Here is a 72,089-nt window from a genome sequence, read left to right as displayed (position 1 = left end):
TGGGATTTAAGTTTTGATACAGGGGACAAACGCGACGTTCCTGTTTTGACTGGTTTACTAATAGGTATTGCTGATTTTGCTTTTGAAGGAGTTTGGAGTGTTGGAGCGGTTTTGCTCGGAGACGTTAAAGGTTCGCCTAATCGCTTCGGAGCGGTTCTCGCCTCTCCCTTCCCATGCCATGGAGTAGGTTGTCGTACAAGTGGTTTAGGCTTGAAACGTTTATTGGTGGACACTTTAGGTTTTGCAGTCGTCGATTTGGGTTTACCAATTGGACGTTGTGTCGTAGAACCGAAAGTGATCGTAACTTTATTTTTTGTTAAAGGTTTTAATTTTGGCAAGACGGGTTTTTTTAGATCTTGCAAGGTTTTGATTGGCTTCTTAGAGGTTAGTGTCAGAGTCGGGCGTTCGATACGGGTTGGGGAGGGCGAGGTCGCTGCCGAAGACATTCTAAAAGATTTCGAGGGGCTGCTTTCTCTGCCTTTTGAACCACGCATAGAATTTGGTTTTGCGATTTCTATCCTAGATCTAGGCTTTGTTGCGGTAGAAGCTATTTTAGGTTGTTTCTTTTGTGAAGCAAGTACCGGTTGCTTAGCTTGTAATATCGGTCTTGCTTGTAGTAAACTACTCCTAGAACTCATAGGTAACGGTATAGCAAATAATTCGAAATTCCTATTTACAGGAGGGGACAAAATTGATCGCAGTCTCGCAGGATCTGTGATCTCATTGTGAATTGATTCGAGCCGATCATTGAAATCCGTATGTAAAGCATATAACTTGTCGTTGATATCAGCGTGATGATCGGTTAAAGATTGAATTACGTCATTTGGGTGGGGAAGTGGTGGTAAGTCTTTAATGGGACTATTTTTAAGGGTCGCTTTTAATGTTTTCTGCAAATCTTTAGCAACCTGTTCTGCATGTGGTGTTAAGTTGATTGGGTTGCTGGCTTGTAATACTTGTTTGAAAGCGTCTCGCCCGGTAGAAGCTACTGGTGAATTTAACAAATTTTGTGCATGCTTCTGTACTGTTGCACTTATATCCGAGAAAGTTGGGGCGTTTAAAGAATTTTGAATAGTTCTCATAGTATTTTGAGTTTGAGATCGTATATTATCAACGACTGTATCTAATGAAGTACTTGGCTGTAAGGTACTTTTAAGGATTTGTGACCTGCTGTTTGTTATTGGAGAATCCAACACTTTCTGCGCACTTTTCTGAATAGATGTGCTAATATCAGATAGAGTCGGTGTATTCAAAGTTTGTTGAATGTTTCTCAATGTACTTTGAGTATGAGATCTGAGATTACCTGCTACTTCATCTATAGTAGGAACGGCTTGCATAGTATTCCCTAATAAATTTCCTGTGGGAGTTATAGCAGCAGAAGACTTTAGAATGTTTTGAGTACCTTTGTGGATTGAATCACTTAGGTCAGCCAGTCTAGAAGTGTCTAATGTTTGCTGGATGTTCTTAAAAGTATTAACAGATTGAGCTTTAAGATTATCGACTGCGGCATCCAAGGAACTCTTCGGTGATTTTAAAATACTATTTGTATTTTTTAGAACATCACTAGCTACTCTGGGAGAATTCAATGTGTTGTGTAAATGTTGGATCGTGTTTTGCGTTTGTGATCTAAGGTTGTCTACAGCAGAATCGATCTGTGAAGGAGCTTGTAGAGTGTTTTGCAAGTGGTTTCTGCCGGGAGCTAACAATTTGTTAGCATTCTTCAATACATTATTGTGTACTTCAGCTAAAGCAGAAGGGTTAAGTGTTTCATGAATACTTTTTACAGTGTCTTCCGCGTGAGATTTTATTCTCTCGGCTATGTTCCCTGCTATATTACTAGCTTGTAAAGTTGGACTTTTGGGAATATTCAATAAATTCAATGCATTATTTTGCATAGTTGAAGTTATGTCAGCTAAGGTCGGATTACTATTTAATGCACCCCGAGGCGAAGCAAATTGAGCGTTTTTGTTAGATTTCAATTTAGGTGTGCCCGTCTTTTGTTTTTTCTGTGGCCCTATAGTCAGTGTAGTACCAACAAGTCCACCATTATTGCCTAATGTTGAAGCCAAATTCAATGGTTTCAAATCTAACGACTTGGGAACTGCTAGTTTAGCTTTATATCTATTCAGATTCAGCCCTGGCAGGTCTGGTGTTTGTGGACTAGATCCTAGTAATGACGGAAGGGGTTTTAACTGGATGATATCTAAGTTGATGTCTTCCAAGGGCTTCAAAGGTGAGAAAATAGAAACAGGATCGGAAGAACTCGGACTGGCAGATTGTACAGGATTAACGTCTGAAGCAAAATCTTCTGAGTCTAATTCAGAAGAACCATCGTCGTCGTTCGCCGTTCTAGCCAAGCCATTTAGGATTTCGGAGACCCGTGTTCTAATGTCATCTAAAGTAGGAATATTAGTATTTAAACCAGACAAATTTGGAAGATTGAAGCTGGGAGTACTAAATATGTTGAAGTCATTTGCGTTTATCAAAGGCGCCGGTTGAACAATACTTTGACGCAATTTCGTGCCGAAATCGTTAAGATGTTCTACTAGGGATTTAGAATTTGGCCGAAGTATATTGATAATTGGTCCGCTTGTTACTGAAGTTGGTCGAAGTATATCCATTATTGGGTCACTTGCCAAAGTTTCTAAATCGTTTTCAGTATTCACTTTATTTATAGAATTAGTATCTTCAACTTTAGCTTGATTGGATGTTTTATGTAGGTCGCTTGGACATAATGTTTTGTCTGTTTTATTGCTGTCATCAATATTCTGATTAAGGTCATTCTCGGTTTCTTTCCCGTCCATACCAAGGATGTTATCAATGTCACTTTCACTCGCTTCTTCCGATGCAGTGTCACCTTCCTTCGATTCCAGGAATTCTTCGTTTTGCTCTTGTGCTCTTTGTTCGTGATTCTCACTGGCCATTAAAATAGAATTAGACATATTTTGAAGATCTTGAAAACTGACTGCTTCCGCTGATGCACTCATATCCTGTAATTCTCCTTCAAAAGGTTTACCAGACGTAGGAGACAAAGATGTTGATTCTACGTTAGAGATTTGGTCGATGGTTTCCTCAGAACCTATATCTTGGTTACGTGCTTCCTCAGAGTCTCCATGAGGAGATATCTCTTCAACATTGTGTTTTATGTTATCAAGTGCATTTATGTTACTTTTTTGCAGAGCTTCCAATTTGTCTACAACACTTCTCCTAATTTCCTCCAGTGTTTTAAGTGGATGAAGTGTTACTGGCTCAGAATTACTTCTATCTTCTGCTTCGTTTATTTCGCTCAAGTCAACGGAACCAGGAGGAATATCGCTAATATCTTCTTCAGAGATTATTTCTATATCACTCTCGTTTTCTGGCGTTTGTGCATCATCTATAATTTGAAAATCTTCCGAATCATCAACTTCTTCATCTTGAAAGATTTCACTGCTTTTTAATTGTACATCTTCAGCGCTATTACTAGGTAAAATATCTGTACTCTTAGCTATTAAGTCATCGGCCTGTTCATTGCCAGTTTCAGTTGTTTCAGTACTAGAATCTAGCAGCGAATCCTCCAGCTGCTGCATATTTACTTCTACTGACTTATCAGTTTCTGGTTTCAGTCTCACGCAGTTATCATCGGAAGGACTTGGAACAGCGTCTAAAATGTCCGTAGTTACCGGTTTTCTTTTTGGTATTATTTGTATATTGGCAGTCTTGGCTTTATTTAATTTGCTTAAGACAGTTGCGATTTTAGACGGTTTTGTTGGTAGTTTTACATGTTCTCTTGCTTCTGTGTTTTGCAATGGATGTAATTTTAAGCTAGGTATGTTAATTTTTGTTTTTGGTTTATTGTTCAGTACATCCAAAGGAACTAATTCCACGTCCCTTAGTTTAAGCAGATTTTTAAGTGGAAAAGATAACCCAGGTTTCTCATCATTATTTCGACCAAATAAAAGAGACTGTAGCGGACCTGTATTTTTTGCGCTCTTCTCAGCTATTGTTTCTTGCTTAATCGAAGGAGATGTGTTGCAATCTAAATCATTTTGACCATCCGACTGACGGTTGAAATCATTAACCGTGAGTATATCATTGTTCTCTCCAACAACTTCACTACTGATTTGGTCATTCGCCGAGTCTGTCCTGGCATCTGAATTATCCATCTCATTACGATTTAAACTAATACTTCCTGCCTTAATGCCTAAGTTTGCACCACTTAATATATTGTTAATATTCTCATTTATTGTTTTAGGATCTAAGCTGAGCAAATTAGGGTTTAACTTAAGCCCAGGCAACAGTGTATTTAGATTATCTTCTGGTGTGACTACACTTTCATGAACATTACTTGCAGCTAAACCACTGTCACGTTGTCGGTGAAGCATACCACTTGGCAAAGGTAGATTAAGTATGTCCTCCAAACCTTTACTTTGAGTCCTATGACTGAGAGAATTCCTAGGGTTACCTAAAAGTGAATGTATACACCTAGTTTCTTGTACGTGAGAAGCTTCGGGTATAACATCACTATCATCCATATGTCTGGGACTTACTATTACTGTGACAACGTTTCTGGCTTCCTCTGGTGCACCATCGATGAGGTCGGCTAGTGATGCCACGTCGACGGCTGCTCTGGCAGCATCTCTTTCGAGGGCGTCTCTGTACTCTTCGTCAGTGGCCTCGCGAAGAGTCTCCAGAACTGATGAGGCGAGACCGACTTCCGGATGCAGAAGCGGTTTTGATTCCTCTTTAGAGTCTGGCCTGGAAAAAAAGGATTGTTTAAGCTTTTCCCATGCCTTGATCATGACATGACTTGAAACTCACAATTATAAAGGCATGGCGAGATTTGCGAGCATATATTCTTAGCTACCAGATAGAAAATGCATTGAATAATCGTGATATTTGAAGTAAACACAAAGATAGCTGGTTATAGACTGATTTATTATTTTTAAAAATCTACCCACACCAATACATATTTGTGAATATACTACATCTCCCTCTTAATGAAATGAATTAAGCTAACTTACTATTAACATGTTTTAACAACTTAGAATACAGTAATTATGCTCAGCATTACACAGTATAATTATAGCTAGTACATTTCACGAAGAGACTTGATTTCATTTTATTATTATGTTATCAAGGTCCAATTTCACTAGCCACCTTACCTTCGTGAGATGCAGTATCTATAATCTTAATCTTATTTTGTGGCCGTACAGTTATGAATATCGCCCACAACTTACTTACTATTTATAAACTTATATATTTTTTTTTATGTGTATCTATCCTATCCTTATACATATTTTTTTTTTTTGAGTATTACTAACTTAAAGATAACACACTTGCGTTATAATTGAAACAGTTTTACAAACAAAACAAAGCTACAGAATAGTAATGTTACGTTGTTAAGTAAAACACTGGTTCTTAATGGATTTTAACTGTGGTTTTTGATACTTACATAAGGTCCAACATACCATAAAATTATTAGTTTAGGTACATACCTTAACTATCACATGCTATGCTTATATGAACGCTTTCTTTATCCTCATATACCCAAGGTTTATTTTAGAATAACCTATGCGTCTTATTCACAGATTTATTTTTGCTAACATGAGTAGGTACTGTAATAAATTACGATAAGTATACATGATTGCTACAGGTAAATATGTAATATACCTACCGGTATTTAACATTATAACATTGGTTATTATTGCTTTAACTTTTTCTTAGCCTCGATTGCAGCAGCCCGCGGTAAGCGCTGATTACTATTTTCATTAGGCCCTGAAAGAACAGGTTGACGAATAGGCTGACCGGTCTGAGAACGCGTGTCCTGCACCGCGGTGTCGGGGGCCGTATCGAGTGACTCACCTACATCGTCGTAAACACTGTCATCGCTAGAACACCCTGCACCATCACCGTCCAATATCTCGTGATGAGATGATGTGGGAGACGCATCTTCGGGTTGCAGCTTAATCAGATGTCGCCTATTTCTTCGGTAACGCTTGCCTGAGGCATCCGTTACGAAGTAGGATCGCGGCTGTGCTGCCCGGCCCGTGACTCGCGCCGCGCGCCTCCGACCACCGTGGCCGTCCAGTGCGATGACGTCATCACCTGGCTGCAGCTCCGGCAACGCTCGCGCGCACGCTCGTCGTGCCATTGTTTACTCCGCGCCTGATTACGCACTATATTATCATAATCAACCGTGTTGTCCCTATCCGGTACTAATTTATATTCGTGAACTGGTAATCGAGTATTTAATCTCCTACCCATTAGGAGTTGTGCCGGGCTTGCGATTCCATCCCGCGGCGTGGCTCTAAAATTCAATAAACTTAAATAGATGTCTGAACCCGAGTCCAATGAATTTTTTAAGATCATTTTAATCGTCCTTACCGCTCGTTCGCTGCGACCGTTTGACTGAGCGTAGTTAGGCGACGACGTGGAGTGCCTGAAGTCCCAGAGTTCTGCAAATTTCTTGAACTCCTTCGATGAATAGGCTGGGCCGTTATCTGAGATGAGCTCCACTGGAATTCCGTGTCGGGCAAACTGATCCTTTAGTGCTAGCACTACAGCGGTTGAATTTATGGATCTTAATGGACATACCTCGACAAAGTTTGAAAAGTAGTCGACTAAGAGTAAGTAGCTTTTACTCTTGTACTCAAAAATGTCCGAACCAACTTTGGCCCATGGTAAGCCCGGTATGAGGTGCGGCACCATCGGCTCCCGCTGCGGCGCGGGCGCGTGCTGCGCGCAGGTGCGGCAGCGGCGCACGGCGCGCTCGACGTCACGCGACATGCCCGGCCACCACATCACGTCCCTGGCGCGCCGCTTGCACCGGTCTATGCCGAGGTGGCCCTCGTGGACCCGGGATACCATCTCTGATCGGAGACCGGTCGGAATATACACCAGATTGTTTTTGAATAACACGCCGTCTGTGTATTCAAAACATTCCCTACCGTCCCATAATGCTCGCACAGATTCATCAGACTCGTGTTTTGAGTTTGGCCACCCGTTTTTGATGTAATTTATTAAAACTTGACATACCTTGTCATTGCGAGTGAATTGTCTTATTGTATCCATCTTATTATCACTTATAGGCACCGACCGTAACAGGAAACAGGTTTGATCGTCAACTTCCTGTGAGACCTTATCGCTCATTAGGTCTGGAAGGGCCGCACGGGACAAAGTATCCGCGATGAACATGTACTTTCCGGGTTTGTATACAACAGAGAAATCATACCTCTGAACACGCAGCATCATACGCTGCAGCCGAGCCGGTACAGCGTCCAGGGACTTCTTAAACAGCGCTTCCAAGGGTTTGTGGTCCGTTTCAACTACCACGTCTGATTTCCCGTACACATACTGATGAAACCTCTCGAGAGCAACAGTGGCGGATTTGCAGTCTTTGCCGCCCTAGGCCCCAGGCCTTGTAGCCGCCCCTTTCTCAGCATCAGCATCCATCATATTGGCTACATTTAGATCAGGCAACGAAAAGGTATAGAGGGAAATCCTTGGGACACATTTTTAACTTAGTAACTTTATTTGGACTCGGAGGTGAACATATCAAAAGTCCCCTTTAGCGGGGGTAGGGGGGTTTGGTTTAAAGGTCACATTTTTCGGCTTTTCGCTTATTATATCTCAGAAACTATACGTCCTTGTGACATGATCATAGGAACATAGGTTTTACGGAAAAAATAAGCAAATACTTATTCATTTTAAGTGATAGTTTTGCCAATAATATTGACTTTTTATGTACCTGCAAAAACATTCAAAAAATCTAATAAAGAAACAGAAAAACATCTTTTTTTGTCTATTTTCTTGAATAACTGCTAAACTATTTATCCTAAAATTATTAAAAAAATGGCCTCCATATTTAAAATTCATTTATTTACGTTACACGTCCATCTTTGGGTCACAAACTTACATAAAAATATGTGTGCCAAATTTCAACTTAATTGGTCCAGCAGTTTCGGAGAAAAAAGGCTGTGACAGACGGACAGCCAGACGCACGAGTCAGGGTATAAGGGTTTCGTTTTTTTTCTTTTGAGGTACGGAACCCTATAAATGGGGAACAAGGCACGAAGGCGTCAACAATCTGCGAAATCGACGCCACACTCGCGTTCGCGGCTTCGCGCCACGATTCGCGCACAAGTGTGGAGGGCCCTCAAGATATCGTAAAAATTGTAGCTTGTAGCAAATTTAACCAACTTTCATTTTGTATAATGATCATGTCGTTAGAACGCATAGTTTCCGAGATATAAGCGAAAAACTGAAAAATGTGACCTTCAAACCCCTCTCTTCCCCCGGCTCAAGGGCTACGGCCGGGGACTTTTGATTTGTTCACCTCCTAGATCCTAGATAGTCCAAATAAAGTTAGGTACGAAGTCAAAAATTGTGTTTCAAGCATTTCCCTCTATAGGTGCCTTTTTTTGAGAATTCGTTGCCTGGCCTAATTTTGAGTTATTTTTTGTTATCATCAGCGAATCTTTTGTCACAATTTGCCGCCCCTAATATCTCGCCGCCCTAGGCCCGGGCCTACTGTGCCTTATGGGAAATCCGCCACTGGAGAGCAAACACAATCGCCAGCATCTCTTTCTCGATCTGCGCGTAGCGTTGCTGCGTGTCGGTGAGCGTGGCGGAAGCAAACTCAACCGGACGCTCCTGCTGCAGGATAACAGCCCCCAGGGCCTGGCTACTCGCATCTACAGAAAGCACGCAGGGACGATCCGGCGCGAACAGCGCCAACACCGGCGCCTCACACAGCGCCTGCTTCAGCGCGCGCACCACGCGCTCCTCGCACTCGCCCCAGCACCACTCATTGTCTTTTTTAAGGAGGTTTCTAAGTGGAGCTACTTGTTCCGAGTAACATGGAATGAATTTGGCAACATAATTGATCATACCTAAAAACCTTTCCAGAGAGTGCCTGTCACTAGGGCTAGGCATTTCTTTTATAGCTTTTAATTTTTTGTCGTCAATTTTAACCCCTTCCGAATTAAAAGTATGACCCAAATATGTTACCTCACTCACACAAAATTCACATTTTTCTTTATTAAATTTTATACCTACTTGTCTCGCTCTTTCGAGCAAAATTCGTAACCGGCTGTCATGCTCTTCCTCCGTAGCTCCCCAGACGATGACGTCATCGACGAACGAATCGACACCTTCGAGGTCCTCCAGCAGCTGCCTTATTTTGCTGTGAAACACCTCAGAAGCCGAATTAATTCCATATGGTAAACGTAAAAATTGATACCTACCATATGGCGTACCAAATGTGCACAGATCAGCACTGTCATCGTCTAACTGGATCATCCAGAACCCGGACCTGGCGTCTAACTTACTGAAATAACGCGCCCCCTTTAACTTCGTCGCTATCTCTGTTACTGTGGGCAATGGATAGTGCTGACGACGTATAACGCGGTTCAAAGGTCGTGGATCGAGGCACACTCGAAAACTCCCGTCTTTTTTTGCAACCATAACTATAGCATTTACCCACGATGTAGGGTGCGTAACCTTACGTATGACACCTAAATTCTCCATACGAGTCAACTCGGTCAACAGCTGATCCCTGACACCTAACGGTATTTTGCGTACAGGGCAAATGCATGGACACGCGTCGCTTTCAATAGGTATCTTATATTGTCCCGGAAGTTTACCTAGGCCACTGAATAAATCAGCAAAGTCGTCGACGTTTAGCGAATAGACACGCTTTACTAGACCTAATTCTCTCAGAGCGTATTTTCCAAGAATACTTTGATTGTCATTATCTGCTATAACAAATTTCAACATAAATTCCTGCTGTTTGTATATGCATTTAATAATACACGAGCCTATAAATTGAATATAATGGAGAGAATACGATTGCGCTTTTACATTGTCGGCGCTTAAATCCGAAAGACAGAAGCCTAATTTCACAAAATTAGATTTAGATATGACGTTAAGATCTGCGCCAGTATCCAACTTAAATTTATGTCTTACTAATCTATCCGAACAAAGTAACGGTAATGATTCATACCACTCAGAGTCCTCGATGTGATCGACCTTATCGATAGTGTCCAAATAATACAGCTCGTCATTGTCCTCCTGTAGCTGATACACTTTGTTTGATTTACGCCCCGGACACACTTTTTTAAAATGACCTCTGTTTCCGCACAAAAAACACTTTACATTTTTAGCCGCGCAACGGGCCCCGCCGTCGCAATAACTTTCAGCACACGATGCACACAATCGCTCCCTAGCGCTCCCGGCCGCTCCCGCGCCGCCGGATGCCGCGCCGGCGCCGCCGCCGCCGCCAGGCGCGCGCGCGCCGCCTCCGCGGCCTCCGCGCCAGCCTCGACGCGCCGACCCGCGCCCATAGCCCGAGCGATTTCTTAACGCATCTACCGCCATGCTGTTCACCGACTCCTTCTTCACGCCTTCGATCTCCCGGTTCTCTTCACTCGTTATTTCACCCGACTGACATATTCGTATAGCTTTTTCTAATGTCAACCCTTCTGTGCGCAAGAGTCTATCCCGTACTACGCTATCCTTAATCCCGCACACGATGCGATCGCGTAGCAAGCCATCTTCGAGTTTATCAAACTCACACTGTTGACTAATGATCCGCAAAGCGGTTACATATTCATCGATACCTTCGCCCGGCTCTTGAGTACGTGTGAAAAACTTAAATCGCAGCATAATAACATTTGTCTTCGTGCCAAAATGTTGATCAAACTTTCCAATCAACTTGGTTATGTCGTCGCGATCCTCCTCCTTATCAAACTTGGACGTAGTGTACACATCGTATCCCTCGGACCCGATTAGATTTAATAATAAACTCGCTTGTACATCCGAAGTTTCTTTGTTTATACCAGATGCCTTTAAAAATACTTTAAACTGCTTTAACCATTTGCGCCATGAATCAGCACGATTCGCCGGGCCGCCTTCTAAAGTTAATTCCGCAGGAGGACGCGCGTGCTCCATTGTTGAAAACACGTATTTACTAACAGTGCACTTTTATTAAAGCTGAAAGTTCACCACACGACACTTAATACTGTAATTTATTCGATATTTCCGAGCACCGCTGTCACCATGAAGTAAACACAAAGATAGCTGGTTATAGACTGATTTATTATTTTTAAAAATCTACCCACACCAATACATATTTGTGAATATACTACAATATTAACCATGGGTCATACGATTAATGACAAAGGATGCATAAATAGATGTAAAATCAGATATTTTCGCAACTAAGCTGCAACCTGTATATGAAGTCGCCAATACTCTGAATGGATTAATTAACATAACATGGTTTACAGCATCAAGAGAAAGGACCGTGTGAGGCGCGAAACAAAACATTTTCGCAACTTAAGTAGTTGTGAAAATGTCTGCAACCAGTTGATGTCTGGCTAGCTTTACTTATAGAGTCCGTTCGGGCCTCATACATTCCACGACTCTTCTCTTTCCGCACAGACTCTAGTATCACGTGACTCACCTCAAGACATTCCCAAAAGGACGGACCGCGTGAGGAAAGAAGAGCGATGCGGCGCCCTCGGAGTCGGCGTCGCGAGCGCGGCACGGGCAGTCGCCCACGCCGTCCGCGCCGCGCGCCACGGCCATGGCGCCTGGAGCGAGAGACGCCGCGGCGTCCATAGGGACGCCAGTGACGCAGGGAGGACACCATACATTCCACGACTCTTCTCTTTCCGCACAGACTCTAGTATCACGTGACTCACCTCAAGACATTCCCAAAAGGACGGACCGCGTGAGGAAAGAAGAGCGATGCGGCGCCCTCGGAGTCGGCGTCGCGAGCGCGGCACGGACAGTTGACCACGCCGTCCGCGCCGCGCACCACGGCCACGGCGCCCGGAGCAAGAGACGCCGCGGCGTCCATAGGGACGCCAGTGACGTCGGGAGGACACCATACATTCCACGACTCTTCCCTTTCCGCACAGACTCTATCATGTGACTCACCTCATGACATTCCCAAAAGGACGGACCGCGTGAGGAAAGAAGAGCGATGCGGCGCCCTCGGAGTCGGCGTCGCGAGCGCGGCACGGACAGTCGTCCACGCCGTCCGCGCCGCGCGCCACGGCCACGGCGCCCGGAGCAAGAGCCGCGGCGTCCATAGGGACGCCAGTGACGCCGGGAGGACACGGGCAACACAACTTAGTCTGTGTTTCAGTAGCGTTGTTGTCATCTTGTGCTGATATCTGGTGGGGAATAGTTGGTGTTAGGGGCTCTAGCGCCTTAAAAAACAAAAAAAGCAAAACGGTCCGACACAGATATTGACAATATTAATCTGTGTTGAAAAAATCATTGCTCTGGCATCAAAACCCACGGACGAAACAGTCGAGTACGTTTGTATGGAGAAATGACCACTCCTGTTGGCTCTTAATTGCTTTTTGAAGCCTGTGTGTACAATGCTGGGCAAAGGTCTCGGTACCTCAAAAGAAAAAAACCGGCCAAGTGCGAGTCGGACTCGCGCACCAAGGGTTCCGTACCATTACGTAAAAAACGGCAAAAATAAAAATATTTATTGTATAAAATATTCTGTCTTTAGTAGACTGATATTCTGTCTGTCCTATTTGTTGTTACAGCGGCAACAGAAATACATCATTTGTGAAAATTTCAACTGCCTAGCTATCACGGTTCATGAAATACAGCCTGGTGACAGACATAGACGGACGGACAGATGGACAGACGGACAACGGAGTCTTAGTAATAGGGTCCCGTTTTTACCCTTTAGGTACGGAGCCCTAAAAACGGAATCCTTATAGGATCACTTTGTTGTCCGTCCGTCTGTCCATCTGTCCGTCTGTCCGTCCGTCCGTCTGTCAAGACCTTTAAATTTAAACTGTAAAATAAGGTCTACGGTCCCTTGAAGCTGCGAAAAAATCAAACATCTAAGTTAACGTAAAAAAAAGATACGTCCGTTTATGCCGCAAAAAACGTTTTCGCCATTCTCAATGGAATCGGAATTAACAGGATACTTCCCGTTTACCTAGAACTATGAAATTTGGCAATATCGTTTTTTAGGGTTCCGTACCCAAAGGGTAAAACGGGACCCTATTACTAAGACTTCGCTGTCCGTCCGTCCGTCTGTCACCAGGCTGTATCTCACGAACCGTGATAGCTAGACAGTTGAAATTTTCACAGATGATGTATATATTTCTGTTGCCGCTATAACAACAAATACTAAAAACAGAATAAAATAAAGATTTAAATGGGGCTCCCATACAACAAACGTGATTTTTGACCAAAGTTAAGCAACGTCGGGAGTGGTCAGTACTTGGAGTTTTTTTTTGCTTTTTTTTGTTTTTTTTTTAATTATGGTACGGAACCCTTCGTGCGCGAGTCCGACTCGCACTTGCCCGGTTTTTTTTTAAAGTGGTTACACTGGTTGGTCGACACAGTGACCAGCGACTGCTTTTTGTGTGAAGAGATTGGTGTCGTGGCCGAAAGGGCAAGTAATATCGTCTTACACTACAAATACAATAGGATAAGTTCGCCTTTGTACTAATCACAATCAGTCAGATTCATATAATATGTATTCTCATTTCTTTTATTGATTTTAATTTCTTTTCCTTTTGTAAGATTTGATATGTTTTCTGAAAGAGCTACGTATTTGTGATTTCATGTACATATATGTTTATTTTTTATATCAAATTCTATAAAGTTATGTACTCACTGAGTATAATTGCATGAATTCTATAGTAATTTAAATTGTATTTTTCTTAATTACTCGTAATGCATGTTAATTATAAGATGTAATAATGTTTTGAAAAGATGTGTCCCGCCGAGTTTGTTGCCGGTCCCATATTGGGATACCCTCCTCCAATTGAGGGGCGATTTAAATCTTCTCGGGGCAGAGGTGTACGGTTGGAGCCGGTAAAGGTTTATTTGACGTTCATAAGCGCATTGTAATATGCCTACTTGAATAAACTATTTTTTATCTTATCTTTATCTTATCTTAATGATGAATGTTAGGTATTTTTCCTGTTTTGTTTTGTTTTTTGTACAATAAAGTGTTTTACTACTACTACTACTACTAATACAGGGCGAAATTTGAAAACTGTCAATTTGTGAAAAATATAAAATAAATAAATAGTCAATTCATGTATTAGGTATTATATGCCAATAAAGATTTAGGTAGTAGATATATGTAGGACCTAAGTATATACACAATGTAATAATTAAAAGCCGGTTTATAGCTGACTGACGTTTATTGTCAAATCAGAAATACCTTCGATAATAAAAAGCCTATATACGTACCTACCTAAGCAAAATGTTTGTGTTTACAAAGTAAATGGGTGGTAAATATGTCTAGTAAGTACTTATATGTATAAGTACTATAAGTAGGTACTTATAATTGCTACTCCGATGCAAAACGTGGGATACCGTAGATACCCGTCCGTTAAAATAGCCTTATTGCAAAAACAAAAACGCCTTAACCCATAAGGGCCACATGCACTAACTCGGGGTAAACCGGTTAAACCGTTAACCCAGTGTCAAATTGTACTGGTAACCATGGTACTTAACTCCAGGTTTAACCGGTTAACCCCGCGTTAATAAATGGTGTAAGTGGCCCTAAGTACCCCTACCATGAGTTACTGACAGTATCAACATATACGCTAACGTCTACGTCAGCAGTATTTCCCAAACTATGGGCAGCGAAAGCGACCCATTGGTGGGTCGCGAGCGAAATTTGAGTGGGCCCTGAAATTTAAGACGACATGGCTCCCTATTCAAGACGGACAAGAGGTGGGTCCCGAATTTAGCAATATTTGCCAATACCCAACTCTTGTCGCCTGGTTGGGGTCCGGCCCAGTTAACTTTGGGAACCACTGTAATTCACTTTCTAGTTTCTATACATCTCACTCGCACTAATATAAACATAAACATAATTTATTCAAAAAACACGTATTTGATGGTTACATTCATATAAAACAAAGACATAAAAATAGTGATAGTTTACATGTTTAGTTATGTTTACATGTGTGTTATGTTTAGTTTAGATATGTCAGCAGCACGATTGATTGATCCTCTCTGGCCAAAAGAATAACAAAAGAATACTCACATTGTCTATTATCGCCAAACTAAAAATCAAAACTGCCCTCCACCACATTTTTCCACCGCGGTCACATGGAGACTCAAATGAAACATCTCCATCTCACCTTTGCCTTATAATATTCGATCAATTATCTCAAATAATCTGTAGTGATAGTGTGTAGCGATAGTGATACGCAGAGCCGGGCACGGTAAGTGTGACCGATAGGGTGGACGTGACAAAATTGCTGATTCGTCAAAGATTAGTGTGTCTAGTTATCTGGGTTACCAGTGCCTTGCCGCTCGTCTTTCACTGTGACTGTCATAGTATGCATTTCAACCATATGACTTTTAAATAATGAAACCCCTCATGGCTCCTCTACACGATGGGCCAAGGCCGGCCACTCCAAGGGACGCATTTATGCGTTAGAGGGAGCAAGTGATACTGCTATCTCATTCTACCGCATGGCTGCGTCTATTGGAGTGGCCGGCATTGGCCCATCGTGTAGAGGAACCATCAGGTTTCATACTCGTATTTGTGAATTCGTACGTAAGTGTGACAGGGAGGCAACACGTCGAACGTGGGTCGCGGTAGGCCCTCTGAAACTGGGGGCGGTGTGAAAATTGGGAAATCCGCGCGCTGTGGCAGGGGCGAAACTATATAGGCCAGTCCAGTCCAGTAAGGCTATGATGGTCGACTGGATAAATGATATGGCTGTATAAATGATGATAAAACTGACATTTTATCCAGTTTTTATTGATTTGTCGTCTTTTCCACTTTTGACAGCGATAGTCGTTAAATGATTAACCGCATAACATGGTCGTTGGATAATACGTCATTTGTCTACATTTCCAACTTAAACTTAGTGGATAAGTGGATAAGTTAAATGATATAAATGCCGCTTGTCTAGATTTATACAGTTTTATAACATTCATACCGTTTTGTCCACTTGGACAACAATACACGGTAAATGGCTACGATTGTTGGATAATTAGACATATAGTCGATTTTTGACGGCTAGCCTTTGATTAATTTATCGTAGTGCTCACTGGGTCACGATAAGCGCAGTTAAGAAGCTGTGATTAGTCTTAACTTAATTGATTCATTTGTGTTACGAAAATTAACTATGTAAATTGTATTGTTTGTATTTTATTGTACTTAAATCGTACACCTATAAGTCTATAGCATTCGGTAACACACTTTCATGCATCTAACTTAAATAGAAATGGCTTAACTGTGGTAACACAATGGAATCAATTAACTTTGGACTAATTACAGGTGCTTAACTATGTACAAATTTTTTGCACTTCACTCATAAGTCATAAGTGCTCTTGTGGTATATAAGTGGTGAAAAATGCAAGTTAAAATATCAGTAGGTAAGTATCTGTTTTTTTTCTTAAATATAATATGTATATAGAATTTTAACTTTGAATTAAATTTGAATTTACTTACATATAACATTATCAATACGTACATTATTAATATCATTTCTTCTTGGCAGCTGCTGCTATCGAAGAAAAATAGCATAGATAACTCCAACGACGGGCCATTAAGGGCTACATGCAACCCATTTCATATGCCCAGCAAGGAGTTTCGGCACATAAATATAGAGTGCGCAAAGAATTGGCACTCTATTTGTGTGCCAAACTCGACGCTGACCTCAAGCCTCAACATGGCGATGGATTGCCGGCACATTTTAAAGTAAAGATACTCGTATTATGTTGCACTATTCCTCAAATCATTCTTGTCACCTTATTTAATAACGACATACCAACTTACAACTCTTTGTTTTAGGTTCTAACATCACTGCATCTACTGGCTGACGGTAGTTACTAAAGAGGAACTGGACAAGACCATGGAGAAGAAGTAGGAATAGTTGAAGTTGAAGAAGTTAGAGAAGCTGAAGTTGAAGAAGTTGGAGAAGTCGAAGTTGAAAAACTTAAAAAAGTTGGAGAATTTGAAGTTGAAGAAGTTAAATAAGTTGGAGAAGTTTAAGTTGAAGAAGTTGAAGTTCAACAAGATGAAGATGTTGGAGAAGTTGACGAAGGTTAGGAAGATAAAGAAGTTGGAGAAGTCAAAAGTTGCTTTTTATTTATTCTCCATACAAACTTCCACCCCCATGTCATCTCTTTTTCACCCTTAAAGGTAGGTATGGCTAAAGTTAAGGAACGCTTCCCACGCAGCCCCGACCTCCAGCAAGACACCGACGGCAAAACATTAAACATTATCTTCAGCGTCGATAGAAGGGTTGCAGACGCGCCTAACTAATGGGCACCTAACCGCATAAACAAACGCACCCTCTGATACAAGTGCAGGCGCATGTAAAGCATCACCTATTTTATGGCGTTTGTCAATTAGTGCCGCTCCCACGGGATCGACTCTTCATTATCTTAATGGCACCGCAGCGACAGCATAAACGCTCCAGAAACTTCTCGTGGCCTACGTGACTCCAGACCACGCATCCCCATATCTTCCCACGGTTTCGGGATGAATATAAACAGCAACCCCGACCAGCGGCGGGCAGTTCTCATCCAGTTGGCATCGAGTCCTCATCTAGCGACCAGGCTACACGTGAGCTCCGAATCGCTCGGTGTACCGGTACACCCTCGCGCTTCTCAACGATATTTAATTAACCTCATAATTGTAAAACCCAATAAAGTAAATACCTCCTCATCGGTGTTTTATAAGAAGACCTCCGTTCTCACAAGACACTTAACTCTAATAAAATTGGTCACAAATACATAAACATTCTTTATCACCATACCAAATTTCATTTAAATCGGTTCAGCGGTTATTGATTGCCCATACAAACTTCCATCCCCCTTATCGCCCCCTTAAGGGACGAGTTCTGAAATAAAAAGTATCCTATGTCCTTCCCCGGGAGTCAAACTACCCCTATACCAAATTTCAACTAAATCGGTTCAGCGGTTTAAGCGTGAAGAGGTAACAGACATACAGACAGACAGACAGACAGACACACTTTCGCATTTATAATACTAGCTTTTGCCCGCGACTTCGTCTGCGTGGAATTTGTGACAGCAGCTAAAGTACGTATAGCGCCTGGTTAATGCTAATAGCAATTATTTAATTCACGCATTGCTTACTTCATTTATTAGGTAATTCATTAACTCTTTCAATTCCACCCCCTTTGATTTTTTCCTTCCTTCCTTTGATAATTTCCGACATAAAAACTATCCTAATTATGTCCTTCCCCGGGACTCAAACTATCTCTATTATTCTCTATAACAAATTTCAACTAAATCGATTCAGCGGCTTAAGCGTGAAGAGGTAACAGACAGACAGACACACCCTTTCGCCTTTATAATACTAGCTTTTGCCCGCGACTTCGTCAGCGTGGAATTATTAATTTAGGTACGTAGCTATTATTTTGTTCAATCTGCGTTTTGTTGATTCCCCATACAAACTTCAACCCCCCTTTTTACCACCTTAAAGGGTGACTTCTTGAATGAAAACTACCATTTGTCCTTCCCCGGGACTCAACAACTATCTCCGTACCAAATCTCGACTAAATTCTGCACCAGCGCCGGTGCTACACCGCGCGGGCGGGACAGTTCCTATTGACAATGTTTGTTGTGCAGTTGTTGTTTAATTCCCCGTACAAAATTTCACCCCTTTAAGGCATGAAATGGTAGGCCCGTATTTTTTACATGTTTATGCAAGTAACTGACGGTCTTTCCACCGCTATACAACCGGCTAGCGGTTTTTTTTATTTATAATAGCATCTAAACTATCATCTGGCAAAGTATCAGGAGGCGATGATTGAAAAAAAAAAATTTTGCATGTTCATGTGTTCAACTGACGGTCTTTTCACAGCGATACAACCGACTGACAATTTTTTAATTCACGATATCATGTAAGAAACTATCATCTCAGACAAAGTATTAAGCGGGAGGCGATGACTGTCGATATTTGCTCCTGCCGCAACATATAGGGCTAGTATAAGGTGACGCTTACGGGAAAGGGGCTGTGACCCTCGCTCTGGTTCTTTCTTGTCCAGAAAATATCACTGGCACATTACGTCCGGGGTACAATCCGAGTGGGGGTAATATTGTATTTGTTAAGTCATTTAGTTTTACTTATTACTATAGTTCGTTTTTTTCTGCATTAGAAATAAGGTAAACAATCTTGATGTGTCTTTTAATTGAAAAACACATTTTAAAAATAAGTTACTGCAAATATGTAACAATTATGAATCTAATACGATCGTTTATATTCTTCTGCTTTCATAAGTAATAGTTATTGATTTTTAAAACGCGTTTTTCCATTAAAAGACATGTCAAGATCGCTTACCTTCTTCCAAGTTCTTTCTAATGCTAAAAAAAACGAACTATAGTACATATTATTCGCTGGGTCGGAGAACCACGAATCGATCGCAACGCGCACCGTGGCCCAAAAAGAAACTTTCGGCAGACCAACTGTCACTTTTTACTAGCGAGGTTTACCTACGTATCTGTGCATTTAAAGTAATAATAATAAATAAAGCACTAGCTTCCATACTTAATGCTTTAACTTTAATGCTGACTCTCCCTTCAATTCCAACATGTAACGGCAAAGGATTACACCTAATTTTCTTTGCAGGTGCATACATTTCTTCAAAGTAGGTATTTCCCTTTTGAGTTATTTTAATTGGCGAACTATCTGGCACTAGGTCTGCCCAATTGCTGCTCTTCACTGGTTTTTGGGAAGTTTTCTTAGTAGTTGATGTAGTATATCAGAGCCGCGATATGTTTACTCCTAACGTACACACAATCACATTTTCCACTCGTAACATAACGACTAAAATCAATCTGTAAAAAATAAATTATTGCTTTACTTTCTATTACATTAATGGACCATAATATTATGTATGTACTACGTCAAAGATTGCAAAAACAGAAAAAACACCTTACATTCAAGGTCGTTTGTCACTGAAGTTTGACGAATTAGGTACACGAGCTTCAATGGTGTGGCTCTTATGATCTTCACATTTGATTTCTTTTAGGTACATCTTGCACATGTTAAGCCAAAACTTATTATTATCCCTTTGGAAAAACACGAAAAGTCTGCATTATTAACGACACTACAGTCATATCTAATACCTACCTTTAAACGAGCAATTCTTGGATATTTATTTATGTATTTATTTCGGGGATCTCGGAAACGGCTCTAACGATTTCGATGAAATTTGCTATATGGAGGTTTTCGAGGGCGAAAAATTTGATCTAGCTAGGTTTTTATATGTTTTCCGAGCATAGGTCGGTCTCCCAGATATTTATAGTTACCTACTTATATGAAATGCGTTATTCGATTTTTATTTCTTTACTTCTCGTAAAGTCAGTCAATTCTCGGGGGAGCCTCACCCCTAGAGAACGCGTCCTCAGGTGGCGGATAGAGGAAATCTCGCCAGGTACCTCGCAAGAAATACCTGGAGGGAAGGAGCGAAATAAAATAGCTTCCGCGGACCAACAGGCCGGAGATGGACACTCCGTCAACAAACCCCTACCCCGGGCTTCTCTGACTTATTCGGAGCCGAGGCCGTGGCAGTGCTGGGCATCTAGGTTTGGATGCACAGAAGAGATGGCAGCGGATGAGCCCTAAAAGGGCCAACGGTGGCGCTCACATCTTCGAAGAAGATAAAACCTTGGCGTCAGGTGGCAACCGGCCGTAAAACTATAGCCAAAAATTCACCTCTCCTCGTACAAAATATGGCAAAGTTGAATAAAGGAAAAACGTTAAATGCTAGGGCGTTCCCCTCAAGCGACGAACCAAGGTTGGATGCAACAAATGTAAAACTCAAAGGAAATCATACTAGGGCGTCCCCCCAAAGCGACGGACTTGACAAAAACTCGTGTTCAAAGTTACCTACTAATAGACTAAGGCTAGGCACATGGAACCTTGGCTCCATGACGGGACGAAGCCTCGAGCTCAGTGAAATACTTAAGAAAAGAGAAATTAACATATGTTGTATACAAGAAACAAAGTGGAAGGGTTCCAAATCTCGCGACATAGGACACGGATACCAACTAGTTTACCACGGAACAGAAACAAAAAGGAATGGGGTAGCTGTAGCCCTGGACCAGGATCTTAAGCAGAGAATCATCAATATTGAAAGAAAAAGTGATCGTCTCATCGCTATCAAACTTGCACTGGACAGCCAGCCTGTATTAAATGTCATATCAGCCTATGCCCCGCAAACAGGCTGCCCTGCGCCAGAAAAACAGGCATTCTGGGAAGACTTTGACGAACTAATGCAGAACATTCCACAAGGAGAGAAAATACACATAGGAGGAGATCTAAATGGGCACGTGGGAGCGAAAAGCGACATTTTCAGGGGCGTGCACGGCGGATACGGCTACGGAACTGTAAACCAGCAGGGTACTGAAATACTTAACTTTGCCTCGAAACATAACTTAAAAATTATCAATACACAATTCCAAAAGAAACCAGAACACTTAATAACATACAAATGCGCAAATCACGCCACACAAATCGATTATGTACTATCTACAACAGACATGTCTAAACGTTACAATGACTGTAAAGTAATTCCCGGAGAAGCCATCACTGCTCAACATAGACTTTTAGTAGCTGTACTTAATTTGCCTTATCCCATTAAAACCCATCCGGACAAAACTAAAAGAATCAAATGGAAAGAAATACATAGTCCTAAAGGTACAGTTCTTATTAAAGCAATAGAGGATTATCTTAAAACGGACCTTTGTGAAAATAAAAATGCTAACACAATGTGGGCTAACTTCGAGGACTTCTGCCAAATGAAAGCACAACAAACCCTTGGAGTATCAAGAGGGGGATTAGCCACAAACAAAGATACAACTTGGTGGAACAACGGCGTTAAGGATATTATAAAAGCTAAAAGAGACGCCTTTAAAGTTTGGCAAAAGTACGGACTCGAGGAAGATCACATGGAATATAGAAAAATTAAATCGATAGCTAAAGCCGCTGCCGCCCAGTCCAGAGCCGCCTCCAGACAAAGCTTCTATGACAGACTCGAAAACGCAGAAAACGAGAACGACATCTACAAGATAGCTAGACAGGGGCATAGATCAACCTTGGATATCCAATGTAACAAATACATAAAGAACAAGCTAGGACATCTACTGACATCCAATGATGCTATAAATAACCGATGGAAGGAGTACTTTGAAGAATTGCTTAATGAAGAGTTTCCGAGTGAGAGCCTGCCACACTTACCACCAGTATGTGGGCCAATCAATCACATACAGCCCGATGAAATCAAAAAGGCCATCAGTAACATGAAATGCCATAAAGCCATGGGACCAGACAATATCCCGGCTGACCTATGGAAAAAAACTTGGCACCACATCCATCCCATGGCTTATGGAACTTTTCAATAAAATATGTGCGGAGGGCACAATCCCTGACTCCTGGCGCTCTAGCTTTCTTACACCAATATACAAGAACAAAGGCGACGTCTCACAGTGTAACAACTACAGAGCGATAAAACTCACATCACATACGCTCAAAATGTGGGAGCGGATAATAGGTTCACGTATTGCAGCGATATCCAAGATAACGGAAAACCAGTTAGGATTTACAGCGGGCAAGTCTACTACGGAAGCCATCCAAACTATTCGGATACTTATGGAGAAACATCGCTGTAATAAAGAAAACTTGTACCTCCTTTTTATCGATCTCGAGAAAGCGTTTGACCGGGTCCCCAGAAAGCTAGTCTGGCAGTCCCTACGCGCTCAAGGTATCCCCGAGGCATATGTCACTCTGGTTCAGGACATGTATAACATGATCCTCACTCAAATCAAAAGCCCAGCCGGATTGAGTGGCCCATTTCAGGTTGGAGTAGGCGTACATCAAGGGTCAGCACTTAGCCCGCTGCTCTTCAATCTGTCAATGGACTACATAACACGCAGTATCCAGGCGCCAACTCCGTGGTGCATACTATATGCAGATGACATTGTACTAATCACCAAACGCGCCTCAGAACTGCAGCAATCTCTAAACAAGTGGCTTAAAGAGATCGAGCGTCACGGTCTGCGCATCAGTAGAACGAAGACTGAGTATATGGAATGTGATTATGAAGGCACGGAAGATACCAACTGTGACATACTCATAGAAGATAAGGTATTGCCTAAAGCATCTCACTTCAAATACCTTGGTTCAGTTGTGACGGCAAACGCGAACGTGGACGATGACGTCACCCATCGAGTGAACTCAGCATGGCTAAAGTGGAGATCTTTGTCCGGCGTTCTTTGCGACCCCAAAATGCCAATAAAGACAAAAGGGAAAATATATAAAACCGCCGTTAGACCCGCAATGATGTATGGAGCAGAATGCTGGGCCGCAAAGAAAGTGCATGAACAGAAACTCCACGTCGCGGAAATGAAAATGCTTAGATGGGCCGGCGGTGTCACGCGACTCGATAAGGTTCGCAATGAATATGTACGCGGCTCGTTCAAGGTAGCGCCTATTACCGAAAAACTCAAAGAGAGTAGAATGAGGTGGTATGGTCACGTTATGCGAAGGGACGAAAACTACACAGTGAGGAAGGCTATGAACATCCCAAGCAACCCCAGAGGAAGAGGCAGAAGACCAGCAACCTGGTGGACCAATGTTGAAAAAGAGATGAGGACACAAAACCTGACCACACAGACAACCCAGGATAGAATGTCCTGGCGCCGACGTACGAGGAGGCCCGACCCCAGCTAAACTGGGAAATGGGCTGGACAAAGAAGAAAGACTTCTCGTAAAGTCAGCCATGAGTAAGTCCGTGTGTGTGTACTACCTGAAATTTATTGATTGTGCCATTTATTCCATTTTAGAGGGGAAATGAAGATTTACATGTTCGAATAGAATATGTATATGTAAAATACAATATTTCATTGAAATTATTTGTTCTCTTCGTAATGACAGCCAGCCATGTGACACTTCAAAGTCCGCTGTCATATCGCACCCAGCGAATAGGTTATGTTTTATTTTCAAAAAAACGATTTCTTTTTCTAAACTGCAACATTCCTAACTGTAGGTACATCGGTAGACCTTATTTCAAAAGGCATAAAGTCCACCGATGTGCAGTTAATAGTGTGGGTGATTGTACAATTCGGCCGTGCTTATAATAAGAGCAGTAGAGTCAGACCAAGAAAAGTCTGCAGCGGATTTGATAGCCCACGCAGTGCAAGTGTTATTTTAAACGTCAAACTTCTATGAAATTATGACGTATAAATAACACTTGCACTGCGCGTGCGTGGGCTATCAAATCCGCTGCAGACTTTTATTGGTCCGACTCTAACTCATTTTGAAGTATCATTCAATTGGATACTTTGTACTTGTACAATATTATGTTCACAATTGAAAGAGATTTAAAAATGAGTTACTGCTCTTAATAAGCACGGCAGAATTATTTATTTGATTTGACAGATCACCGTATTTTAGGTTAGTAAGGTCGACTACTCTCCTTAAAATTTTGTATGACATTGCAAGCAAATATCAGCCTTTAGTCCGATAATGTATTAGCTTATTTCAAAGACTATGAATTCTAAGTACTAGAAATAAAGTAGATTTTGCGACATGATAAAGACGGTTAAATTTGAGGCGATGGAATAAAAGATTCACTTAAAAAAAACCTTATATAAATTCAATTAGAATTTATATTTCAAAATCTTAAACCATCCAATAACTTTTAACTATCAATGCCACATGTGCATAAGTGGTGTGTGCGGTAAGTCATTTAGCCTATTCATTAAAATACGCTTTAAGTAAACTTGTTTAGAATTGATTTTTCAAAAGCTCGAACTATGGATAAATTTAACTGTCAATGACATATCTAGATAAGTGGTAGAATGTGGTTTAACCATATTTTCTTTAAAATACACCTTAAGTCATCGAGTATAAATATGATTTTTCAAAACCTTAAAACATGTCACGCTATCATTAGTCACATATACGTTATCCTCGCGAACTATTAATTAAAATACGCTTTAAGTAAACTTGTTTAGAATTGATTTTTCAAAAGCTCAAATCATGGATAAGTTTTAAATCTCAATGACATATGTCGATAAGTGGTAGAATGTGATTTAACCATCTTTTCTTTAATATACACCTTAAGTCATCGAGTTTTAAATTGATTTTTATAAACCTCAAAACATATCACGCTATCATTAGCCACTTATACGTTATCCTCGCGACTTTTTACCGAATTATATCATTTATCAGATAGTCGTCATATCATGCATTAAATGATTAATGATACGGTGACATAACCATCATAGCCCTCCTGACGACAATTTTGAAGAATAAGAATAAGAATAAGAATTATTTATTGCCACACACATACAAGAAAACTAAGACGATAAAAACAAAACAAACAAAAAAATTCACATGTTGAACAATAAGTACGTGTTGAACCAGCAACAATGAAATTAACATAGATTGACATTAATCGTTCTTATGTTATAAAACTTACACATAACAACCAATAGTGTGACAATAGGGATGGACTCAGCATTTGCTGTTACAGACTAGCTGTCACAGCGCTGGTTTTCAGTTCACCCCTAATTATACATATAAGACATTAAAATATAATAAAAAATAAAACAAGTGTTTTATTAAATCTGAGTACTAATAACAACTAAATCTAAGTTAATTGGCAAATGACGATGGCATGAGAAAAAAAAAAAGGCGAGGGAAAAAATAATAATAAAACTATTAGCTAGGCAGGGCAAGACATGAAAACTTACTAGGTACTGTTCAATAGGTGTTTCAAGGGTGCTTAAGTATTCTTCTGTTTATAGAGTAATATAGATTTCAGTTTAGTTTTAAAAGTATTTTGGGACACATTATTTCTTAGAGGTGGAGGCAGATCATTCCAAATTTTGGCTGCTGAGAATTTAAAGCTCCCTCTATACCCAACAGTTTTGTGGTGCGGTAAAGATAATTTATTTTGTATTTTACTGCGGGTGTTCAAATGGTGCTCATCCTTTAACCAGTTAATTTTTTCATAAAGGTAATCTGGTTTCTTGGTTGTTACAGTTTTTTTTATAAGACAGGCTAAGTGCAATACTCTTCTGTCCGCCATTTTAAGTATACAGTTCTCATTAAGATACGGTGAGATGTGGGCTCTCTTCGGCACCGAGTAGCAGAATCGTGTGCACGCATTCTGTACTCTTTGTATAGCTTGGGCAGTTTTGGCAAATATTCTTGGTCCATACACTGCATCACAGTAATTGAACTGTGACAGGACAAGTGATTCCACCAACATTAACCTGACTGGCTCAGTTAAATGATTTCTTATGCTATATAGAATTTTCAGTCTATAGAACGCATTTCTAATTTTAGCATTGATGTGCTCGATCCCAAGTAGCATGGAAGTGTCGGCAACATCAATATACCAGCCAATTTAGAACTTAGAGTGATTTAAGAGACGTATAAGAGTGTCAGAAAAGATTTAAGCTGTATAAAAGGTATTTTACCGACATTATACAGCTCAAGCTGTATAAAATCATTATAAAGGATTCTGCGGAATCATGGGGTGCTTTATCAGAATATGGAAAATCTACTATAAAACTAAAAGTGTTGTGAAACACTACAAGCTAATTCTATCGTAAAAGCTGTATACAGGCTGTATTGTAGTAACACTTGGCACTTTTAGCTGTATAAAAGTATCTGTCAACTCCGTTTTAAAACTTTAAGTGTTGTGAAACACTACAAGCTAATTTTATGGTAAGAGCTGTATACAGGCTGTATTGTAGTATCACTTGGCACTTGTAGCTGTACAAATGTATCTGTCAACCCCGTTTTAAAGCTATTTCTTATGGCGTAATTTTACTCTCCTATAAGAATAGTAGTTGTATAACTTCTGTCTGTAAGGGTATTATAAAACTTAACGAATAAATGGCAGCTATAGTACAGCTTTTTTCTGTATTACTGACAGAGTCGCTTATTTCGGCGTAATTTTACACTCGTATAAGTATATATTTCGACCACGAAAATAAAAAATTGTAATGAACAAGATTAATAATTTAGAAAATTATGAAATGGAACGAATAATAGACCAAATACATTTGGACCTAAGGATTTTTTTATTTGTTATACGGATCTCTAAAGAGACTTATAACTTATGTACGGAGAACCGAAATACAGCCAAATGAATACAAATCTTCTATTCTAAAGCTGTTTTAATTACAAAAGCTGTAAATGACACTCCATTTATTACACAGCACAGCTACTAAGATTATAATGCTCTCCAACTATCCTGTAAGCTGTTTAAAAATTGTCGCCATTTTACAATGAAACAAAAAAGTATTTGTAAATATAATTAAGGAAATACTTGCAAATATTAAGCAGACTAACACCGTGTTATGATTACCAGCTAAAATAAATTAACTTTAGCCTTAGAATTAATGTTTATACAACTTTTTGATATTCTAACCTTAAAAACAAACACTAACTTTCCCGATTTTTGATATTTTCCTTATGGTTTCTCTTTGTTATTTTGCAGGCGCGTGAATATTTTGCCAGAAAAGATACATAGGTTCACAATAAATAATAATCGGCACTTACAAATAGTATAATATTCCACTTAAGTCCTCTATAATATTTACTTTTACTTTTACCATCCACTATAACACTTTATTGTCGCCATTACTATATTACGAATGAACAAGATTAAGACATTTTAGTTTCCTAAATGATTATTATTCTCTTGTAATCATTTTTAAAAACTCATTTAAAACTCATATTCTTATATCGTACTTATAAGAGATTATCTGTAGTGTTAAGGTTTCCTGTTACACCGAAATATAGCTATAATGCAGCTATTATGCAGCTTATGTATTGCTTATACAGCTACTCTACAGCTCTAATAACGCGAAAGGCTGTATAATTTGGGCCCTTTTTTAACTTATAAGGGCTGTATAAGCGCTTATACAGCCTTTGTACAGCCTAACTGTACAGCTTATAGTATACAAATAAACTTCAATACAGCTTATATACAGCTTGCAATGCTACTTGGGATGTAACGCAATTCCTCGTCAACTAACAGGCCCAAATTTTTCGCGGAGTGCACTTTATCGACCGCCTGTCCGTTAATGATTATATTAGGGTTATGGCTTGCGACACGATCACACTGATGCTTGGTTCCTATGACTAAAAATTTGGATTTCGTAGGGTTAAGAACTAAGTTGTTATTAACTGCCCACCGATATATAATATCTAAGTCCTCGTTAATTTGTTCTACTGCCTGTGCTGTCTCTTGTGGATCAAACGATAAGTAAACTTGCGTATCATCTGCATATAAATGAATAGAACAGTGCTTTAGTCTATTACTGAGATCAGCTGTAAAAAGAGTAAAAAGAATTGGACTTAGAATGGACCCTTGTGGCGTTCCTCTATTTACAGGTTTTACTGAGGATCGTACTTCTTGGCCCTCTTCATTTTCGGTTAGGACAAACTGTTCTCTATTTGAGAGGTATGAGTAAAACCATTTTCGTGCCGAAAACGAAATGCCATAATAAGACATTTTAGCCAACAAAAGATCTTTATTGATGCAATCAAAAGCTCTTGAGAAATCTAACAATACTAAAATACTACTTTTTCCATCATCTGATGCTAATAATATATCATCTGTGACTTTCGCGAGAGCCGTTGTTGTACTATGTCCGTTTCGAAACCCAGATTGTATATTAGGTAAAATGTTGTTATGTTCTAAGTATTTTGTTATTTGCGCACAAACTGCTCTTTCCACTATTTTAGAGAGAACTGATAAGATACTTATAGGTCGGAGGTCTTTATACGACTCTACATTTGATCCTTTAGGCAGAGGTTTTACTTTCGCTAATTTCCACTTTGTAGGGAAACATTTCGACGAAATTTTTCGCCTAACCTGATTAAATTGACAATTTCATCAGGTGAAGTGAACGCAAAAATGAAATTGAGGGGCATTAGCTCGCCGATTCCACTATGAAATTGTGTACGTGTGGACGGTAGGTGAGATTGACGCCATTTTTTTTTCTAATCAAATTGTCAATTTGATCATCCGGTCTGGACAGGCCTTAGGGTTCCTAGTTGACTATAGACCCCTAAAGCCTAAAGAAAGAAATTGTTTTTAGGGTTCCGTACCCAAAGGGTAAAACGGGACCCTATTACTAAGACTTCGCTGTCCGTCCGTCCGTCCGTCCGTCCGTCCGTCTGTCACCAGGCTGTATCTCACGAACCGTGATAGCTAGACAGTTGAAATTTTCACAGATGATGTATTTCTGTTGCCGCTATAACAACAAATACTCAAAACAGAATAAAATAAAGATTTAAATGGGGCTCCCATACAACAAACGTGATTTTTGACCAAAGTTAAGCAACGTCGGGAGGGGTCAGTACTTGGATGGGTGACCGTTTATTTTTTGCTTTTTTTTGTTTTTTTTTTTGCATTGTGGTACGGAACCCTTCGTGCGCGAGTCCGACTCGCACTTGCCCGGTTTTTTTATAAACTACGTCATGTTTGAAAAGTTCACTCAGTTGATCCAACAACTTGAAGATAATTCGGTATCGGGCATTGTTTTGAGAGTCTGGCGCGAATGCACTTCGTTCGTTTGTCTATTTGTCTCTCTTTAGCTCGTAATAGGTATATGCAAAAGCAAGAGAGGCGATAACTGTTATAAATAAATATAAATGACTAAGTACAGTTAGCAACGAAGTTGCCATTTAAGCGGGCGAGGTGTCCAAAATTACCATGACGCGCTCTTTTACCAGTTCGCCGGACGATATCATGCAGCCTGTCAGTTGTTCGGAGCTGTCAAATTTTGCGTTTAACTGACAGGCTGATATCGTCCGGCGAACTGGTAATAAGTCCCTTTAACAATAAACTCGCGTCAAGATAATTTTGAACACCTCGCCCGCTTAGCAACAATTGCTGCTAACTGTACTACGGTATATGACGAGCTATTTCTTTGTTATTTAGTAAATATAGCAGCTATACAAATAATATGCAGCGTGCCGTCGAATGGGGCTAGTCTAACATTGCTAAGCAGGCTGGAGTCACGTCAAAATGGTAGTCATTGGGATCTCATTGGTGCTGGTGGTATTAGCAGGAATCGCTGCTGGTAAGCATGAATTAATGTAGGATAAAATAAACCCTTTATTATATGTTCGTGGTTTTCATGACGGTCTATATACCTACGAGCCTGTACGGTTACCATCAGTACGGTTACCATCAGTTTGTCACTGACATAAACGCCGTCGAGAACGTAATTTACTTTCTATACATCTCGCTCGCACTCGCATATTAGTGCAAACGGGACGTATCGAAAGTAAATTACGTTCTCGACGGCGTTTATGTCAGTGACAAACTGATGGTAACCGTACAGTTTGTCACTGACATAAACGCCGTCGAGAACGTAATTTACTTTCTATACATCTCGCTCGCACTCGCATATTAGTGCAAACGGGACGTATCGAAAGTAAATTACGTTCTCGACGGCGTTTATGTCAGTGACAAACTGATGGTAACCGTACAGTTTGTCACTGACATAAACGCCGTCGAGAACGTAATTTACTTTCTATACATCTCGCTCGCACTCGCATATTAGTGCAAACGGGATGTATAGAAAGTAAATTACGTTCTCGACGGCGTTTATGTCAGTGACAAACTGATGGTAACCGTACTGTTCCTGTTCCTATCTCCGCACATTATAATTAGGTACGCATACCTAATTATAATTGCTGTCTCGCCCATAATAACGCCACTGTGCGGGCGGGACATCAATATTATGTAATTATGCGCGTGCAATACTTAGTAATAGAAACATGCGAGTCAATGCACGAAATTCTGCACACTTAGCGTCCTCAATTCAGTTTCTTTTTAAAACTGTCAAAAACTATGAAAATATGAAACACTATCATGTGACATCACGATCAAATTACCTACTCTATACCTAGTATACCTACTATACAGTTTTATACAGGTTTTAAAATAGAAATTGTGTTTAAAATAACTGCTGTCTACGTTTCTCTATAAATCTTCTGGTGCTTCATGGGGTATCCAGACGGGACTGACGAAATCAGTCGATTTGTCCAGGAAAATAATTGGTCAATCTCATCTAGCGTCCACACGTACACAAATTAAATCACCAATTTGCATTTTACTATGAAAATTGGCATTTTTGTGTCCGCACCTGCTGATGTGCTCGGGGAATCAAATTGGTATTTGCGTCCGCACGGCCCTGTTCGATCGGACAATTTCATCAGATTGGCGAAAAAATGTCTCGTCTGGATACAGCTTTATTTATCGCATGGAGTAAAATAATTTATTTTAAATACAGTCAAATACCCTATTCTAAATAGGTGACGATGACAAGCCATGCGCAGCGCGCCAGATGCCTGGCAAGTCTGTGGTGTGCGTCTGCAATGAAACATACTGTGACGAGATTCACCAGGACGAGCCCCCATGCGGCACTTACTTCGCCTACACTTCTTCTGAGGTAGGTACAATCGAGGACATTCCCGGTGAACCACTTCAGAAAAATTTTACCTCGTCGTCGTATGTGTCCGACCATGGGGCTTTAATTCCAGAGCTTGATTTTACTTGCTAAACTGAGCTACTTTTACTATGGGACCAACCCTAAAATCGGGGAATTTGGCTTTTCCATAGAAAACGTTGACATCTGATCAGACAAAATGTATGAAAACGTAAAAAAAAATTTCGGGATTTCGGGGTTGGTGCCATAATAAAAGTAGCTCAGTTTAGCGAGTAGAATCGAGTCCTGGATTTAAAGCCCGATGGTCAGTAACACCCTGTAAAGATAACCAATTACGATGCATTTAGGATTCTTGGTAAAACAAGTAATGAGACAAACAATAGATAGTAAAGACAGTTTTCTCAAACATGCAATGAAATATTGATGTTATGTTCCTTATAATAGGCTGCAAAGTATGACGTTTCAGGTGCGGCTAGGACAAAAGGTCGTTAATGGAATTTCATACAAATCTTGCAGGCCTAGGCCGGCAAAGTCCTCTTTTTTAATTTTCATTTCACAGATATTTGTGACACAGCATCGTGGCATTCATCCATAAAAAAAAATAGAGGCTGTATTTGCTTTATGGTTCGTAATGACGTTGCCACTACGCCTATAAAAAAAAAAACAAAAAAACCGGGCAAGTGCGAGTCGGACTCGCGCACGAAGGGTTCCGTACCATAATGCAAAAAAAAAAAAACAAAAAAACAAAAAAAAAACGGTCACCCATCCAAGTACTGACCACTCCCGACGTTGCTTAACTTTGATCAAAAATCACGTTTGTTGTATGGGAGCCCCATTTAAATCTTTATTTTATTCTGTTTTTAGTATTTGTTGTTATAGCGGCAACAGAAATACATCATCTGTGAAAATTTCAACTGTCTAGCCACCACGGTTCGTGAGATACAGCCTGGTGACAGACGGACGGACGGACGGACGGACGGACGGACGGACGGACGGACGGACGGACGGACGGACAGCGAAGTGTTAGTAATAGGGTCCCGTTTTACCCTTTGGGTACGGAACCCTAAAAACAATGTTTGCCATAATTTGCTGTTTTATTTGTATAAAATCAACATGAACTTAATAAATAATACATTATTAATCAAATTCTATCATTTTAAATTATAAATTTAACTACACAAATAAAAACATTTAAAATATTTCATCTAAACGTTAGCGGTAAAAAGGTCTACTCAAACACGCGTAGTTATTTTTTTTAAATTGTTATGGAGGTAAAGTTGAAAAAATTTCATTCTGTTTTATTGGATTTATGGTGCGTTGTTGATTTTTTTACTTTAATATGAGTTCCGACGAAATAATGAAATTAATATTGTAATCGTAGGTGTTGGAATTGGCAGCGTAAGCAGAATTTTATTGATTTTAAATAACTTGCTGCCTCTGCCGCCAAGTCAAAGATGAAGTATGTATATGGTTGCTTATGGCAATTTTATTATTTGAGAAACTAAGAAAAATGGCTTACAGTTTATTAGAAACAGTTTTGTGGCATATTTTAAATGAATGTAACTGCAAATTCGTCAACACTGTGGAAATTATACTTATTTACTCAATGCATAAAGCAACGATGTATGTGAAACATGATATCAACATGAAAGACTATGTAAACTTATGTGACGAAAACGACAGTCAGACGGATACAAGGCGAAAAAATCAAAGATACATGAAAATATACGGGTAGTAAAAATACACGACTCGTGTAAAACATACGCGTGATAATGATATAGGTACGTGTTGGTTATATTTTGGGTGTAGTTTACTTTTAGTTTTTTCTATAAATAAAACTTGGGTTTCGTGGATTTTTTATTTTATTTATTTCATTGCATGTTTGAGAAAAGCACTATACATACCTCGGCGGGAAATGGGGTTGCCCGCGCTCAGACCTATCCGGCCTCGCTTCGCTCGGCCGTCTATATGTCTTCGGCCGGCAACCCCTTTCGTCCCGGCCTCTGTAGTAATGTACTATTATTAACTGTTGTTGTTTAGGCTAAGCTTCGCCTCCCTATAAAGATAACCAATTAGGATGTATTTTGGATTCTTTATCTTACTTAGTTTGGATTCTTTATCTTACTTAGTTTGCAAATGAAGCGCTGGTGGCCTAGCGGTAAGAGCGTGCGACTTTCAATCCAGAGGTCGCGGGTTCAAACCTCGGCTCGTACCAATGAGTTTTTCGGAACTTATGTACGAAATATCATTTGATATTTGCCAGTCGCTTTTCGGTGAAGGAAAACATCGTGAGGAAACCGGACTAATCCCAATAAGGCCTAGTTTCCCCTCTGGGTTGGAAGGTCAGATGGCAGTCGCTTTCGTAATAACTAGTGCCTACGTCAAATCATGGGATTAGTTGTCAAGCGGACCCCAGGCTCCCATGAGCCGTGGCAAAATGCCGGGATAACGCCAGGAAGAAGACTTAGTTTGCAAATGTCAGCCGTCACGATGGACAATGGATGGCAAAGGGGTTGGCATTTTGGCAACTGTCAAAGGTTTGCATAGATGGCGCCATCATAGCTTTCCCCTTTTTCTATGAGATTTGGCTTAAAGGGCTGGCATCCAGGGTATTAAAAAAAACAAAAAATTGACACATTTCTAGGGATTGACAGGGCAAGCTATGATGGCGCCATGCATCTGCTAAAAACTTCCACCGGCCAACCCCATTTTTTTTCAACGCCCACATTTTAAGTGCAATGCTATTATAATATCGCCTGACCGTCTGCAAAGACGTAAACTTTTGAACGCCAAACGGCGCATCCATTTGCCGTGCCACTGACGCCACGAGGGTAAAATTTAGTTTTATGAATACATAATGCCAACTTAAAAGTGGGATGTTTTTCAGCAGATTTTCATCAAAAAACCGGGCAAGTGCGAGTCGGACTCGCGCACGAAGGGTTCCGTACCATAATGCAAAAAAAAAACAAAAAAAAAATGGTCACCCATCCAAGTACTGACCACTCCCGACGTTGCTTAACTTTGGTCAAAAATCACGTTTGTTGTATGGGAGCCCCATTTAAATCTTTATTTTATTCTGTTTTTAGTATTTGTTGTTATAGCGGCAACAGAAATACATCATCTGTGAAAATTTCAACTGTCTAGCTATCACGGTTCGTGAGATACAGCCTGGTGACAGACGGACGGACGGACGACGGACAGCGAAGTCTTAGTATTAGGGTCCCGTTTTACCCTTTGGGTACGGAACCCTAAAAACGATCGACGTCAAATGCCGTCTATGGCGTCGTAGTCACGATTTTGCGTTGACGTCAATTGCCGTCTGTGGCGTTCAAACATTTAAACGATTTTTGCCAAAATTTACCCTCCCTTAGAAAATGGACCAGTCAAAATGTATGAAACAGCCAAATTACTTTTCGCGATTTCGGGGTTGGTCCCATACTAAAAGTTGCTCAGTGTCATTCCAAAACCTCCCAGGCAACGGGAATGCAGTTATTTTTTAGCCACCCTGTATTATGTGTATTTTATAAACGAAATAATGAATGTCCCTAATTATTAATTATCTCTAGAGTCTGTTCGGAAAGAGAAGAGTCGTAGAATGTATTGGGCCCCATACATTTCACGACTCTTCTCTTTCCGCACAAACTCTACTATACTAAATAATAGTACTAGGTACAGAAGACTCACTCTCTAACAAAACGCGTCTGTTACGATCAGCACAGATATGGCCGCTAGGTGGCGACAACGCCACGCGCGGCTTATGGCAAACCCCAATATTGGGGTCGAACGGATGTACTTTTAGCTACCTGTAGCAAAGCTACGAAATCGCGGAGTGAGACACGCCTGTTAATAATTAAGTTTAAGTAGGTATAGTAAATAGGGTTGTTACAATTCTGTCTTAGGGTTTTCAACAATTAACCTGATTTTACTTTCCAGGCAGGATCGCGATTTAAGAAACGAAAAGGACAATTTCACTCGTACTACATGCGGAGTGAGTAGATCATTTTAAATACCTAATAATCTTACTTGTATGGAATTTTCCATGCATTTGCATAGTTCTGTTTTCGTTGGTGTAATGTGTTGAATGAGTATAGTTGAAACTATAGTGATAGGTAAAGTAGGTGACTTATACTTTTACATAGGTACCTATATAAAATCCTCCTGAAAAGGCTCCTGGGGAGACTTGGTCCTAGGGGAGACTTGGTCACCTAAATTATAGAACCAATAACTACCACATATAATTGTCAATAAATAAAATAAAATAATTGTCCTAAAAAAACCGATCGCTAAATGCTATGATGACAAAGTTGGTTTAGAATTGCTAGCTTTTAGATCAATTTTGAATTAAATTCAATTCAATACTTAAACACTTTATAATTTAGGGGACCAAGTCTCCCCCAGGATCAAGTCCCTTATTGCACTACAATTTTTAGGGTTCCGTACCTCAAAAGGAAAAAACGGAACCCTTATTCTCTGTCCTTAGGGCGCGAAACGGTAATGTCTCTCTTTCGCTCTTCCATAGGTATTCGTGCGACAGAAAAACATTAAATATCTCATAAATGTAGCACAATTTTGTTAACAGATAAGGAAGAGCGCCAAAGAGCGGTACCTCCTAGCACAGAGTTTCCAATCACTAACTTTTTTTAAGCGCAGCGTAGGACGTCCACCCACAAGATGGACAGACGACCTTGTTAAGGCCGCCGGAAGACGCTGGATGCGGGTTGCTTCCAACCGGTACGAATGGAGGTCCAAGGGGGAGGCATATCCTCTAGCCGCCCAGATGTCAAACTTTGCCAAGCATAATGAAATTTTATTTTGTCAACATAAAGTTCAAATTAGATTGGAATAGTAGACCTTTTTATAGGTCTCTGGGTGGCTAGAGGATATGTTCAGCAGTGGACGTCTTATGGCTGAGATGATGATGATGAACTTATTTTTAATAGCGCCTGGGCATCACGCCACGTTAGCGTTAGATCCTTGTTGATCTGGTTTTTTTTTTGTTTCAGATGAGAACTGTTCGTACACGTTAGTGATAGATCCAAGCAGGAAGAGTCAGACCATCGAGGGTTTCGGGGGTGCTGTCACTGATTCTGCGAGCATCCATTGGACCAATCTCTCTGCGCGCCTACAAGGCCATTTAATTAAGTACGTGACCTAATCCATAGAGTTACCTACCGTGAATCAAACATGTTCGTTCATCTATTTTGCCTCGTTACACTCTCCAATTTGTAAGAGCGATAAAAAGGCAGTGAAATTTCTATACGACGAAGTAGATTTAATTTGCCTTCAATCTCTCAGAGATCGGCTAATTGCATGTTGTCATTAAAGCCCAGTCCAGACGGGACAATTTTGCGCCAATCTGATTAATATGTTGACCAACAATAATATCAGGATTTTTTGAAATCTCTACTTATGTAAGTAACTTAGTAATACGTATGTCTAGTTTAAGATCCTAGAGATAGTTCGAAAAGTGTATACATGTTTATAATACTGACTATGTATAATCGAATTTAAACCGCGATACATACACGGCCGTCGTGAACGCTGCTCGCACTGTTAGTGCTTGAGAAAGGAGACCTAGGCTCTCCGAAACATGTCGCGCGAGTGACTAAAAACAAGTGAGTCTAAACCGTAAAATTATTCATTGACTATGTATAGTATGTAATTAGCAGTATAAGTGTCTTGGAATAAGTAGCTGTAAACTAATTGTTTCTTTGAATAAAGAATAAATGATTTCTTCCCAGTTCGTACTTCAGCAAGAAGGGTATCGAGTACAACATGCTGCGCGTACCTATCGGTGGCTGCGATTTCTCAACTCACGAGTACGCGTACAATGAGCTACCGTGGGACGACGGAGAACTCACCAACTACACGCTCGCGCCGGAGGACTTCAACTATAAGGTAACATACCCTGCAAGGTCTTACTTGGCCTTCGCAGAGCCGTCTTATGGCTCCTCTACAAGATGGCCGAGCGCTGCGCCAGCGAGATGACCTTGTGGTGGTTGGAACACATCTACACGATAGTGACATTCAGTTGCGATCCAACCGATTTCCAAGAGGGACGTGGTTTCCAGTATGGGCACAGAATAATTAATTATACTACCGTACAGAAAGGAAACTTCCTACAAAACCGAAGTTTGACAGCGGTTCAGGGTCGAATCATGCTGTCCCTTTCTAATATACGGCACTATCCCTTTCGGCTATTTAGGGTTTGTCAAAAATCAAGTGATTATCTTATCTGTGGTCGTGCACGCAAAAGGAAGTCAAGTGGTGCCAACCCTAATAATTGCTCGGAGCAATGCTGGAGCGAGTTTGACCGAAGTCAGGAGTTTCGCACCCCTGGTATGGGGCCCTTTTGAAAAGTAAAGAAAGCGAATTAAACTAACATTTTTCTACTATGATCTTCTATTTATTATGGGTATCAAATATACTGTTACTGTCTGTCGGGGCTCCATGAGGATCCCCCTGGGCACGGGCCCCGTGTGCTCTTATGGTAAAGACGCTACTAGGCCTTCGCCATGTTGCGGGTTTACAGTGGTCCTACTTTATATTACTGACAAGGAGACTCCTTAACAGCAGACGTTGAAAGTTGCGAACCCCTAAAAGAAACTGTTTTCAATATACGGTTCAAAAAAATCAAAATAAGTCATAATTATTATAATAGTAACCCTAAATAATATAGTCCATCGCTTTCACCCAATAACCTAGTTCATTATACAGGGTGATTCATGAGACGTGAGCAGGACTAATCCTGCACACTCAGTAACTGATAATTGATCGATCACCGTCGTATTTAGGTGAAACAACTACACTTTTTCCTATTTTTTTACTTTTTGGTGAGGACAAATTTAATTCCCTACAATCATGGTCACCCTACAAGACCTAATTAATAAACATAAAACCTCTTTTACGAAGAAAATAAAATGTCAAACCTGAGTGAGATACGAGTTTTCAAAAGTAACCAGACCGTGATGACAGTGATGACATTCAATTTGACACAGAATATCGATAGTTTAGTATTCTAATGTTAGGGTGACCATCCATGTCGTAAATAAATTAATAACTTTTTTTTTCACCACGACTAGAAAATTAACGTTATCCTCACTAATACTGATAGGAAACAGTTGCTTATAATTTACGAAATGCGCAGTGTTAGTCCTGCTCACGTCTCCTGAATCATCCTGTATATCAGCTCTCAATAGTCCTTACACCCTGGCGGGTGCTGCCTCTACGTGCGTCCCATGACACGGGCAAGGTCACCCGCTAGGTGTACCCCTTACATTTCATTAAAGTGTCAAAAGCGCCTCTATGTGTTGGCTTATTCCGTGATGGGAAAGACATAAAGTCAATGTGGCTAATTCCGTCATAGGACTTATTCCGTCCACTAGCGTTTTTTCTCGAACAACGAATAAAATTTCTAATTTCATCGACAAAGCAGCGATTGCTTTTAGTTTCAGCAATCAAAAGCAAAGCAGCACCCGCCAGGGTGTAAGGACTATTGAGAGTTGATCTAAAATGAACTAGGCTATTGGGTGAAAGCGATCGACTATATTATTCACGGTTATTATTATCATAATTATGACTTCTTTTGATTTTTTTGAACCATATATTCAAAACAGGATCTTTTAGGGGTTCCCAAACCTACACGACTCTTCAGAGAATTTGAATATCTAATCTTGACCCCTATTCGACAAGCGACGTTTGACGTACCGTGTTGATCTCCCGTTGATGTGGGCCGTTGATGGAATCAACACTCAGTATGCAATAAAGTCAAATGTTGATTTGACGTGGATGCGAAATCTGACAGTTGTACATGTCGAATTTGGCCCCTTATCTTTGACAATGTCTCTTGATTCCCTTCTATGATGTTTTCCTCTAATGCCAGTCATATACATACACATATGATATATATGATATGAGATACAGGATTATATTCCTAGTTCAGGCGCACGTAACAATGTACGTGAAATGAAAAAGTTCACGCACAATGTAACATTAGCAATAAGGACCCCTATTCGACAAGCGACGTTTGACGTATCGTGTTGATCTCCCGTTGATGTGGGAAAAGTTCTCGAATACGTACAATGTCAAAATTTGACATTAACAATCCACAGTTAGGGTGACAAGCAAACCAAACCGAACCACCCTTAATTTAGAGTTGAGTTTTGGTTGTACCAAATAATATTATCCACCGTTGATGGAATCAACACTCAGTATGCAATAAAATCAACTGTTGATTTGACGTGGATGCGAAATCTGACAGAAGGTTTTCTCAATAAATTATTCTTATTCTTATTCTTATATCTGAACAGATACCAATGATCAAGCGTATCCAAGAAGCGGCGACGGCTGACATCCATTTGATTGCCACCGTATGGTCTCCGCCGCGGTGGATGAAGACCAACGAGAAGCCCTCGGGCTTCAGTGAGATCAAGGAGGAGTTCATGCAGACTTTCGCCGAGTACATCGTCAAGTAAGATCACATTTTATGGCTCCTCTACACGATGGCCCAACCTATTGGTCCAATATGTTGGACGAACGTGTAGAGGGGGTATTTATTGGTGTCGGTTGGCTTATGGCGCGCGGGATGGCGATGAGTTGGCCGCGGTGTCGGTTTTTCGGCCGCACATCAAAGGGATTGGGCAAGCGATGGCGGTACGCATCTACACGTGGCCGAATCCACAGTGCGTGCTCGAATGCGGATTGCGGAGTATGTTGTCTCATGGGGCAACTGCGTCTACACGAAGAATCCAAGGCTAATGGCGCGCGGGATGGCGATGAGTTGGCCGCGGTGTCGGTTTTCGGCCGCACATCAAAGGGATTGGGCAAGCGATAGCGGTACGCATCTACACGTGGCCGAATCCACAGTGCATGCTCGAACGCGGATTGCGGAGAATGTTGTTTCATGGGGCAACTGCGTCTACACAAAGAATCCAAGGGTATCGCGTAAAGGGTCAAAAAATCATTCCTGTGTTTATCACAAATTTTGTTCCTCAGATATGGTTATTTCCTATGTATTTAAGTATCTATTAATATGTTGTCGTCTACGTCTATTTAGCTAAGATATGTTTTATCAATCAGAAACATCTGCGAGCGCCTCCCTAAGGCGTGTCATCATCATCATTATATCAACAAGAGGACATCCACTGCTGGACATAGGCCTCCCCCAAAGAGAGCCACAGTGACCGGTTTTGCGTAACCCACATCCCGCAGACTCCCGAGACCTTTACCAAGGCGTTTCTAAGGCGTACACTACACGCAACCACGGACTAGCCTATAAGGACCAGCAATCGCCATATTGAGTAGCGTACCCCGGAAGAAAACATTTTTTTTGTATTAAGGCGTTTGTCATTCAGCGGGCTGTAGGTTGTGTAGTGTATTCCGCAAGAGGTCGCGGCCACTAGAAGAGTTGTAGACGTTGTAGTCGTTAGCGTGCTTCTGGTAAGCCTCCGTACCTAAGTTTTAGTTGGTAGCTGCGATGGACTGTTGTTCGAAGAGCTCGCAAGTTCGAGTCTTGCCGGATTTGGTGAAATATTCAATTTTTGAGCTTATTGTGGGGGTAGGTCGATTTGTGTAAAATTGCCCCATTCTTATTATAATTTATTGAATGAATTCGTTTAGGTTCATACGAGAGTATAAGAAGCTTGGAATAAGCACCTGGGCTGTCACCACAACCAACGAGCCACAGAATGCTTTCTACCCGATAGTCACTATGCAAGATTTGGGTTGGACACCCCAAAAAATGGTATGAAAATTAACTCGATTTACCTATCTGAACTCAGAAGAATAAGGTTAGGAGGAGTAAGAAAACAGTGGGGCAAAAGAAACACTTAAAGGGAATCCTCATTCGGTTTCTGTTGCCCCAGCAAAATAGGTATACTGTTTCTCTGATACCGGATTAAGGTCATGTTTTTACTAGATTCAGTAGAATCAGGGCCTCTATAATGCGACATAAAATAATAGAAATTAAATAAAATGGAACTAAAAAAACCATTCTATATTGTTGCCATGTTCAAGCATTTTACGTCAAAAATATGACAGTTGCGTAGGAAGTGGCGCCCTCATTTATTTTCTACTACTTTATATCGCACTGTAAATCCGCATTTTCCTTCCGCATTTAAAGTAACTCTATTACAGTGATGAACTGACTATTTTCCTACTGATACATATGCACACACACACACACACGCACGCACGCACTCACACACGCACGCACGCACGCGCACACACACACGCACGCACGCACGCACGCACGCACGCACGCACGCACGCACGCACGCACGCACGCACGCACACACACACACACACACACACACAAACACACGCGCGCGACCAATGACCAAACAAGACTTATGAAGTTACGATGACAATTGATGTTGTAATGTAAGTATTGTATTACATTTAACAGGGCCAGTGGATTAAAAAAAATTTGGGGCCTACGATAAAGAACTCCTCTGACATCCGTGACGTGAAGATACTGACGGTGGATGACCAGCGGTACACTCTTCCAATGTGGTTTAATGTGGTATGTAATAATAATAAAAGACGTTTATTCAAAAAGTTTGAACATAGGTACATAATAAAAGGCTACATGTATGTCTACGTACACATATCTTTTTATCGTTTTATAAGCACATCGAGCGAGCACGATTTATCGAGCGTTTTAAGCACTCGGGTAAAACGTCATTGCAGTCCAAAGCGAACACATTTGCAGCATTTGGTACTTGGTAGTTGGTTGTACCAGTGGTAGCCTTAGCAGTTTTGGGGGTCCCAACGACCATTCCATAGAGAAAAGTGCCTCAAAGTGGCCCAAATTAGTTGATATCAGTGCCTCGAGCCGTTGCACCGTGCCTATCCATTTGAACTAAACCCCCACCTCCTAGACTTCTGGCTCCTGTTTACATAAGGCCTGTGCACACCGGCTTGCGTGCGCGTGCGCTAAAATGTTATAGCCGCATAAGCACACGTCACCAAGCGGTATGCCGTCTCTCATTAGGATCTGTATACTACAACGCCGCACGCGCACGTGCACGTCACGCACACGCAGCCGGTGTGCACAGACCTTTACGTGACATTTCTTGTAATAATATTCGCTGAGATATAAACGATAGAACAAATAGAAACGCCATAAAATCGCTGAATATCTACACAGATGGTAGCCGCGGACCCAAGCGTGCTGGATTGGATCGATGGCATCGCCTTGCACTGGTATGGAGACATGGTCGCTCCCGCGTGGATGCTTCAAATAGCCACCAAGAACTACCCCACCAAGTTCATTATAGGCACTGAAGCTTGCGAAGGTAATTCATTAAAAATAAGTATAAATTCATTCCTGACAATCACAAACATTTCATCTATATAGCTCCGGTGAGACTCGAACATATTAAAATTATTTTTAAAACTCACGTATAGTACGAGTAAGTGAGACGGATAATAAGTCGCACACTTAGAGCATTTAATAACTGGAGTGGCCTTTTAAGAGCTTACCCTTCTGCCGAAAAACTTACACAATTGTCCAAACTTTTGTATGGACTGACATGGCTATTTGTACGTTACGTACAAATCATGTAGAAATAGCAATACATTTGACGTCCCCTCCCCCGCAAAAATCGGCAGACTGTTTTGTACAGAAAATGACAGCCATGACGTCTCCAGTTACTAAATGCTCTAAGGTCGCACACAACAAAGTGGGTAGGTAGATTAGATCCATCCTCTGAATGGTGAAGTCGCCGCCTCCACTGCCGCCGTGCCGCGAACAGCCGTGCGATCCGGGCCCTAGCTCGCAGTATTTACTGTAAAATACACAATAACACCATAGAACCACTCTCGGCACGACCACTTGGCGCCACGGTTAACAGTCAACTACCCCCACTCCTGCCGGTGCAGTATACTACATCCCTTCCTTGTTAACGAAAATAAAAGAGTTCTGATTTGTTTTGACTTATAATCATTCAATTATTTGGAAATCGATACATTTTTATATTCCAGTTAATTATAGATTCCACACGACAATCATATTAATCTTCATTTTGATCTTGGTCCGGGTGAAACTGGTGAATGGGCTGTTATAAATAAAAATAGCGAAAATGCACCCCATTTTCGCTATTTTTATTTATAACAGCCCATTCACCAGTTTCAGCTTTCTTGAGGTGAACAACATTTCTGCGATATTCTTTTCCAGTCACGTCATTCCTTACTCTAACATCACCACCGGTTACGTCTGTAACAGTGTGCGACTCAGGATTAAAGTTGGGAGTAAGTTTGTTATCTTTTATTAAGTTTTTTACGTAGACCTTTTCACCGATTTCTAGATTACTATCTGCTGCTTTCCTCTTCCTATCCGTATATTCCCGTCCCTTTTCTTTCTTTTCTTTATCCCTGTCTCTTACATCTGAATCGAGAATTTTGCACTCCATATCAGCCGCTGTGGGTATTTTGTCTCGGAACTGCCTTCGGAAGAAGAGTTCTGAAGGTGTTTTACCTGTAGTGGAGTGTGGAGTGCTGTTGTACATAATTAGGTATTCTAGGAGATCATCTTTCCAGTTCTTTTTTTCTACTTGGCTGATTTTCAGCCGTTTAAGTATATCTCTGTTTTGGCGTTCGACTTCGCCGTTCATCTGCGGCCAATACGGAATCGTATTGTATATTACAATATTGCATTCCTTACAGAAGGTCTTGAAGGTCTCGGTGGTAAACTGATTACCATTATCGCATGTCAAAGTCGCAGGATATCCCAAACGGGAAAATATTTCTTTTAGGACTCTAACCGTGTCTACAGCCGTGATACTTCGCATAATCTTGATTTCTTTGTAGCGACTATAGTAGTCGACGAGAACCAGTAAGTAATGGTTTGATGGCAGAGGTCCTAAAAAGTCAACCGTAACATCGATCCAGGGTTCGACTGGAAGCTGTCGTCTCTTACTAGGGTGTGGGGCGTTAGGTGCCGAAACGAGTGTACATCCTTTACAGGCCTTTACTCTGTTTTCAGCGTCTCGATCTATCTTCGGCCACCATACTTTAGTTCTGAGACGAGTTTTCATGGCTACAATGCCGGGATGACCTTGATGTGCCGCTTCCAGTACTCTGTCTCGAAGTTCTTTGGGGATAATCAATTTGTTCCCTCTCAAAGCAATATTTCCTTGAAAACAGATCTCAGCTTGGAAAGCTTTATAAGCGCTGACCGATTCATGCCATTTGTTTTCATAGATTCCACTTTTAAGCGCCATTATTTCTTCATCTGTGGCACAGACGGCTTCAATTTCTTTTAGTGGTACTGCTGTAGGCTTGCTGTATTGTACGATCGCATTAATATAATTTTCATTGTCAAACGGTTTGGGACTGATTGATTGGCAAAGCCGAGAAATAGGGTCGGCAATATTGTCTTTGCCTGGCCGGTAAATCACCTTGTACTTGTAAGCCTGCAAGCGGAGAACCCAGCGCTCAATACGTGCGCACGGTTTAGATCTGGGACCAAATATGGTTTCCAAGGACTTGTGGTCGCTTATAATCTCAAACTCTTTGCCGAACAAATACGTTTTAAAATGTTCGACAGCCCAGACGAGGGCCAAGGCCTCTTTCTCGGTCTGGCAATACCTTTTCTCACAATCAGTTAGGCTCTTGTTACCGAACGCTATGACACGAGGGCCATTTTTACCTATTTGTATCAGTACCGCCCCAAGACCCACGGGAGATGCATCAGCTACTATTTGCGTTCTGTCAGCTGGGTTATAGTAGCCCAGCGTTTGTATATTGGACAACCTCGCTTTTAAAGTATCAAACGCTTGTTCTTGGAAGCTAGTCCAATATTTGCCAAGGTCGGTCGTTTTGCTCAATTTAAGTCGTACAAACTGACGAAGGGGCTCCGTTAATGATGCCAAATTAGGGATCCACTTCCCCACATAATTAACCAACCCGAGAAAACTTTGAATCTCCTCCACATTGGTTGGTCTTTTCGCCGACTGAATGGCTTCGATATATTTATCAAGTGGTTTTACCCCTTTAGCAGTGAGTTCATGGCCAAGGAACTCAATTTTATCAGTCTTGTAAATGCATTTGCTTTCATTAAGCAGGACGTCGTTGTCCTTCAACACCTGTAGGACTTTCTTAAGCCGTGTATCATGTTGTTTTTCATTAGATCCGTATATAATTATGTCATCGATGAAGTTGGCGGTACCTTCACATCCTAACAACATCTTCTCTAGCACCTTTTGGAACATTTCCGGCGCGCATGACACTCCAAACATTAACCTTTTGTACCGAAATAATCCTTTACTGGTACTGAAGGTTGTAATGTGCCTGCTGTCTTCGTCAATCTCTAGTTGATGAAAAGCATTTTTTATGTCAAGCCGAGAAAAGTATTTCGCTTGTCTGAAATGGGGTAGCAATTCATCCATCGTAGGAAGAGGGTGGTTCTCCCTTATAATAGCTTCATTAGCCCTCCTCATGTCGATACAAATTCGAAGGTCGCCATTCTCCTTGAGCACGGGCACCATAGGCGATACCCATTGCGAAGGCCCGTTCACCTCCTCGATGATATCAGCTTCTTGGAGTTCTGCCAGTTTAGAATTTACTTTTTCTTCCAAAGGTATCGGTATTCTTCTATACGGTTGGATAACCGGTTTTACCTTATCATCGATTGGGATTTGAATTTTAACACCTTTGAATTTGGGAAATGTCTTACTGATGTTGTTAACCGGTATGCCAGTCTGAAGGACACCGAGCTGTTTTGCAGTTATCCTTCCCAACAGGTTACGCGATCCGTTTCGAATGACATATAGGGTAGCCGTTGTTTCAAGTCCATCGCGAATGTATATCTGTGCCTCGAATTTCCCCATTACATCCAGTGGCGTTTGACTGTCATAAGGCACTAATGTCTTGTCAGGATTTTCGATTTGATTTGAGGTTTTCACGTTATGGCTCTTCAAATATTCCCACGTTTCATCAGTAATGATATTGCACTTACATCCAGAGTCTATCAACATCTCAACAGTGACACCACCGACCTGACAGTTGATAACGTCATCGTTATCTAGATGGAATACATAGTCCACTTCTTCGGTATCCTTTTGTGGATGGTCAAACTTTTGCCTTTTTGCTTTATCAAATTTTTCATCTTTTTTGTGTTCAAATTTCCGCTTTAGTTTTCTAGTTTTACAGTAATCTTTAAAATGTCCGACAATCCCACATTTCAGACACTTTTTGTCCCTAGCAGGGCATTCGGGTGCAAAAGACAAATGTTTATTGTTACCGCATCGGTAACAGGTCTTTGAGGTACCTCTAGCTGGTAATTTCTTAGTATCAATTTTATTGACGTCCGATTTATCCGTGTCACCCGCCTTAAATGATCCAGTTTTCCCAAAAGTGTCTAGTTGCCTATTGACAGTCTCCAGTGTGGTAGCTATAGTGATCACTTGGTGTAAAGTGACACTATCGCCGGCCGACAAAATCTTTTTCCGTAATTCAGAGCTATTTCCTTTCTCAATGATTTGATCGATTAAATGTTCGTCCTTTGCCGTAAATTTACATTTGTCAGCCTGTTGACGAAGTCTCACAAGAAAAGCTTCAAACCTTTCGCCTTCATCTTGTTTCATAAGTCTAAACATGTAGCGTTCATAATATCTACTCTGCTTAGGAGAAAAATAAGCGTCTAATTTTTCCATAGCCACATTATAGACATCCACGTCATCAGCTTCTTCGGCGTGAGCCCCTGGCAAATTGTAATAGACTTCTTGCAGAGCAAGGCCACCAAGGTGCAATAAAGTGGCCCGCTTGACCACATCTTCCTCAATATTAGCGGCCAGAAAGTATATCTCAAGAGCCCGTTTCCATTTTTCCCATCTTACACCGACGGAAACCGGGTCGCCACCACAGTCGAAATGGTCTAAACTTGGAATGGTTGATGTTACTTGTGCCATTTTGGTGCGATCTGTAACAACAAGTGATTCTGTATAGTTTAATTTGCAACTACACAGGATCCACTGAGCACCTAGTCAGCATTCACCACATGACCACATGAACCACATCACACATCATGACCACCATATCTCGTAAACATCCACAACCAGGTCTGTCATATTGACCTCTCGTACAAGTCTTCCAAATCACTTCTAAATGCGGCCTGTCAAATTGACCTCTAATAACCCACTGTTACTTTTAATCACAGCAACCACTGTCTATCATATTGACCTTTCATATAAAAGTCTTCCAAATCACTTTTATTATTACATGGTCTATCAAATTGACCTCACATGTATAACTCTAACTCGGGCAAAACCATGGCCTATCGTATTGACCTTTCATACATATAAAGTATTCCATAACACTTTTAATATCTACATGGTCTGTCAAATTGACCTTTCATACCCGTATAACAAAACAATAACAACAGTGAAACTATGGTCTATCATATTGACCTTACGTGTAGGTAACTGTACACCCGCCATAGGTAGGTACCGGCATGGCATGGCCCGTCGTATCGGCCTCTTAAACCAAACGATCAATATTACCACCATACCTACCCTAAGATTTTATTTATTTAAATACAGTCATTCATATGTACAACAACATACCGGAATTTACTTTTTATAACATTCGTAAGCATATCTTGCTTATGAAAGCGAATACCATTCTATTATTTAGCCGTTTGATAGCACGCGTCATCACAACAAATAGCGGTGTAGTTGTAATTAAGCACCACAAATTAACTACAGCACCGTTAATTTAATCCGTATTTTAATGTAGTAAATATGTATATTATTAAAGTTTTTTTTTAATACTTAATCATAACCTTGGTAAGTACTAGAGGATACTACTAAAGGAATCGAGTAATAATTATCTCATCATTCATTAACGGTAGGTACTTTCCGATCATACTAAAGTTAGCTGATTTCCATCTAGGTAGGTACTTATGGTCGCAATGCAAGTAAACAACACAATAATGCATCGAATCATTGCTCCACGCTGCACGCCAGCCGGTGCAAATATCGTAAACAAGACAGTTACCACCTTTTCCATCAACTGAACCGTTAATTATGGGTAACAGTCGTAATTGTTTACTTTTAATATTAATTTCATAGCCAATAAACAACACCTCGATATAAAGTTCGCTTCCCATTCGTACCTACAAGTTTTAGATTTTAAGTATTTAGGTACCTACTTAGTGTTCCTTCCCTTTCCTTTAAACAATTAAGTAGTTTTCCTGAATGTACTTACATTTTCCTCGTTCGCCACTTGTAAAATACACAATAACACCATAGAACCACTCTCGGCACGACCACTTGGCGCCACGGTTAACAGTCAACTACCCCCACTCCTGCCGGTGCAGTATACTACATTTACTATTTAGAGTATTTAGGTCATGGACATATATATTACTTCGTAAGGACGCGGCTAACGAGCACTAAAAAGGGGGCCGCTACATGGGTGTGATATTTGCATTTATCACACCCCGGCGCTCAGTCGTGTGGCGAATTGCGCAGTAGAAAGTTGTCACGCAGCATAACACAAAAATGCCTTATTGCGTTGTAAAAGGGTGCAAAAACCATTATAGGAAGTATAAGAAAAAAAATGGGACCTCATATCATCGGTAAGTAATTTCCAATTAGGTTTATTTATTGCTTAAAACCAATTTTAAACGATAATTTTATTTCATTCTCACGCGCAACTGATGTTCGCTCGTACGTCATAGCGCTAATGCATTAACCTTGTAAGGACGTCATTTCTCTTTGGAAGTTATTATGAAGTAGAAATGCATAATGCGTGATTTGTATAGGTAAATTTACTTAAATATGATTAGTTGATTACCTACCGGATATAATTACCGAAATTAAAGTACCTATTGTCTGACTTACAGAGTTTGTTCCCGTTTCTTTTACATAATTATTAAAAACATTCAAAATAACAAGATCAAGTATTTGTTATTGTTTTATTCGTTGACTTAGGTACCTAGTATATTAATTCTTGTCAGGTATAAGTTTTTAATTAACTGTAGGTAAAACTCAAAAAAATTTAACAGGTGAGCGCTAGGAACAAAGCGCGCATTTTCAAACACCGATTAATTCACATCGCTGTATTTATTACTTTCCATTACCTACTTATATTTTTGCATCATGTTTGTGGACAGGTGGCACGCTCTCGTTTCGGAGGCCAAGATTCTCTTTGGATCACTGAGCCAAAATAGTTAGTTAGTTTGTATTGCTGTATAGATTCCTTCTTTTTTACTCTACCTGTTTTGCAAACAAGAAACTGACAGAAATAGTTGTTCGCCGCATTTTACCCGCGAAAGCTCGGGAGGTACTTATCGAACTGTACTGCTGTAGCTAGTAGCTCGGCCAACTTGTCGACCTTGACAGAGCCGGCTTAAGGCTCCTCTTCACGTTGGGCCAACGCCAACGCCAACGAGGGACGCAGCCATGCGGTAGAATGAGATAGCAATATCACTTGCTCCTTCTAACGCATAAATGCGTCTCTCGTTGGCGTTGGCGTTGGCCCAACGTGAAGAGGAGCCTTTACACAGGGCGGCACACCGCACGGCGCGAATGTTTAAAATATTGCATTGCCGCCTGAGACGATAATGACATCACGAAATAACGTAGAAGAACGGAAACTTAGAAGGATAAGTTCGCCCATTTTAATACAATAAATATCGTTTTGATTAACCATAAACTTATTCGACGCTCCTCTGATATAAACCGCGAATAAACTTAACAAGCCTTGTACGCCCGTACAAAGTTATCGCGAGAGTCGAGCTCACGTAGTTGTACGCAGTGTGTAACAGATGGCGCTTTTTTGCTGACATGAAGCTCGCAACAGGCAATTCGTATGCATGCGCTCATCCATAGTTTATATCTATGATTTAGGTTCACATGCATCGCGCGCGCTTGATTAGTAAGGCCCGTCTCCATATTGCGCGGCAGCCGCGCGCAATATATGGATACCGGGCTGCCGCGCGAGCCAACTCGATCATTGGCGCGCTCGAACGCGCCGCGCGACGAACCATTCATTGTCGGTGTTTCGACGCGCGGCAAAGGAATGTTCGCGCGCAGTAGGGACGGGTGTGTAAATATTATATATTTCAGTTGGCTCGCGCGGCCGCATACATGGATAATGAAAAGTGTCGTACTTTGATTGAATTATACGGCACTAAACAGTTTCTATGGAACAGTAAATGTAGTGATTATCGCAACAGATAATTTTTCTATTTGGCTATACTTCTTTCCGAATAATTAATTTTTGTGATATAATGTGGTCGATCGCCGGATCGCCTGCCGCGCGCGGCCGCCGCGCATAAGGTCAAGATGGTGCCGAAATTGGCTCGCGAGCCAAAATACAGGTTTGCCGCGGTCGAACATTGCTCGCGCGGCCGCCGCGCAATATCGAGGCAGTCGGTGCTCCTAGTCGAAGATTCTCAAAATCGGATAATTGTGTGTTACAGGGGGTCAATTGTCGCAAAAAGAAAAGGTATCCCTCGGAGACTGGTCTCGAGCACAGAGCTACTGCCATGACATTTTGGAGGTAATTTAATACTGTTTATCTACTTAGGTACTTGCATTTAGATACCTAAAATTGCTCTGAGTTGGAGTTTATAATGTTATGTTAGAATGTATTATAGTCAATGGAGGGATGTTGTGGCTTACTTTTACCAGTGCAACTTAATCTTAGTGTGTTTCGTCATTGGCACCTAATGAATAAATAAAAATTCCAGAACTCAATTGTTAAGAGTGAAAACTTACAAACTTACAAGAGATGATGTAAATACCTACTACAAGAGATGATGCAAGCGTATAATTATACAAGTATATGATGTGAATGATGTCACTTTAAATGTTGTATTGATTTGTGGATCTTTTTTCCATCGTCCAGTGTCGTATTCTCACTTTCTTTGGACATATTACGCGTCGAGATGATACATCTGTGGAACGACTTGTAGTGCAGGGAAAAGTCGAAGGCACAAGGCGCGGTAGGTCACCAATGCGTTGGTCAGACCTAGTCAAAAGTGCATTCAATGAACCACTCCATGAATGTACAAGAAGGGCTACAGTACGGGAAGAATGGCGACGGATTGTGAAGCTTGCCACCAGCCCTGATACTCGTATGACGACCACGACCACTCTGACAAGAGTGTGACGACGAAGAAGAAGAAGATTGATTTGTGAAAGAGCCCTTAGGCCTAATTACGGTTTTTTTTAAAGTAGGTACTTACCATTCGCTTTTCGCCGAAATAAAACCTTGTGACTTTTGTGAGGAAACCGGGCTGGGTGGAAAGGTAAGGCGGTAGTTGCTTTTGTAAAAGCAGTTAAAAAAACATTATCCCTTCGTTTTGCGACAAACGGGCTAACAATTAATCGTAAAATTCCACTACAGGATCTCAACTACGACCTCGTCGGCTGGATGGACTGGAACCTGTGCCTGGACAAGACAGGCGGCCCCAACTGGGCCGGGATCTTCGTGGACTCCCCCATAATCGTGTTCCCGGAGAACAACGAGTTCGTGAAACAGCCCATGTTCTACGCCATGGGGCACTTCTCCAAGTGGATCCCGAGGGGTTCCGTGAGGCTGGCCGTGGAGGAACAGAAGGGACCGGAGAAGTCTGTAGAACAGGTCGCGTTCTTGACGCCGAGGAACACTGTTGTTGTCGTTCTTCATAATACGTAAGTTCTTTAAGCAGCCCATGTTTTACGCCATGGGGCACTTCTCCAAGTGGATCCCGAGGGGTTCCGTGAGGCTGGGCGTGGAGGAAAGCAAGGGACCGTTGGAGAAGTCTGTGGAGCAGGTCGCGTTCTTGACGCCGAGGAACACTGTTGTTGTCGTTCTTCATAATAGAAATAGAAATAGAAATAGAAAAAGTTTATTTGGTGTCAAAATAAAACTTAACCTAAAATACATCTTACTCTAATACATACTAACACCAAAATGGATGCCACTCAGCATTTGCCGATGGCTAAGATACTTAGCCATGGCGCTGGTTTTCAGGGCAACCAGAGAGAAAAACACAATAAAATAAAATTAAAGAACAAAACTAAGCTAACACATGGGAGAAGGTGAGATTAAACTATCAACCAGACAATAAACAGTAAATACCTACATAGTATGTGCTTCGAACAATAAAACAGTAAAAGTACGTGTTTATAAACATAATAAAGCAAACTTAATAACTATCTAAATACAAGTATTAAGTAATGATAATAACATTTAGCACAGTACATCAGCTTATGTGTTGGAAGTTTGTAGATCGAGTAAATACTTCTTAATTTTACTTTTAAAAGTTGTTATTGACGTAGAATTTCTAATTGGTGGTGGTACATTATTCCAACACTTTGTGGCAGCGTAACAGAAGCAGCCACGGAAAGCAGACGTACTGTGTTTCGGGGCAACAAGCCGTTGAGCACCCCGCACTTCACGCTTGGAGCATTGTAACTTCTTAAATAAATATGATTGTTGTTTGGTATGCATAACCCCAAAAATTAGCGAAGAAAAGTGCAACGTTCGCCTGGCCAACATATTTAATAGTTTATTGTTGTTTAAAAATGGCGTGATGTGGGAACGGCATGGTACATTAAAACAATATCGAGCGCAAGCATTTTGTATACGCTGTACTAAAGTGGAAGTACGCGCCAGCAAGCAACCACCGTAGACAACATCGGCATAACCCAACTTAGATAAAATTAGTGAGTCACATAGATTTATTCGCAAGTCAACGCTGATAAAGTCACGGAAACGATATAGAACAATGAGTCTGTAAAAACAATTTCGCAATAGTTCCGTGACGTGCTCTTCAAAACGCAGCTTACCATCCATAATAAGGCCTAAGTTACGAGCGACGTAAACGCGCTCTAAAATATCACCCATGATAACTACCTGTGGCACGTAAGTCTCAAGGTCACTTAGTCGCTTACTTGAACCAAATATCATTAGTTTTGACTTAGTTGCGTTCAAAACAAGATTATTTGACATACACCACTTTGCAATGCGTCCTAAATCTGAATTTAACTTGTCAACTGCAGACTCAGCTTCATTAGGCATAAAAGAAATATACAATTGCATATCGTCGGCGTACAAGTGATAATTACAATGATTTATACTATTTATAACATCTGCACTATACAAAATAAAAAGAAGTGGTCCTAAAATAGAGCCTTGTGGAACGCCCCGTGTAACAGTTAGAGGATTAGAGGCAGATACTACACCATTTACATCACGTACCTCAACACATTGTGTACGCTTTGTAAGATAGCTCGCGAACCAGCCAAGAGAACGTGTGTCTACTCCATAGAAGGCCAACTTAGACAGTAGTAGTGTAGTGTTTATGGTGTCAAAAGCACGTGAAAAATCTAACAACACAAGCATTACATTTTCGCCGTTGTCTCGGGCACCCAAAATGTCATCAATTACATCTAGTAATGCAGTTGTTGTGCTACGTGATTTTCTAAAACCCGACTGTTTCTTCGGCAGAATGTCATTAATCTCTGCATATTCTGTTAGTTGTAGGCACACTGCTCTTTCCAGAATTTTTGATAAAAAGGGAAGAATACTTATCGGGCGTAAATCTTTGAAACTGGTTGGATTCGATATTTTTGGAATAGGTTTAACAACAGCTAACTTCCATGCCTCAGGGAAGACACCTTTTTCGATTGACTTATTAATTATATCCGTAATTAGTGAAAGTGTATAAGGAAGCGTCAACAAGATCATGTCTAGGGTAATTCCGTCGGCGCCTTGTGCATTAGTGGAAATAGACTTTATAATGTTGAGAACACTTGTTTCCGTTACAGGTCTGAGAGAGAATACAGAGTTACTAAATCTATTGAACTCGTAATTAGTTAAAAGAGAAATGTCAACGCCGTTATCTCCAGGCAGTGATAAAAAATGTTCGTTTAATAATGTCGGATTGTTTAACTGTGCTGGTAATTCATAACCTTTACGTTTAAAGTCGGCCACGTTGTTTTTAATGTTTTTCCATAGAGTTCGAGGTTTTTTCAGATTATTATTAATGTGATGGTTGAAGTAAGCAGTTTTTTCGTTGTAAATGGCTGTATTAACAATATGCTTTAAATCTTTATAGTATTTAACATGAGAATCTAACTTTGTCAATTTACTCCGAGCATGAGCCTCATCTCGAAGCTTCATCTTCTTTTTGATTGTGTACGTTATCCATGGGTAAGATTTATTTTTTATTCTAACTGTTTTCATTGGAGCAAATTCATTAAATAATTCTAATGAATTTGCTCCAATGAAAACAGTTAGAATAAAAAATAAATCTTACCCATGGATAATACGTAAGTTCTTTAAGCAGCCCATGTTTTACGCCATGGGGCACTTAAATTCTCCAAGTGGATCCCGAGGGGTTCCGTTAGGCTGGGCGTGGAGGAAAGCAAGGGACCGTTGGAGAAGTCTGTGGAACAGGTCGCGTTCTTGACGGCGAGGAACACTGTTGTTGTCGTTCTTCATAATACGTAAGTTCTTTAAGCAGCCCATGTTTTACGCCATGGGGCACTTCTCCAAGTGGATCCCGAGGGGTTCCGTTAGGCTGGGCGTGGAGGAAAGCAAGGGACCGTTCGAGAAGTCTGTGGAACAGGTCGCGTTCTTGACGGCGAGGAATACTATTGTGCTGGTTGTTCATAACACGTAAGTTTTTAAGGAAAATGTAGCTTTTTAAAGAATCTAGTTGCACGAGTCCATTAAGATACGCTTCGGTTATAGTATATAGCTTATCATAGGCGTACCTACCCAGCATTTTTTAAAGGGTGGGGCAGAAGTAGAGTTACGCGTGCCTTAATTGTTCCTAAACATTTTTAGCTTCTCGTCAGACCACAGACCAGGGTGGGGCAAGTTGCCCCCCTTGCCCCACCGTGCGTATACGCCTATGTAGCTTATAATAGTTAATCAAAAGTCAAAGTCAAAAGTCAAAATCAGGCGAGTTGGTAAACAAAACTACAGATATTTACTCTTAAGTCATATCATATCATATCATATTTATTCAACAACAATACAAGATTGTGTTTGAAATGCACATAAAATACAATTACAATAAAATACAATAGCATAAACAACATTTGAAAAATAATAATAACAAGCTGCCCAGCTTGTGGCGAGCTGACGGTGAGTGGCGACACCGCGGACCCCTATTCCAGAGGGCCCTGTCATCTGGCCCTCGCCTCTGTGCTTGCCTTGATTGGCCGGCCAGAGTGGAGTCGCAAGAGCGGGACCTATGCTCCAGGTTGGAAGTGTAAAATGTCATAACGCCGGCGGCCTGCTGAACGGATTACCGGGATCTGGCTACCGCAGACTCACCTCTCGACAACCTTACAGCCGCTCCGAAGTGTTGCCCTATTGTCGCACTGTGCGTGCGGCCGTCGTAGGGCCCACTAAATGAGTAGGCGAGTCACCACCTGTCTTACACAATTTTGAGACTGATTGTCACGGCAGGTGTCCCCTAGTCTCCTCCCATAACCCATTATCCAGTCCATCCAACTTGCATATCAATAGCCCATGACCTTAGTTCCCATCGCAGCACAAAAGTGCTGCACTGCAATAGTCTTTGCACCTGGCGGAGACCATCTCCGGATGTATCATTTTGTGCGCTCGGGAATGGTATCCGCCATGTGTATCCCTTGCTTTTAGAGTAAACTGTCTTAAAGGGCCTCTGCCCAGCAAACATTTTAAGTATTTTTTCCTAGGCTCGAAGAAGATTTTACCAATTTAAGTGAAAATGACGTCCTAAGTCACCAATTATTTTACGTATTGTACACTTTTACTTCCAAGTCAAAATATAGGGATAATAAAACGTAAATTTCACTTCTAGGCCAAGAAATAAGAAGTTATAGAGGGAAATGCTAGGAACACAATTTTTGACTCCGTAACTTTGTTTGAACTAGTTAGGAGGTAAACATATCAAAAGTCCCCGGCCGTAGCCCCGGTGCTGGGGAGGAGAGGGGGGAAAGAAGGTCTCGTTTTTCGGTTTTTCACTAATATCTTGGAAACTTTGCGTCTTAGCGACATGACTACTGAGACAAACCAAAAGCTGATAAAATTTGTTACAAGTTTTATTCAGTCAAGTTTTTCGATATCTTGAATAGTTTTTGAGATATCTGCTCTTGAAAGTTTATTTAGGGCTTTCAATTTTATCTTGATATCTACATTAGTGAAGCTGCTAGGCCGTGTTTGGTATCATTTTCGTATAAATCGGGGGTGTTGAAATCATTTTTGGTATCACATTGACACCATTCCTTAGAAAAAAACATATAAACTTTAAACAAATACCTTTTTTTTTTAATTCCTCTTCACGCTTAAACCGCTCAACCGATTAAATTGTAATTTGGTATACAGATATTTCGAGTCCCAAGACAGGACATAAGATACTTTATATCTCAATAATCATCCTTTAAAGTTGTGAAATGGAGTATGGGGGGAATTCAACTTCGTCGACGAAACTGAATTCCTGAGGTAAATACTGCTTAAGGTAAAGTTTGAAGTCATGTTAGGTATCATTTTCATCTAAATCACAGATGTATACCATCCTAAATTTCACCTAAACCGGTTCAGCGGTTATTGACTCCTCATACAAACTTCCACCCCACTTTTCACATCCTCAAAAGATGCTTTTGGTTATAAAAACCATCCTATGTCCTGTAGCGAGACTGAAACTATTTCTATACCAAATTTCAACGAAATTGGTTCAGCGGTTTAAGCGTGAAGAGGGATTTTTAAAAATATATTTTTTTTTAATTTTGGTTTTACTTCGGAATAGTGCCAATGTGATACCATAAATGAATTCAGCACCCCCGATTTATACGAAAATGATACCAAACATGGCCTAACAGCATCACTGATGTAGATATCAAGATTAAATTAAAATCCCTAAATAAACTTTCAAGAGCGGGTATCTCAAAAACTATTCAAGATATCGAAAAACTTGACTAGATAAAACTTGTAACTAATTTTATGAGCTTTCGGTTTGTCTTAGTAGTTATGTCGCTAAGATGCAAAGTTTCCAAGTTATCAATGAAAAACCGAAAAATTCGACCTTCTTACCCCCCTCTACCCCGCAGCACCGGGGCTACAGCCGGGGACTTTTGATATATTTACCTCCTAACTAGTCTAAACAAAGTTACGGAGTCAAAAATTGTGTTCCTAGCATTTCCCTCTACAACGTTTTTTGAGCATTCATTTACTGACCTATTCATAAATACACCATGAAGTCAGGGACTTAGGGGTTGAAAATAAGGCAAATTATTAGGTAATATTAACCTTAAACCCTGACCAATAGGTCAAATCTACTAATAAGGTATTTTAGGTGTATTTGCGACGTAATTATTACTTATACGGGGACTATGAAGTCACGGACTTAATGGTTGAAAATCTGTCGAAATATTAGGTAATATTAACTTCGAACCCTGACCAATAGGTCAAATGTACTAATAAGGCATTTTAGGTGTATATGCGACGTAATTATTTCTTATACGGGGACCATGAAGTCAGGGACTTAATGGTTGAAAATAAGTCGAAATATTAGGTGAAATTAAGTGCAAAATCTGACCAATAGGTCAAATGTACTAATAAGACATTTTAGGTGTATTTGCGACGTAATTATTTCTTATACGGAGACCTTTAGGTCGTCGATTTTATGTCGATTTAGCTACTAATTTTAGGTAAATGTTACTTAAAATAGATACCAAATTGCGACCATATCTAGTTAAAATCACTTGTAAAGTACTATCAATACCATAAGGTTGTGCCGCCATTTTCTTTCATTATAACGAGATGCTAAATATGAAATTGCATAATTTAAGTTGTTATATCTTGAATGATGCCATCGCACGGTACTTCATTGTGTTAATATTCAAAATAAAACAATATTTTTGATCAAGTCAATACACTCACACACACAAATATTCAATTACAACACTCAATTACAAGCAAATATATGCATTTTGATTTTATAAAATGTTGAAAACTTAAATATTTCAAAAGCCCATCGATAGTTTTGTATGTAAACCTAACATAATGCACGAAAAAATTTTCTGTGCACTAGATTTCATCGTTCTTCATCAGCGTAATCGGCCTAAATTATTTTACATGACTTAGTGGCCGCCATTATCATTGCACAACTTAAAGTTGTTTTCTTGTTAGACATTTTGTTTCTGAGTGACAAGAATATATAAGCGTAATGTTTGTGTCTCTTTTTCTCTTCATCGCGTCTCATCTAAATATTGTCTCGCAGAGTAATTATATGGATAAAAATATGTCGCCATCACGTCTAAAGGTGGTAAAGAATACCAAATTAGTACATTTTCACTACGCGGCACGTCGTGGCGACGTCGAATCCACGTCGGAAACATGACCTAGTGTTGACCTAATGGTTGTAATCACTAATTTACCGTCAATAAATACGTCGCCGGCACGTGCGTTTTTTCCCCATTTATGTCGACTCGACGTGCCCACGACGTCGATTCGACGTGCCTCATTTTGGTCTCCTAAATTGTGCGACCTAAAATAGGTGCCTTTTCCGGAATATCGACCAAAAATGTTTGCTGGGTGCGCTGTTGGCTTCGGCCCCACGCACGCCTCCCAAAGGTCCGGGACCCCATGGTCCCGAGATATGGAAAGGACAAACAATAATATTAAGCACTAGTAACTTATTTTAGCCTAAGTTAGGATGCAATGTACCTATACGGATTTGCACGGCTCTCCGGTGTGCTAGCGGGACATTGCTATGTATATACTTACATGCATGGCCTCTCATTCCCACACCGGAGAGAGGGCCTTCCGCGAACCACGTTCGACGTGTTGCCTCTCTGTCACACTTACGTACGAATTACAAGTGCGACAGAGAGGGAACACGTCGAACAAGGTTCGCGGTAGGCTCTCAGCAGAGTGATAACTGACGGATAACCATGACGGATGACATTAATGTCGTCTAGTAGGTATGTGTGTATGTATCTCTTCTTCAGCGTGTGCTCGCCCACCGTGGGCATACGCCTCTCCGATCTCTCTCCATTTTGAGCGGTTGTTGGTCACCCTTATCCAGACTGGTCCCGCAGTCTCCTTTATGTCATCGGACCATCGGGCGGGTGGTCTGCCTACACTTCTTCTGCCTAGCCGGGTCTCCACTCCAAAACGCACTTGCTCCACCGTTCGTCGTGAAGTCGGCACATATGCCCTGCCCAGGCCCATTTTAGCCGGGCGACCCTGTCACCTATGTCGACGACTTTTGTGCGTTTTCGGATGAGCTCGTTTCGGACTCGATTGCTAAGTGTTATACCGAGCATGGCTCGTATGTATATGTCGTATGTATATGTATAAGTGATCTCTATGCTTACTTAACTGTGTATTGACAGGGTGCAAGCGCGGAAGATCCGCGTGCAGCTGGGTGAGCAGCACACCGTGATCGAGCTGGAGAAGGCCTCGATCACCACTATAGAGTTCCCGGCGGATAATCCAGCACGGTGTTGACAATAACCTCTAGCCCGCCATACAAGGAAAATTGACAATCGAATTTGAATCAACGGTATTAGAAAATAGAGTTGAATTTGTTTTGTTTTAAAATCGAACGAAACAAAATAAAACCGACTCTGTTCCATTTCATTAAGATTTAAATTTCATTGGAGGACAATGAAGCCCAAGAGGATAAAGATGTTGGAGAATATATACTCAAAAGCCGCTCCACGCTCGCGTTCGCGGCTTCGCGCCGTGATTCGCGCGCGAGTGTGGAGGGGGCTTAACACACCCAAATTGTCAACAGAAAAAGGCGCGAAATTCAAATTTTCTACAGTTTTTTTATAGTTGGTCAAACCTGTTTTTCAGTCAGTAGAAACCATCCTTTTTTTTTGGGTGCTAGTACTAGTGTAAGACAAAGATAGTGTGATTCTCTCTGTCTATGATTGAAATTAGACAGTCCTTTTACAAACTATAAATTTGCCGCCTTTTTCTACCGACAAGTGGCTGTGCCAGAGTATAATAATATATTATTTTATTTCCTTTTATACTTAATTTTTTGTCTCCTTTTCGAAAATATATATACAAATTAAAATATCCAACCCCATAATTTATTATCATTGACATTTAAGCCACCAGTCACTTCAAGGTACTTATAATAAAAACTACGAGAAAACCTAGATGTGCCTCCTATAGGTATTTGCTTGGCAGGTATTTATTATTATTTTAAAAAGGCACAAAATCTAAAAAATTAAACTTATTAAAAATTATGTTTTTTCCATTACTCTCTGATGTAATGTAAAGGGGACGGCCTAAATGGGAGGACGCTGTGGGCATAAAAATACAGTACCTACTCGTAGATCACTTTTTTAGGGTTCCGTACCCAAAGGGTAAAACGGGACCCTATTACTAAGACTTCGCTGTCCATCCGTCCGTCCGTCCGTCCTTCCGTCCGTCTGTCACCAGGCTGTATCTCACGAACCGTGATAGCTAGACAGTAGAAATGTTCACAGACGATGTATTTCTGTTGCCGCTATAACAACAAATACTAAAAACAGAATAAAATAAAGATTTAAATGGGGCTCCCATACAACAAATGTGATTTTTGACCAAAGTTAAGAAACGTCGGGAGTCGTTAGTACTTGGATGGGTGACCGTTTTTTTTTTGCTTTTTTTTTTGCATTATGGTACGGAATCCTTCGTGCGCGAGTCCGACTCGCACTTGCCCGGTTTTTTACATATATATTTTCAGCTAGTTTACAATTAAATATCTACACTCGATGGCTGCCTCTAATCGAATGCCAATTCCGCACCGCGTTTTATTTGACAGCCGAGCGGGCTCATATTCTAAATTTGAATATCGTGACTAGCCAGTCACAGATTAAAAAAGGCTGTAAAGGTTGCAAACCTTTACATATCTCGCCTCCTCGGGCGAAAGAGGCAGCTATCTTTCACAAAACTACGCCCTATCCTACTCTATCCTAACTACCGATTGGCCCTACCTAGATCCAACCCCTACAATTTTTTTCCTAAAACCCCTTCGCTAAAGTCGGCCTTATACAAGTAAAGGTAGCCAACATCTACGGCCTTCTACGTAGGTCATGCCTATGGCTGAAGCCCCCTCCAGACTATGCGCGTGAATCGCGGGCGAAGCCGCGAACGCAAGTGTGGAGTCTAGTTCGCTGATAAGCGAAATCGACTCCAGACTCGCGTTCGCGGCTTCGCGCCGCGATTCGCGCACGAGTGTGGAGCGGGCTTGAGATCATCGCAAATAGGTCAGTAGGGCTACCGCCAATACCGAAATTCGTCAATTGCGGGGATTTTTCTCTGTCACTCTAATTACTCTTTCATTGGAGTAAAAGAGAAAGATCCCCGCAATTTGCGAATTTCGGTTTTCGCGGTAGCCGCTCAGATGTGGGCTTGGTTTGGAAAAATGATAAAAAACCAAACCCTCGACAAGATTTATACCCCCTTTTTCATTTTGAACTTCCTCACAGCCATTACTAGATGACACCTGGGCTATAACCGCGAAAATCGAAGTTCGCAAATTGCGGGGATTTTTCTCTGTCACTCTAATTACGCCTTCATTGGAGTAAAAGAGAAAGATCCCCGCAATTTGCGAATTTCGGTTTTCGCGGTAGCCGCTCTGTATTTCTGACAGCTGTTATAATGTAAAACGCTGTTTTTGATTTTATTATCTTACAGAACATGACTGAGCGTTTAATTTTAAAAAGTGACAAGGTTCTATCTAACATCCTTCCTTATAGTGTGTATCTTTAGGAGGTACCTATTTATATAAATGTAAACAAAATCTACCCTCATATGACCCCTTGAGCCAGTTGAGGGTAGATAGGGTTTGCAATCCGGATCCGAAGTGTATGAAATTATCCGGATCTGGATCCGGATCCGCGGATCTTCCCATATATTTCGGATCCGTCGTGCAAACTCTAAGGGTAGATTAAAACATTACACGATCAAATAATGTAGGTTAAAGTCAGGTCATTCAGTGACAGATTCAGGCGGTTTTGTATTTGGATGGTTAATCAATAAATGTTATAACTACCCGAAAATGTACGAATTATTTGTTTACTTTTAAGTACCTACCTAAAGATACAGCCGGCCTAGCCAAGGTCACAATCGCTATCGCTTCGACAACGAAAAGCATTATGTCTCTCTATCACTCTTCCATATTAGCGCGACAGTGACAGTTGCGTTTCGATCGCTACGGAGCGTAAGCGATTGGAATTAACTTATGTTAATAAATTTATGACATGTTTATGACATAGAAAAAACAACAAAAGTAAGTAGGTACAGTCAACTGTAAAAATATGGGTGTAAAAATCATCTCTAAAATATGTCCCATAACTCTTATGTCAGTGAATTAAGAACTATGGGACATATTTTTGAGTAAGTTGTCTACAACCATATTTTTACAGTTGACTGTACAGTAAAAGTATGTAGGTACCTAATAATAGTTATTTGTTTTACAAGGGGGCAAAGTTGTTGTTTAACCGCTCGTGCTAATATTGATACCCAAGCAAGCGAAAGATTCCAAATTTGAACCACGAGCGTAGCGAGTGGTTCGAAAAATGGAATCTTGAGCGTTGCGAGGGTTTCAAAGCACGAGGGTTAAACAAAATTTGCCCCCGAGTGAAACACAAAATTTTTCACCACACCTACCTGAAGCAAATATTAAATGTAAAATATCAAACAAAATCAAACCAAATCAAATCCAAATGAATATTATTAAATATTTATCATCCAAAATCATCATTTAAAAGTCAATCCTACCAGCAAACATAAGAAGACAACTCAAAATTTGCATTTGACTACTTTGCCTCACATGTGAATAAAATGCAACTTTGCTATCAGTTTTTGAAGTGCAAAGTAAGCCTTTCCAAGCTGGTGTGGTGAAAACTTTATTTACCTGTTGCTACTAAGAACGCTCGCAGATACTATAACAAGTACATACAAGAAGACAGTAAACAACATTATCGCAATAACGCTTTTGATATTAATTAATTTCTCTTAACGCGTTTACTAAGTATACTCAGTATGACAATTTAAAGTCAATAACTGCGGTTACATATAGGGTTGCCATACGTCCGGATTTGTCCGACATGTCAGGATTTTTGACCCTTTGTCCGGATTGCGGCCGGACTTGGTGTCTGGATTTTTAGGAATGGCCTTATAAAAAAAATGTTTACGTTATATACTGCGTAACGAATGCGATGCGGCACGGGCGCGGGTCGTGCGCGCGCGGGGAGGGGGCTACCGGGTTGGGCGGAGGGAAAGGGAAAGGTAGATCCACGATACAGTACACCGCAGAGAGCAGCCAAATCTCTGTTACAAGAAACGTCCGGATTTAGGGTGATGTCCGGATTTTTATCAGGACGCTTGCTTCCATATGGCAACCCTAGTTACATACCATGTGTATTATCTAAAGTAGACATATCTATGTAAACAAGTATGCAAATTTGACTTTATTATCTTAATTGGGTGATTGACGTCAAAACATCGTGGCGTAGGACCCTTTGAGGATGCGAGAAACCACACAATAACTGAAATTATTAAAATATAAATGCACACAATGTTGCTACTGATAGCTAATAGAATGCCCATTTCAATGCACATGACCTTCGCGTGATATATTGGGTGGGAAGATACATAAACAATTGATAGGTACATAAATACTAGTTTTGGGGTAACTTCGAGAGTGGGATGATTTTGAAAATCATAATCACAGTGACGTCTGTTTCTTAAATCCAATTTGTTTACTCGTTTACTCCGAAATCAAGCAAAGTTATTATCCCGTATCCGGCCGGATAGTTGGTAGGCCGGATACCGGACAGTAACCAAATATCAGGTGCATCTCTAAAAATTACAATTTACCCCTATTAATTTCATAGAAGTTTGAAAAGAAACTTGGGAGTTGGGACAGCCTTAAGGGGGACACATGAGAAAAATAAGATTATACCATAATTCATAGTTACTACCGAGATGGGAGGAGAACTCAATGGGGTGTATTTATTTATTTACTTCCAGTTATTATATGTATTATAATTCTAGATTTTTATCGAGTTTAATAGAGTATTATTATATCATACCAACATTAAAATGCCACATTTTGGACACACAAAGCTGTATAATAATCTTTTGCGCCAGATAACTTAGCTGGGTCCCTTTCAATATATGATTTATATATTGTAAACTTTGCGATGTTTGTGCTCTGTGGAGTCATGTGTAGCATTGTTACCTTTCACACATATTACGTGTTCATCTGTTGCCACTGGGAACCTGGAGCAATCTAAGTAATCGGGCCATGAAAATCCAAAATTAAGCATTAATTCATCACAATTGTGCCTCGCGGATTCACATAGGTGTCTGCAGGGCTGAATGGGTTTATCTAAAGCTGTGCACATTGGAGCAAATATTGAACACAGGAAAAGCTTCAGATCTGGTGAACAATTCACTTTTATTAAGGGGGTGAACTGATGAAAATCTGCTCCAGCATCCTTCTGATTCGTGTGGTTTAACAGATTCGGAAATATCGTTTGATTGTATTGAATCTGTTGACAGAGTGGAAGTGTAATCGGCTCGCAACGTCCATGGTGAGGCAAAGAATCACCTTGCAAAACAGTAACACGTGATGTATTGTCAACTTTGCCATGCTTGTGCTCTGTGGAGTCATGTGTAACATTGTTACCACCCACACATATTACGTGTTCATCTGTTGCCACTGGCAACTTGGAGCAATCCAAGTAATCGGGCCATGAAAATCCAAAATTAAGCATTAATTCATCACAATTGTGCCTCGCGGATTCACATAGGTGTCTGCAGGGCTGAATGGGTTTATCTAGAGCTGTGCACATTGGAGCAAACACTGAACACAGGAAAAGCTTCAGATCTGGTGAACAATTCACTTTTATCAAGGGGGTAAACTGATGAAAATCTGCTCCAGCATCCTTCTGATTCGTGTGGTTTAACAGATTCGGAAATATCGTTTGATTGTATTGAATCTGTTGACAGAGTGGAAGTGTAATCGGCTCGCAACGTCCATGGTGAGGCAAAGAATCACCTTGCAAAACAGTAACACGTGATGTATTGTCAACTTTGCCATGCTTGTGCTCTGTGGAGTCATGTGTAACATTGTTACCACCCACACATATTACGTTTTCATCTGTTGCCACTGGGAACTTGGAACAATCTAAGTAATCGGGCCATGAAAATCCAAAATTAAGCATTAATTAATTCAACACAATTGTGCCTCGCGGATTCACATAGGTGTCTGCAGGGCTGAATGGGTTTATCTAAAGCTGTGCACATTGGAGCAAACATTGAACATAGGAAAAGCTTCAGATCTGGTGAACAATTCACTTTTATCAAGGGGGTAAACTGATGAAAATGTGCTCCAGCATCCTTCTGATTCGTGTGGTTTAACAGATTCGGAAATATCGTTTGATTGTATTGAATCTGTTGACAGAGTGGAAGTGTAATCGGCTCGCAACGTCCATGGTGAGGCAAAGAATCACCTTGCAAAACAGTAACACGTGATGTATTGTCAACTTTGCCATGCTTGTGCTCTGTGGAGTCATGTGTAACATTGTTACCACCCACACATATTACGTTTTCATCTGTTGCCACTGGGAACTTGGAGCAATCCAAGTAATCGGGCCATGAAAATCCAAAATTAAGCATTAATTCAACACAATTGTGCCTCGCGGATTCACATAGGTGTCTGCAGGGCTGAATGGGTTTATCTAAAGCTGTGCACATTGGAGCAAACATTGAACACAGGAAAAACTTCAGATCTGGTGAACAATTCACTTTTATCAAGGGGGTGAACTGATGAAAATCTACTCCAGCATCCTTCTGATTCGTGTGGTTTAACAAATTCGGAAATATCGTTTGATTGTATTGAATCTGTTGACAGAGTGGAATTGTGATCGGCTCGCAACGTCCATGGTGAGGCAAAGAATCACTTTGCAAAACAGTAACACGTGATTTATTGTCAACTTTGCCATGCTTGTGCTCTGTAGAGTCATGTGTAGCATTGTTACCACCCACACATATTACGTTTTCATCTGTTGCCACTGGGAACTTAGAGCAATCTAAGTAATCGGGCCATGAAAATCCAAAATTAAGCATTAATTCATCACAATTGTGCCTCGCGGATTCACATAGGTGTCTGCAGGGCTGAATGGGTTTATCTAAAGCTGTGCACATTGGAGCAAACATTGAACACAGGAAAAACTTCAGATCTGGTGAACAATTCACTTTTATCAAGGGGGTGAACTGATGAAAATCTGCTCCAGCATCCTTCTGATTCGTGTGGTTTAACAGATTCGGAAATATCGTTTGATTGTATTGAATCTGTTGACAGAGTGGAATTGTGATCGGCTCGCAACGTCCATGGTGAGGCAAAGAATCATCTTGCAAAACAGTAACACGTGAAGTAACAACGAGAGAACATAGTACTTTTAAAATAAGAAGAATACACAATCTCCCCATCATGAATTGTAGTCACTTGTAGTTACTTTCATATGTATCAAATCACTTCTCGTAATTTATAGTAACACGATCTGTGTGTTTTACTTAATGACTTATATGTACATACTACGTACCAGCGCGAGAGGCGAAACTGTTATGATAACTGCTCATATTCTGCCTACTTACGGGGTTATTAGGGTTCCGTAGCAAAATGGCAAAAAACGGAACCATTATGGATTCGTCATGTATGTCTGTCTGTCCGTCCGTATGTCACAGCCACTTTTTTCCCAAACTATAAGAACTATACTGTTGAAACTTGGTAAGTAGATCTACCTATTCTATGAACCGCATTAAGATTTTCACACAAAAATAGAAAAAAAAAACAATAAATTTTGGCGGTTCCCCATACTTAGCTGAAACTCAAAAAAAAATTTTTTTCATCAAACCCATACGTGTGGTGTATCTATGGATAGGTCTTGAAAAATAATATTGACGTTTCTAATATCGTTTTCTTCTAAACTGAATAGCTTGCGCTAGACACACTTCCAAAGTGGTAAAATGTGTGCCCCCCCCCCCCCACCTGTAACTTCTAAAATATATGATGTACATTTAGGGTTGCCATATGGAAGAATTAAAAGTCCTGATAAAAATCCGGACATCACCCTAAAAATCCGGACATTTCTTGTAGCAGAGATTTGGCATAGCTTGAACGACGCCCCGGCGGCGCGCTGCTCTCTGTGGTGTACTGTTTCGTGGATCTACTTTTCCCTTTCCCTTCACCCGATCCCATAGCCCCCTCCCCGGGCGCGCATTTTATTTTTATAAGGTCATTCCTAAAAATCCGGACACATGCCAAGTCCGGCCGCAATCCGGACAAAGGGTCAAAAATCCGGACATGTCCGGACAAATCCGAACGTATGGCAACCCTATGTACATTACCATGCAAACTTCCACCGAAAATTGGTTTGAACGAGATCTAGTATATAAGTAGTTTTATTTAATACGTCATAATCGTAAATCGTAAATCGCAAATTTATTATGTACTTGCTGCTACGGAACCCTTCATGGGCGAGTCCGACGCGCACTTGGCCGCTTTTTTAATGACCTGCAATATTATACGACGTGAATATATAGTTGATACCGAGCAGGGATGTTGCGAATATTCGCATCCGCAACCGCGGAACATCTGCATTATTTTCAACATCTGCATCCGCATCCGCATAAAATCGACGCGGAGCTCATGCGGATGCGGATGTCGACGAAGTCGGTATAAGTCAATGTAAGTTATGCCGGCTACATACGTAACGATAAATCGTTGCGATAAAACTGTGCAGTCCGACTGTGCAGATAAATCGAACCGTGTGTATGACAAATCGTTCTCGATTATCGTAACGATTTGTCATACACACGGTTCGATTTTACGACGAAGTTACGACGTTAAACGGAAAAACAAGCAACTATGACACTTGCTCGACCAATGACGAGCTTCTTGCCCGGTGTTGCCAGCTTAAACTTGTAAAAAAGTAACTTTTGGTTTTATGAAATCGGGCCGTATAATATCGATCAAATAATCTTTCAGGATTTTTAACCGTTATTATTTATACAAATTGAAATGTCTAAAACAGACATGCAGTGGCCTATTTTATAAAGCTACAAGTTACAATTTACAAGCGGAAGTCTCGTTCTAACACACAGAGTTAGAAAGAGACTTCCGCTTGTAAATTGTAACTTGTAGCTTTATAAAATGGGCCACAGGTCTTTGTCTTACTAAGGTCTTAATGACTTAAAAAATCTGCGTAAAAGGGATTGAATTATAAGACATTATTGCCAGTATGGTTATGATCGAAAATGGATCGAAATGAGGTAAATTAATTGTCCAATGTAGTATTATGCATACGTATAAAAATAGTTTATAATCTTTCATTTCTAGATATTAATTCTACATTAAAATTTAAAATGCACTCTAAATTTCATAATTTAAGCCGTGAGCCATGACAAGTACAAACACTATCATTAGTGTGGCATTTGTTACGGTTTATATGGTAACATTTAAGCGTACACAAACCAACTGCTCGTCAAGAGAATTTTAAAAAGTTTTCGTTTGAAGTCGTTATTCGAGTACGTTACCGCAATAATTATCAGAAACAATAAGAATTGGCGGGATATTAATCATAAAAATAGAATTGCAGTTTGATCAATCGAGTTTGTGTACTAAATTATCCATGTGCTCGTAAAATTAAAAGAGATCTATTGCTTTGCCTCTAGATCTGAAGCTGACAACGTTTTTTCATAGGCTTAGAATTTTTTATTTAGCAAAATGGAAGATTTCATTAAGATAGAGAAAATTGGTGAAGGTACTTACGGTGTAGTGTATAAAGGAAAAAATAAAGTCACCGGCCAGTTTGTGGCTATGAAGAAAATTAGGTTGGAGGCAGATGATGAAGGCATACCCTCTACCGCGATCAGGTTAGTTTTCCTCCCGTTGTTACATCAAATATATTCAGAGAACAATGTTGTATTACGAATGCCTGCATCTAAAACGCAACTGTAGAAAATACATGTTTTGTTTTCCTAACCTAACTCATTTCATTTCCTGTTCAATTCAAGGATTTATCTATCATTTTATCCAACAAAATTCAGACAATTATTTTAGTAATAAGCGTTAGAATTAGATTGTTAAGCAATATATTTTTGTTTATGCTTAATTTGCAAATGAAGCAGGATTAAATGATTAAGCTGACATAAGTATTCTTCTAATAGCTTATGAAATGACATGAAATTTTATGTTTATTTTTAGACAACGATATTGATGATTAAAATTGATTTTAATGAGAAGTGATTTATTCATAATCCATGTACACTTAGTTCATATTCAACTAAAAAAAAACCACAACCGTCTTTGCTTTTAAATCTGCAGTAGTAGGACTGCTATCTAGACAGATGGCAGATGGACTGCCTGCCATCTAGATGGATGGGATGATATCCCTGGATTTGTCCTAGTATATTTTGTCCAGGACATGTCTGAGGTCTAGGAAACAAGGTATTAACACATTCACTGCTAAAAACCCGCTGTGTGGGTTCATTTTGTATTGGAAATGGGGCGCTAGGCACTGTAAGGGTTAAAAACATCTGGGGAAAACTAGAATATTTTCCATGTCAGAAGTATGTGTAAAAGTAATAAGTCAGGGAAAGTGTGATTACACTGTAACATCTGACCTCAATTTATAACTGGTATTTAGTGGTTACTTCTTTTGACCTCTAGCCACCCAGAGGCCTATAAAAAGGTCTCCCATTCAATTCTATATTGAATCTTTTGACAAATCATAATTGCATTTGTCTTGTAAAATATTTTTTTACCATTAGAGAAACAAACTGAACCGAATGAATGAACTGAACTTAGTAAGTTTTGATGTGGCTAGCGGTTAAGGAACTTTACAATGCTAGAGCTTTGTAAAAGGTACCAGATGGTACCTAAGGGTGGTATTCCACCTATCCAATTTCATTGTCCAATCTGTGTTTCGTCAAAGAGAATATGAAATAGAGAGTTACTGTCATGGTACATTATGTATTGTTCGTTTTTTTTAACATTAGAAATAAGGTAAACAATCTTCTCTCTTCAGTCGTTTCCTCATTCCTGAGGATCGTGATCACTAGGTTTCACATCCTTGATCAGCTGTCTCCATCGGTCTCGATCCATTGTTGCCGTCACTGCTTGATGGAACTTGCTCGAGGAAGTGGCTTCTCTAACTTGGTCAGTCCACCTGGTTGGCGAGCGACCGCGACCTCTCTTGCCTTCCACTCCACCAATCACTACCAGTTTCTCGAGACTCTCAGCACCTCTCTAAACAATCTTGATGTGTCTTTTAATTGAAAAACACATTTTAAAAATAAGTTACGGCAAATATGTAACAATTATGAATCTAATAAGATCAAACATATTCTTCTGCTTTCATAAGTAATCGTTTTTGATTTTTAAAAAGCAAATTTCATTTAAAAGACATGTTAAGATCGCTTACCTTCTTGCAAGTTTTTTCTAATGCTAAAAAAAACGAACTATAGCTACAGTACATATATTGCCATCTTATAGACCTTATTGCACTTGATGCTAAGGACCCTTCTGTGGTGGAAAGTCACATTTATGGCATTATTGATAAACACTTGTTATTGTTACACAAATGTTATTTACAGAGAAATATCCCTACTGAAAGAACTGAATCACCCGAACATTGTGAAACTGGAAGATGTGCTCATGGAGGAGTCCCGGCTGTTCCTCATCTTCGAGTTCCTCTCCATGGACCTCAAGAAATACATGGACTCCCTTGGCTCCGGGAGGGTAAGTACCTTATAATCTCTTCTTTGTCGGTTCCCCAAGGCTGAGGGTTGTGACCATCAGAAGTGCAGTTCTTCACCACCGCTCTCCAAACCCCCCTGTTTTGGGCCAGCTGTATTGCCCCCTGGATGTTGACGCCCGTAGCGTCGCGTATGGCATCAGACCACCGAGTTGGAGCCCTGCCTCTACTTCTTCTCCCTTCGACGCACCCAACCAGAAAGAGCTTTTCAAAACTGGACGGGTCTTGGACCTTATAATAAAGATAGTTTATTTTTAAAGTAGGCATATTACCACAGGGCGGACAGCCATACATCAAAAATCATTTGCGTTATACACGCGTCATTGTGTATGTGCGGGTAAGTCGCTTTTCTGAGAGGACGCCAGAAGTCTGCCAGATTCATGTCGTGCCAGTTGTGGGGCGAGTCAGGGCGGGGCGGTGCATGGCCGTTCTGTATGATAATACTATTACTTATTCTGTGATATTACACACACTTAATTTACTTAGGCTGTTACTTGTAGGCACTTAATTATGTGTAGGTATGTAACACCTGTTTGTAACACTACCTGCTTCTCTCTCTCTTTTTAGCCTTTTTCTACCCTTCGCGTGTAGGCCTCCTTCATTTTACGCCATTTGTCACGGTCTTGTGCAACCTGGAGCCACTTCTTCCCCGCAGCCCTTTTGAGCCCGACAAATAAATAAATTGAATTGAATTGAAAGCTCTTATGAATGTCAAATAAAGGTACACACCTAAATGGACTCTAACCCTACACCTCTATCCAAGATTTAAGTCCTTCCTAATTGGAGGATATATTCCAATATGGAACTGGCAAAAACTCGGCAGGACACATCTTTTCAAAACAACAATTAACATGCATTAATTTA

At 40.6% G+C, this 72,089-nt stretch overlaps 4 protein-coding genes across 4 annotated transcripts in view; 3 read left to right on the top strand and 1 right to left on the bottom strand.

The window, feature by feature from the left end:
* LOC134674853 (uncharacterized) overlaps positions 1-15,118 on the bottom strand; it is a 21,641-nt gene extending 6,523 nt beyond the window's left edge. Inside the window, exons 1-3 of the mRNA XM_063533009.1 lie at positions 15,029-15,118; positions 11,923-12,161; positions 1-4,734 (exon numbers count right to left, since the gene is read on the bottom strand). The exon at positions 1-4,734 is cut by the window's left edge and continues 230 nt beyond it. Of these exons, the coding sequence (XP_063389079.1) occupies positions 1-4,734; positions 11,923-12,161; positions 15,029-15,076 (5,021 nt within the window). The 5' untranslated portion in view covers positions 15,077-15,118. The remainder of the gene's footprint in view (positions 4,735-11,922; positions 12,162-15,028) is intronic.
* A 5,783-nt stretch (positions 15,119-20,901) lies between these two features.
* LOC134674852 (uncharacterized) lies at positions 20,902-22,374 on the top strand. The gene has a single exon (XM_063533008.1). The coding sequence runs from the start codon at positions 20,902-20,904 to the stop codon at positions 22,372-22,374; it is 1,473 nt and encodes a 490-aa protein (XP_063389078.1).
* A 7,655-nt stretch (positions 22,375-30,029) lies between these two features.
* LOC134674850 (putative glucosylceramidase 3) lies at positions 30,030-59,904 on the top strand. Its single transcript, XM_063533006.1, has 14 exons — positions 30,030-30,084; positions 31,325-31,461; positions 35,392-35,446; positions 36,462-36,600; positions 37,200-37,356; positions 39,768-39,928; positions 41,077-41,200; positions 41,864-41,980; positions 42,608-42,755; positions 50,888-50,967; positions 51,817-52,103; positions 54,225-54,264; positions 54,923-55,077; positions 59,790-59,904. Exons 1-14 carry the CDS (start codon positions 30,030-30,032, stop codon positions 59,902-59,904), a joined length of 1,770 nt encoding a protein of 589 aa, XP_063389076.1.
* Positions 59,905-68,922: 9,018 nt separating this feature from the next.
* The window catches only part of LOC134674849 (cyclin-dependent kinase 1), an 11,808-nt gene continuing 8,641 nt past the window's right edge, over positions 68,923-72,089 (top strand). Inside the window, exons 1-2 of the mRNA XM_063533005.1 lie at positions 68,923-69,342; positions 71,065-71,209. Coding sequence (XP_063389075.1) covers positions 69,194-69,342; positions 71,065-71,209 — 294 coding nt within the window. The 5' untranslated portion in view covers positions 68,923-69,193. The remainder of the gene's footprint in view (positions 69,343-71,064; positions 71,210-72,089) is intronic.

Source organism: Cydia fagiglandana, chromosome 20 (assembly GCF_963556715.1).
Source record: "Cydia fagiglandana chromosome 20, ilCydFagi1.1, whole genome shotgun sequence".
In the NCBI taxonomy this organism is placed as follows: Eukaryota; Metazoa; Arthropoda; class Insecta; order Lepidoptera; family Tortricidae; genus Cydia; species Cydia fagiglandana.
The sequence above is the reverse complement of the archived record's forward strand: the minus strand, read 5'-3'. Positions and strand labels throughout refer to the sequence as shown.

Bases quoted from the DNA above. Each gene is read 5' to 3' on its own strand.
- LOC134674852 (XM_063533008.1), top strand. From the start codon at position 20,902: ATGACGGGACGAAGCCTCGAGCTCAGTGAAATACTTAAGAAAAGAGAA.
- LOC134674850 (XM_063533006.1), top strand. From the start codon at position 30,030: ATGGTAGTCATTGGGATCTCATTGGTGCTGGTGGTATTAGCAGGAATC. The intron at 41,981-42,607 runs GTATGTAATAAT...ATATCTACACAG, and splicing joins TTCCAATGTGGTTTAATGTG to ATGGTAGCCGCGGACCCAAG. The intron at 55,078-59,789 runs GTAAGTTTTTAA...GTGTATTGACAG, and splicing joins GTGCTGGTTGTTCATAACAC to GGTGCAAGCGCGGAAGATCC.